Consider the following 72,089-nt stretch of genomic DNA (forward strand, 5'->3'; position numbering starts at 1 on the left):
TGAGGCTTTTGTAGAAGCCGGGGAGTGCTTCTGTTCCTGGGAAGGAGCTGCCTGTTGCTGTCTCTTCCCTCGTCCTCTGCCTCGTGGCAGATATGAATAGCCCTTTGCTCTCTTATTTTTAAAGGAACGAAAAGGCTGCGGTTGAAAGGTCGGTGCCTTTTTCTGTTGGGGAGTGACTTGAGGTAGAAAAGGTGGATTTCCCGGCCGTAGCCGTGGCCACCAAATCCGATAGACCGACCCCAAATAACTCCTCTACGCATCGCCTGTCCACTGTCGTGTCCATAAAGCTCTTCTGGCCGAAATGGACATAGCACTTACCCGTGATGCCAGTGTGCAGATATCTCTCTGTGCATCACGCATATAAAGAAATGCATCCTTTATTTGTTCTAACGACAGTAAAATATTGTCCCTGTCCAGGGTATCAATATTTTCGATCAGGGACTCTGACCAAACTACCCCAGCACTGCACATCCAGGCAGTCGCAATAGCTGGTCGTAGTATAACACCTGCATGTGTGTATATACCTTTTTGGATATTTTCCATCCTCCTATCTGATGGATCTTTAAGTGCGGCCGTCTCAGGAGAGGGTAACGCCACTTGTTTTGATAAGCGTGTTAGCGCTTTGTCCACCCTAGGAGGTGTTTCCCAGCGCTCCCTAACCTCTGGCGGGAAAGGGTATAAAGCCAATAACTTCTTTGAAATTAGCAGTTTTTTATCGGGGCACCCCACGCTTCATCACACACGTCATTTAATTCTTCTGATTCGGTAAAAACTACTGGTAGTTTTTTCACACCCCACATAATACCCTGTTTAGTGGTACCTGTAGTATCAGCTAAATGTAACATCTCCTTTATTGCCAAAATCATATAACGTGTGGCCCTTTTGGAAAATACGGTTGATTCGTCACCTTCACTACCGGAATCAGTGCCTGTGTCTGGGTCTGTGTCGACCGACTGAGGCAAGGGGCGTTTTACAGCCCCTGACGGTGTTTGAGGCGCCTGGACAGGCACTAAGTGAGTGTCCGGCCGCCTCATGTCGGCAAACGACAGCTTAAGCGAGTTGACGCTATCCCGTAATTCCACAAATAAAGGCATCCATTTTGGTGTCGACCCCCTAGAAGGTGACATCCTCATATTTGGCAATTGCTCCGCCTCCACACCAATAACGTCCTCATACATGTCGACACACACGTACCGACACACAGCAGACACACAGGGAATGCTCTATACGAAGACAGGACCCACTAGCCCTTTGGGGAGACAGAGGGAGAGTCTGCCAGCACACACCAAAAAGCGCTATATATGACAGGGATAGCCTTATGATTAAGTGCTCCCTTATAGCTGCTTTTATATTAATATATTGCCATTTATTTTGCCCCCCCTCTCTGTTATACCCTGTTTCTGTAGTGCAGTGCAGGGGAGAGACCTGGGAGCCTTCCTGACCAGCGGAGCTGTGACAGAAAATGGCGCCGTGTGCTGAGGAGATAGGCCCCGCCCCTTTTCCGGCGGGCTCGTCTCCCGCTATTTAGTACATTTAGGCAGGGGTAAATATCTCCATATAGCCTCTGGGGCTATATGTGAGGTATTTTTAGCCTTTTTAAAGGTTTACATTTGCCTCCCAAGGCGCCCCCCCCCAGCGCCCTGCACCCTCAGTGACTGCCGTGTGAAGTGTGCTGAGAGGAAAATGGCGCACAGCTGCAGTGCTGTGCGCTACCTTAAGAAGACTGCAGGAGTCTTCAGCCGCCGATTCTGGACCTCTTCTTGCTTCAGCATCTGTGAGGGGGCCGGCGGCGTGGCTCCGGTGACCATCCAGGCTGTACCTGTGATCGTCCCTCTGGAGCTTCATGTCCAGTAGCCAAGAAGCCAATCCATCCTGCACGCAGGTGAGTTCACTTCTTCTCCCCTCTGTCCCTCGTTGCAGTGATCCTGTTGCCAGCAGGAATCACTGTAAAATAAAAAACCTAAGCTAAACTCTCTAAGCAGCTCTTTATGAGAGCCACCTAGAATTGCACCCTTCTCGTCCGGGCACAAAAATCTAACTGGAGTCTGGAGGAGGGTCATAGGGGGAGGAGCCAGTACACACCACCTGACCTGTAAAAGCTTTACTTTTGTGCCCTGTCTCCTGCGGAGCCGCTATTCCCCATGGTCCTTTCAGGAACCCCAGCATCCACTTAGGACGATAGAGAAATTACATTACTTCTTTACTAAAGTAAACCCTCTCCTTGTGGTAAAAGAGGGGGCTTCGTAACGTCTAACACCTCCTTTATAGCTAAAACATGTTTTGAATGCTTTTTTGCTAACTTAGGACCTATTCCCCTGGAATCACTAGTGTTGACACAGGAATCAGAGTCCATGTCGGTATCAGTTTGTACTATTTGTATGTGACCCAGAAAGGTCCCTGTGGATGAAAGGCAGAACTATTAAAAATCACATCTTCAACAGATTATTTTCATTTTCTGTATGAGATTCAGTCCAACCTCTTACTGATATGATTCACACTATCATGTAACCTTTCACCCAGTCAGGCTCTTGGTGTCATATTACACCTCTGTGTCCCTAACATGTCTCCACAGAGTTATCTGCCACAGACATGTCACACACGTGCAGAACCACACCACAGACACTCCGGGATTTATAGGGGACAGACCCACAGTAAAATCTGTCAGAGGGACACAGATAGGATTTTGCCAGTTCACAACCCAGTGCCAGTAACACAATGTCTGTGAACACAAAATGCTCACATTCAGCGCTTTTATGTTAATCACACAATTATATAGCACCAAATTCACTGTGACCCCCCCTGTTTTGCACCCTGATACTTGTTCAGTAGTGGAGGAGGACCAGTGTTGTCTCTGCAGCCTGAGGAGAGAGAGAAAATGGCGCTGAGCAGTGTGCTGGCTGACTGAGGAGGAAGCTCCACTATTCAATGGTGTGTTTCTCCTCAGTTTTTATGAGGTAATTTGTTATACTGGCGGGGGTAGGACTGTGCCTCAGCAACTTATGCCCCTTATTTATGCCAGTTTCCATAGGTTTCATGCTGCCCAGGGCACCCCCCCCCCCCCCCGCGCCCTGCACCCTGCAGTGCCTGTGTATGTGTGGGCAACACTCACCTGTCTTCTGACTTCTGGCTCTGTGAGGGTGGTGACGGCGTGCTGTGGGAGTGAGCATCTAGGCACGGCTAGCGTTCAGTTCCCTTCAGGAGCCAATGGTGTCCTGTCAGCCAGAAGCAGAGCCATGAAACTCTTTAGGAAGTTGGTTCCTACTTCTGCCCCCTCAGTCCCACGAAGCAGGGAGTCTGATGCCAGCAGATCTCCCTGAAAATAAAAAACCTAACATAAGTCTTTTCAGAGAAACTCAGTAGAGCTCCTCAGAGTGCATCCAGTCGACCTGGGCACATTTCTAAAACTGAGGTCTGGAGGAGGGGCATAGAGGGAGGAGCCAGTTCACACCCAATGAAAAGTCTTTAGAGTGCCCATGTCTCCTGCGAATCCCATCTATACCCCATGGTCTTGATGTCGTCCCCAGCATCCTCTAGGACGTATGAGAAATATACGTTATGATAAGAACTTACCATTGATAATGGTATTTCTCCTATGTCCACAGGTTTCCATAGGGATCCCACCCTGACACACCTGATTTGAGAATCTTTATACTCACTAACATCTTCCCTCTTGTATGGAAGGGTGTGCATGTGTGTTCTTCTCGCCTGAATAGGGTGTATATATAATGCTCCTGCCTAAATGCTTTAGAATACAACTGATTTGCCTGAGCCAGTGGGCGGGGTTTTATGGACGAGCCCATTGCATCCTGGGAGGCCAGAAAGTATGTGATCGTTTGGTGCCAATCCGCTGTCGCTCCATGATATCCCAATGTTATCCTGTGGACATAGGAGAAATACCGTTATCGACGGTAAGTTCATAATGTATACTTTTGTTTGCTGCAGCAGGAGCCTGACCATGGTCAGAGGGCTGCTGGTTTTTAGCATCACTAAGCTTTCTTATTTTATTTTTATAGTCTTACTATTTTTTCTTGAGTGATCTTTCTAAAAAAGCGTCTGATACGTACCTTAAAAAGAGTCACTCCAGCAACTCCCTGCCGGGTCGCGACAATGCTTATCCACGAGTACAGTTCTGTTTCGGCGGGCATTTGTGTCGGATATACTAGCAGGTCCAGCAGACGTTACCAGGCTATGGCCGGAGCACAGGGAGAAGGTAAGGCATTGGTTCCGCTTAGAAGGGGATTACGGACACAGCTGCACTGTTTTGGGAGGAGACTACCAAACAGTCGCTGATGCGGCTGCCACCTCAGGTGCACCAGCGCTAAGCCTTAGGGATCAGAGGCTCCAGGAATAGTATGATGCCGCGCTCCCTAGGGTTGATGTCAGCAGTGGGGAGTCAGATGCTCTCCTGGTCGCCCCTCCCCCCGGTTCATGACCAGTTTCCTCCGAGTCTCCTGCCATGAACTGTTTTCCCGCTTCCGTGTCAGACGCTGTGACTGACTGCTAGTGCGATTGCTGACTTTACTATAATTCTTTCAGGGTTTTTTTCTATTCTGATCCTCAATGCTGGTGCATGGGTAGGGTCGGAAGCTTAAAGTGATTACAGTCACAAATTGTGTAGTACACTGTGGAAGTGTTGATTATTTATAATGTCTAAGACTGGCAAAGGTGAGGAAGATACACTCACAGCAACACCAACACTCATATCATGTTTGTCAGGATGGTTTGTGTGCAAATTGTTTTAGCTTTCACCAGGGTCTCTTGAAAAATACAAGGCAGATTCAGGTGCAGGTTGATCCACCTTGGGCTATGTTTGCACAGACATTATCCAGCATAGCTGAATGGGTAATTCCTCCAACTCATGTACCAGTGATAGGTTACACGATTAACCCTTACATGCAGCTTCCCACCTGTGGTTTATCACTTCCAGCAGCAGCCTCTCAAAAGAAACAGTTTGATAAGCCAGTGGTAATTAACTCTTCCTTCTCACAGGCTACACGTTTCAGATGAGGATTCATCGGAGGAAGAAAGCTCAATGCATTCTACTTCGACATACGAAGAGGAGGAGGAAAGTCTCAGCTCAGTGGATATAGCTGAATTAATTAAAGCAATGAAAGCCATTCTATCCTTAGAGGATTCAGCAGAGCCTGTGTTAAAAAACCAAGGCACCTGTGTTTAAACGTCCCAAAACAGTTAAGACTGAGTTTCCGGGGTCAGTGACGGAAATCATGGAAGAGGCGAGGTGGCTCCTAAAGTAGATACTCATGTGATTCGATTAGTGCGAAAATATACATTACCTTTGCCTTCAACATCATTAAATGATGTCATGAATAGGAGAGTGGATGTTTTTTTTTACAAAATCATTTTTTTCCCTGTCTGGGGCAGTCATAAGGCCAGCCATGGCTTCAGCTTGGATGGCAAAAGCAGTGGCTGCCTGGGCTGATGCATTGGAGGGGGATTTTTCAATAGCATCTAGAAAACAAAAATCCCATATAACACATATAAAACAGGCTGCAATGTTCTTGGAAGAAGCAGCATTGGATATGGGTACTATTGCCTACAGGGCATCAACTTCAACAATAGCTGCTCACAGAGCAGTTTGGCTACGTACGTGGAAAGCTGATTCAGAATCTAAGGTTTTGGATCTTTACCAAAAACAATATATCCAGAAAAAGACATATATTTTGGAGTCAGAAGCAGACTCCAAGAAGGTAAAGTTTCCTTCCACATACAATTTCAAACCTAAAGTTCCATACTGGGGTCCACATGAGTACCATGGGGATGTACCAAAGCTCCCAGAACGGGAGGGAGAGCGCGGGGGCTCCTGCAGAACTGATTGACCGAACTTCAGATCATCAGAGGCCAAAGTATTGAACTTGTAGAACCGTGCAAACGTGTTTGACCCCGACCAGATAGCCGCTCGGCAAAGCTGTAAAGCCGAGACACCCACGGGCAGCCGCCCAGGAAGAACCCACTTTACGAGCAGAGTGGGCCTTAACAGATCTTGGACACGGCAATCCTGCCGTAGAATACGCATGCTGGATAGTGAACCTGATCCAGCGAGAGATAGTCTGCTTAGAAGCAGGACACCCAATTTTCTTGGGATCATAGAGGACAAACAGAGAGACCGATTTTCTGTGACAAGCAGTCCTCTTCACATAGATTTTCAGAGCCCTTACAACATCCAAGGACTTTGATGAAATTGAGGAGTCAGTAGCAACTGGCACCACAATAGGTTGGTTGATATGAAAAGCCAACACAACCCTCGGAAGGAACTACTGACGTGTCCGGAGCTCAGCTCTATCTTCATGGAAGATCAAGTAGGGGCTTTTACAGGACAAAGACCCCAACTCCGACACACGTCTAGCAGAAGCTAAGGCCAACAAAGGGGGTAATTCTGAGTTGATCGCAGCAGCAAGTTTGTTAACAATTGGGCAAACCCATGTGCACTGCAGGGGGGGCAGATATAACATTTGCAGAGAGAGATTTGTGAAGGCTATTTAGTTTCTGTGCAGGGTAAATACTGGCTGCTTTAATTTAACACTGCAATTTAATTTCAGTTTGAACACACCCCACCCAAGTCTAACTCTCTCTGCACATGTTATATCTGTCCCCCCTGCAGTGCACATGGTTTTGCCCAACTGCTAACAAATTTGCTGCTGCGATCAACTCAGAATTAGGCCCAAAGTGACAGCCTTCCATGTGAGAAACCAATCCGATTGGAGGAACTGTAACACCACGTTAAGATCCCAGGGTGCCGTAGGTGGCACAAAGGGAGGCTGGATGTGCAGAACCCCTTTCAAGAACGTCTGAAACTCAGGGAGGGAAGCCAGTTGTTTCTGGAAGAAAATGGATAGGGCTGAAATCTGGACCTTTACGGATCCCAACCTCAGGCCCATATCCACACCTGCCTACAGGAATAGGAGAAACCGTGCCAGTTGAAACTCCACCATAGGAAACCTCTTATATTCACACCAAGTTATATACTTCTTCCAAATACGATGGTAATGTTTAGACGTTACTCCTTTACTAGCCTGTATCAGGGTAAGAATAACCTTGTTCGGAATGCCCTTCCAAGCTAATATCTGGCGTTCAACCTCCATGTCGTCAAACATAGCCGCGGTAAGTCTTGATAAAAAACGGCCCCTGTTGCAGTAGGTCCTCCCGAAGAGGAAGAGGCCTCGGATCTTCCAGCAGAAGACCCAGAAGATCCGCGTACCAAGCCCTTCTTAGCCAGTCCGGAGCAATGAGGATTGGCTGAACTCTTGTTCTCCTTATGAGTTTTAAAACTCTTGGAATGAGTGGAAGTGGAGGAAACACATACACCGACTGGAACACCCACGTAGACACCAGGGCGTCCACTGCCATAGATTGCGGGTCCCTTGACCTGGAACAGTACCTCCAAAGCTTCTTATTGAGATGGGAGGCCATCATGTCTATTTGAGGTACACCCCAAAGATCTGTCCCCTGCCTGAACAGCTCCGGATGGAGACCCCACTCTCCTGCATGGAGATCATGTCTGCTGAGGAAGTCCGCTTCCCAGTTGTCTACTCCCGGGATAAAGATTGCTGACAGCGCCAACGCGTGTTTTTCTGCCCAGAGGATGATTCTTGTTACCTCTGACATTGCAGCTCTGCTCTTCGTTCCGCCCTGTCGGTTTATGTAGGCCACCGTCGTTACATTCTTCGACTGTACTTGAATGGCTCGATCTCGCAGAAGATGGGCTGCTTGGAGAAGACCGTTGTAGACGGCTCTTAGTTCCAGAATGTTTATTGGAAGACTGGATTCCAGGCTTGACCACCTTCCTTGGAAGGTTTCCACCTTAGTGACTGCGCCCCAGCCCCGGAGACTTGCATCCGTGGTTAGAAATTAGAGGTATTTGTAGCCACCAGAGGGGTGAAATCCTGGCTTTCGGCGACAGACGTATTCTCTGGTGTATGTGTAGATGAGATCCCGAACACTTGTCCAGGAGATCCAGTTGGAAGGACCGAGCATGAAACCTTCCGTACTGAAGAGCCTCGTAAGAGGCAACCATCTTCCCCAGAAGGCGAATGCACTGATGAACCGTTACCCGGGCTGGCTTCAGGACGTCCCGGACCATTGTTTGAATTACCAATGCTTACTCCTCTGGCAGAAACACCCTCTGCACTTCCGTGTCGAGGATCATTCCCAGAAAAGACAATCTCCTTGTCGGCTCCAAATGTGATTTTGGAAGGTTCAGGATCCAACCGTGTTCTCTGAGCAGATGAGTCGTGAGAACAATGGACTGCAACAATGTCTCCCTGGTCGATGCCTTTATCAGCAGATCGTCCAGATATGGGATTATGTTCACCCCCTGTCTGCAGAGAACCATTATCTCTGCCATCACCTTGGTGAACACCCTCGGTGCTGTGGAGAGGCCGAATGGCAGCGCCTGAAAACGAGATTTATGATAAGAACTTACCTTTGTTAAGTCTCTTTCTGCGAGGTACACTGGGCTCCACATAGACATTGGGGTGTAGAGTAGGATCTTGATCCGAAGCACCAACAGGCTCAAAAGCTTTGACCTTCTTCCCAAGATGCATAGCGCCGCCTCCTATTTCACCCCGCCCCCGCGCACAGGAGCTCAGTTTTGTAGTTGGTGCTTGCAGCGCAAGCATATAACAGGAAGGGCTGCTCACAGGAAAAAAGAAGACTACAAGGGCTGCAGCAGAGGCACAGATTGTGTTAGATGTCAGTAGACATCACCTGCTGCAGCTCCATCTCTCCCCCAGCCTGAAGAGGGTCATATTGGGAGGTATGCTAGCCCTTATTACGGCCCTGCAAATGCCCTATAACAACAGTTTTCTAACAATTAAACTGGCTTTGCTCCAACTGCCACTGTTACTGTCTCCGCCACCAGGTGGCGACAAGCGCACACTAGTCACACTGACACGGCCGGCAACAGACAAGAGAGTTGTTATGGTTCTGGAACGTTCCATAGAGGGACAATCTTGTTCCCGCTACATCTCTATCTTGTTGGAGGACGCGTGACGTCAGATCGAGCGGGAACGCAAAGTTGCTCCATGGATGTGGAGGGATAGAGTGGAGTCCCCCTGGCCTACTCTCTATGAGCCCGGAGGAGTGGAGGATCTGGCAGGCAGCCACCAGCGCCATGAAGCTGCAGTGTGAGGTGGAGGTAATCAGCCGGATGCTGCCCACGTTCGGCATGAGGAACCGAGGGAAGGGCACCCGGGCGGCGCTGTCCGTGGGGAGACAGCAGGAGAAGGGATCCGGAGAGCCAGGACCAATCTATTTAATGATCTGCACCCTGAAGGACAAGGCCGGAGCCAGATACAAGGCGAGTACCAAGGTGTGGTTACTGGGCTGTCAGTCTGCCCATCGCCATGACAACAGGGATGTCACCTTATCAGCTGGAGAGGTGGGGGTCTGTAGCAGCCATAGCCCTGAGTGCTGGGCATCACTTACTGTGCGTTATGTGGGCACAGCCACTAAGGGGGTGCAGCCAGATTACTGTATGTATATGTATGAATATATATATTCACATATGGTACACTAATGTACTATGTGTGACCTGACCAGCAGGGGCGTTTTAAGAGAGGAGGAGGCCCATGTTCAGCCTCCTCCGTCGGGCCCCCTCATCTCTGCCCGGAGCGCCGTAGAGTCTGAGCAGTAGAGGGCTCAGACTCTACTGCACTTGCGCAGATCTCCGGGAAAATGGAGTGGTGGCCATTTTCCCTGAGATCTCTCTACTGCGCATGCGCAGAACGCCGTGAAAATGGCCGCTGGGCCATTTTCACTGTGTTCTAGCGGCGCCGCAGTTGCCGGCGCTGGACTTTGGAGGGGTAAGTATTTTACAAATGGGTGCAGTGTGTGCGGTGGGGGCCCCCTCTGGACTCAGGGGCCCCGTGTGCACCGCACACACTGCACCCATTATAGAAACGCCAGTGCTGACCAGTCTGTCAGGCACAGTGGGAGCCAGGCACACGCTTGCTATTATGGTTATAGCAGCTTCACGACTGACATGGTGCAAGTCACATTTCACCTATGGCGGGATCCTGGTGCCAGTGCACGGAGATCGCTATGGTGACCGATGACAAGGTAGAGGGCATTACAGTAGTCTAATAGAGATGATACAAATGCGTGGATGACTTTTGGCAGATCATCTGAGGGAATTAAGTGCTTGATTCTGGCTATGTTCCTCAGGTGAAAGAATGAGGATTTGATTGTGGCTGATATCTGATGTTTAAGTGTCAAGCCACCATCCAGGACAACACCAAGATTCTGCACATGATCAGTGGTTTGTAATTCTGAATCCCTGAGTGTAAGTCCAGTTGGTTGGCTATGCTGCAGTCTTGTCCTTTGATGTTGCAGTCCTATCATAAGGACCTCTGTTTTATCCGGGTTCAGTTGCAGCCAACTGGCACTCATCCACTCCAGTAGTTCAGCTAGACAGCCATTTAGGGTTGCTATTGGGTTATCAGTGCCCGGAGCAAAGGACAAGTACAGTTGTGTATCATCTGCATAGCAGTGCTAGACCAGCCCATGGCACCTGATTATTTCACCCAGCGGGAGCATGTATACTGCAAAAAGCAGGGGATATAGTATAGAATCTTTTGGGGCACCACATGGCACTGGTGGTGATGAGTATACTCCAGACGATACTCTCTGTGACCTGCCTGTGAGAAATGACCAGCTTAGGGCTGTGCCATCCAGTCCACAAAAATGTAGTCGCTCAATCAGAAGCCCATGGTCCACGGTATCAAATGCTGCAGAGGGGTGTAGTATGGTATGCCGGTGACCAGCATACCGGCGCCGGGAGCCCGACCGCCGGCATACCGACAGCGTGGCGAGCGCAAAGGAGCCCCTTGCAGGCACGATGGCGCGCTACGCACGCCACACTATTTTATTCTTCCTCCAGGGGGGTCGTGGACCACCACGAGGGAGAATAGCTGTCGGTATGCCGGGTGTCGGGATTCCGGCGCCGGTATACTGTGCGCCGGGATCCCGACATTCGGCATACTGAAGACCACCCGCTGCAGAGAGATCCAGAAGGATTAATATTGAACAGTCACCTGTCTCTTGCCATCAGAAGATCATTTAACACACCCACCCACCAGGGCTGTTTCAGTGCTATGTCTTCTCCTGAATCCTGATTGGAATGGATCATAGATATCATGGGTTGTCAGGCGGGTTTCCAGTTGATTTGCAACCACTTTCTCAAATAACCTTTCCTAGAAAAGGAAGGTTTGATACCGGTCTGTAGTTGGTCATGCAGTCGGGATCTAAATTATGTTCTTTAAGAAGAGGTCTGACAATTGCTTCCTTTAGGGGTCCAGGAAAAATGTCGGTCTGAAAAAGAGTATTGAACAATTTTTTTCAAAGACAGGACCAATTATATCCATACAACCTATTAGAAGCTTGGTTGAGGCAGGGTCTAGATCACAGGTGGTGGGACGCAAAATCCGAGCAATTTTAGCAATGTCCTTTACATCCACTGGGTTAAAGCTGGTCCATGAAGGTAGGTGGCTTATATTGCCAGACTTTGTAGTTTGGCACTCCTTTGATGGCACTGTGGAGATTCCAGGCCGGATGGTGGATATTTTATCTGTGTGTGTGTATATATAAATCAGCTGCTATGTATATATTTTCATAATGAGGTTGGGAGGAAAAACAAGAAGAAACTGTACGGTCGACGCACTAGAAAGGATTGCTTTATTCTAAAACATAACCTTTATTAGATATACATTAAATCATATGTTTATTAACCCAGACTACAGTGAAGCATAAGAGTTAAAATTAGACAAACTAACATGTATGTGAGACCTGAAAGATAGGAAATTGTGAATAAAGAGATTTAAAAGGCGTGTCCGCGTGTGTTTTGTATGTGTAACACGTATAAGGTTACTGTATCTATTCAATTTATTACCAATATTTAATCCATTAAAGGTATGGTTCTTTTTATTTGATGGCTGTTACAACAATGATGGTAATCGTCACTCTCACTGATAATTCGGGAGAGTCAATTTTATTTCATATATACCTATTCACTCAACAGGAATATCTCCTGGGAATTAATCCAAAATATAGAGACTGAGTATCAGTAGGTATAGGTATACAAATTCACTTCACTAGAGAGTTGGTTGAGTAATTATTGTCGCCGCTAGACTATTATGTAATATAATCCTAAACCAAAGTCACCTGAGAGATGGATATATATCTCATATGCGCTTATCAAAAAGGTAAATGTTGTCTCGCATTCATTATCTGTGTTGTTGCACAAACATACATTTTTGGGCATATATATGGAGAAACATTGCTTAGGGGATATAACAATCCCAACTCTTAGGGGAAAAGGGGTTCAGACTAGTGGTGATATGGTGGTGATTCACATACACTCACAGTATTAAACATATATCGAGTGTGCAGATACCCAATCTTTGTATATATTTCTCTGACGTCCTAGTGGATGCTGGGAACTCCGTAAGGACCATGGGGAATAGCGGGCTCCGAAGGAGGCTGGGCACTCTAGAAAGATCTTAGACTACCTGGTGTGCACTGGCTCCTCCCACTATGACCCTTCCTCCAAGCCTCAGTTAGATTTCGTGCCCGGCCGAGGTTGGATGCACACTAGGGGCTCTCCTGAGCTCTTAGAAAGTAATAGTCTTAGATTTTTTTATTTTCAGTGAGACCTGCTGGCAACAGGCTCACTGCAGCGAGGGACTAAGGGGAGAAGAAGCGAACTCGCCTGCTTGCAGCCGGATTGGGCTTCTTAGGCTACTGGACACCATTAGCTCCAGAGGGATCGACCGCAGGCCCAGCCTTGATGTTCGGTCCCGGAGCCGCGCCGCCGTCCCCCTTACAGAGCCAGAAGCAAGAAGATGGTCCGGAAAATCGGCGACATGAAGACTCTGTCTTCACCAAGGTAGCGCACAGCACTGCAGCTGTGCGCCATTGCTCCTCTCACACACTTCACACTCCGGTCACTGAGGGTGCAGGGCGCTGGGGGGGCGCCCTGAGGCAGCAATAAAAACACCTTGGCTGGCTAAAATACCTCAATATATAGCCCCAGGGGCTATATATGAGGTAAATACCCCTGCCAGAATTCCATAAAAAACGGGAGAATAGGCCGCGAAAAAGGGGCGGAGCCTATCTCCTCAGCACACTGGCGCCATTTCCCCTCACAGCTCCGCTGGAAGGAAGCTCCCTAGCTCTCCCCTGCAGTCTACACTACAGAAAAGGGTTAATAAAGAGAGGGGGGGGCACTAAATTTAGGCGCAGTATACATTATATATAAAAACAGCAGCTATAGGGGACATAACTCAGTTAGTCCCTGCATTATATAGCGCTCTGGTGTGTGCTGGCATACTCTCACTCTGTCCCCCCAAAGGGCTTTTGTGGGTCCTGTCCTCGTTTAGAGCATTCCCTGTGTGTCTGTGGTGTGTCGGTACGGCTGTGTCGACATGTTGAATGAGGAGGCTTATATGGTGACGGAACAGAGGCCGATATATGTGATGTCTCCCCCTGTGGGGCCGACACCAGAGTGGATGGATAGGTGAAAGGTATTAACCGACAGTGTCAACTCCTTACATAAAAGGGTGGATGACGTAACAGCTGTGGGACAGCCGGCTTCGCAGCCCGCGCCTGCCCAGGCGTCTCAAAGGCCATCAGGGGCTCAAAAACGCCCGCTCTCTCAGATGGCAGACACAGATGTCGACACGGAGTCTGACTCCAGTGTCGACAAGGTGGAGACATATACACAATCCACTAGGAACATCCGTGACTTGATCCCGGCAATAAAAAATGTGTTATACATTTCTGACTTTAACCCAAGCACCTCTAAAAATGGGTTTTAGGTTTGGGGAGAAAAAACAGGCAGTGTTTTGTTCCCCCATCAGATGAATAAATGAAGTGTGTGAAAAGCGTGGGTTCCCCCGTTAAGAAACTGGTAATTTATAAAAAGTTACTGATGGCGTACCCTTTCCCGCCAGGAGGATAAGTTACGCTGGGAGATATCCCCTAGGGTGGATAAGGCGCTCACACGTTTGTCAAAAAAGGTGGCACTGCCGTCTTAGGATACGGCCACTTTAATAGGTACCTGTTGATAAAAAACAGGAGGCTATCCTGAAGTCTGTATTTACACACTCAGGTACTAGACTGAGACCTGCAGATAGTGCTGCTGCAGCGTGGTCGGTGACCCTGTCAAACAGGGATACTAGTTGGCAAACATAAAAACATATTAAAGACGTCGTCTTATATATGGGGGATGCACAGAGGGATATTTTGCCGGCTGGCATCCAAAATAAATGTAATGTCCATTCTGTCAGGAGGGTATTAGAGACCTGTCACTGGACAGGTGATGCTGACTTAAAAAGCGCATAGAGAGCCTTATAAGGGTGAGGAATTATTTGGGGATGGTCTTTGGGACCTCGTATCCACAGCAACTGCTGGGAAGAAATAATTTTACCTCAGGTTTCCTCACAGACAAAGGTACAGTCCTTTCGGCTTCAGAAAAGCAAGCGGGTCAAATGGCGCTTCCTTTCTGTACAGAGACAAGGGTAGAGGGAAAAAGCTGCACCAGTCAGCCGGTTCCCAGAATCAAGATTCTTCCCCCGCCTCCTGTGAGTCCACACCATGACGCGGGTGCTCCACAGGTGTAGCCAGGTACGGTGGGGGGCCGTCTCAAAAATTTCAGCAATTAGTGGGCTCGCTCACAGGTGGATCCCTGTTTCTTTCAAGTAGTATTTCAGGGGTACAAGCTGGAATTCCAGATGTCTCCCCCCCCAGCCGTTTCCTAAAATATGCCTTGCTGACAACTCCCTCAGGCAGGGAGGCTGTGCTAGAGGCAATTAATAAGCGGTATTCCCAGCAGGTAATACTCAAGGTACCCCTACTTCAACAAGGACGGGGTTACTATTCCACACAGGTTGGGGTACCGAAACCACATGGTTCGGTGTGACCCATTTTATATTTAAAATCCTTGAACACATACATAAAAAAATTCAAGTTCAAGATGGAATCGCTCAGGGCGGTTATTGCAAGCCTGGACGAGGGGGATTACATGGTATCCCGGGACATCAAGGATGCTTACCTGCATGTCCCCATTTACCATCCTCGCCAGGAGTACCTCAGATTTGTGGTACAGGATTACCATTACCAAGTCCAGACACTGCCGTTTGGACTGTACATGGCACCGAGGGTGTTTTATCAAGGTAATGGCAGAAATGATGATACTCCTTCGAAAAAAGGGAGTTGTAATTATCCCGTACTTGGACAATCTCGTTATAAGGGCGAGGTCCAAGGAGCAGTTGGTAGTCGGGGTAGCACTATTTTGGAAAGTGCTACAACAGCATGGTTGGATTCTAAACAGTCCAAAGTCACAGCTGGTTCCTATGACACGTCTACTGTTCCTGGGGATGGTTCTGGACATAAACCAGAAATAGTGTTTCTCCCGGAGGAGAAAGCCAAGGAGTTGTCATCTCTAGTCAGAGACCTCCTGAAGCCAAAATAGGTAGCGGTGCATCATTGCACGCGAGTCCTGGGAAAAATGGTAGCTTCCTACGAAGCAATCCCATTAGGCAGGTTCCATACAAGAACTTTTCAGAGGGACCTGTTGGACAAGTGGTCCGGATCGCATCTTCCGATGCATAGGCTGTTAACCCCGTCTCCAAGGACCAGGGTATCTCTACTGTGGTGGCTGCAGAGTGCCCATCTTCAAGAGGGCCGCAGGTTCGGCATACAGGACTAGGTCCTAGTGACCATGGATTCCAGCCTTTGAGGCTGGGGGGCAGTCACACAGGGAAGAAACTTCCAGGGACTTTGGTCAAGTCAGGTTATTTCCCTACACATAAATATTCTGGAACTGAGGGCTATTTACAATGCCCTGAGGCCGGCAAGGCCTCTGCTTCAAAACCAGCCGGTACTGATCCAATCAGACAACATCACGGCAGTCGCCCATGTTAACAACAGGGCGGCACAAGAAGCAGGATGGCGATGGCAGAAGCCACAAGGATTCTCCGATAGGCGGAAAATCATGTGTTAGCACTGTCAGCAGTGTTCATTCCCGGAGTGGACAACTGGGAAGCAGATCTTCTCAACAGACACGACCTCCACCCGGGAGAATGGGGACTTCCTCCAGAAGTCTTCCAATAGGATTGTACACCATTGGGAAAGGCCACAGGTGGACATGATGGCGTCCCGCCTCAACAAAAAGCTATAAAAGATATTGCACCAGGTCAAGGGACCCTCAGGCGATAGCTATGGACGCTCTGGTAACACCGTGGGTGTACCAGTCGGTTTATGTGTTCTCCCCTCTGCCTCTCATACCAAAGGTACTGAGAATAATAAGAAGGCGAGGAGTAAGAACGATACTCGTGGATGGCCAAGAAGAGCTTGGTACCCAGAACTTCAAGAATTTATATCAGAGGACCCATGGCCTCTGCCACTCAGACAGGACCTGCGGCAGCAGGGGCCCTGTCTGTTCCAAGACTTACCGCGGCTGCGTTTGACGGCATGGCGGTTGAACGCCGGATCCTGAAGGAAAAGGGCATTCCGGAGGAAGTCATTCCTACGCTTACTAAAGCCAGGAAAGAGGTTACAGCAACTCATTATCACCGCATATGGCGAAAATATGTTGCATGGTGTGAGGCCGAAAGGGCCCCAACAGAGGAATTTCAACTAGGTCGATTTCTGCATTTCCTGCAAGCAGGAGTGACTATGGGCCTTAAATTGGGTTCCATTAAGGTACAGATCTCGGCTCTGTCGATTTTCTTTCAAAAAGAACTAGCTTCAGTACCTGAAGTTCAGACATTTATAAAAGGAGTGCTGCATAGTCAGCCCCCGTTTGTGCCTCCTGTGGCACCTTGGGATCTCAACGTGGTGTTGAGTTTCTTAAAGTCACATTGGTTTGAGCCACTAAAAACCGTGGATCTGAAATATCTCACGTGGAAGGTGGTCATGTTATTGGCCTTGGCTTCGGCCAGGCAAGTATCAGAATTGGCGGCTTTATCATGTAAAAGCCCTTATCTGATTTTCCATATGGATAGGGCAGAATTGAGGACTCGTCCCCAGTTTCTCCCCAAAGTGGTATCAGCGTTTCACCTGAACCAGCCTATGGTGGTGCCTACGGCTACTAGGGACTTGGAGGACTCCAAGTTGTTAGACGTGGTCAGGGCCCTGAAAATATATGTTTCCAGAACGGCTGGAGTCAGAAAATCTGACTCGCTGTTTATCCTATATGCACCCAACAAGCTGGGTGCTCCTGCTTCTACGCAGACTATTGCTCGTTGGATTTGTAGTACAATTCAGCTTGCACATTCTGTGGCAGGCCTGCCACAGCCAAAAATCTGTCAATGCCCATTCCACAAGGAAGGTGGGCTCATCTTGGGTGGCTGCCCGAGGGGTCTCGGCTTTACAACTTTGCCGAGCTGCTACTTGGTCAGGGGCAAACACGTTTGCAAAATTATATAAATTTGATACCCTGGCTGAGGAGGACCTGGAGTTCTCTCATTCGGTGTTGCAGAGTCATCCGCACTCTCCCGCCCGTTTGGGAGCTTTGGTATAATCCCCATGGTCCTTACGGAGTTCCCAGCATCCACTAGGACGTCAGAGAAAATAAGAATTTACTCACCGGTAATTCTATTTCTCGTAGTCCGTAGTGGATGCTGGGCGCCCATCCCAAGTGCGGTTTATCTGCAATACTTGTACATAGTTATTGTTAACTAAATCGGGTTATTGTTGAGCCATCTGTTGAGAGGCTCAGTTGTTTCATACTGTTAACTGGGTTTCATATCACGAGTTATACGGTGTGATTGGTGTGGCTGGTATGAGTCTTACCCGGGATTCAAAATCCTTCCTTATTGTGTACGCTCGTCCGGGCACGGTGTCCTAACTGAGGCTTGGAGGAGGGTCATAGTGGGAGGAGCCAGTGCACACCAGGTAGTCTAAGATCTTTCTAGAGTGCCCAGCCTCCTTCGGAGCCCGCTATTCCCCATGGTCCTTACGGAGTTCCCAGCATCCACTACGGACTACGAGAAATAGAATTACCGGTGAGTAAATTCTTATTTTTTATAGAATGCAATGGGCAACTTCTCCACTGGCTCACTTCTCCACTCTTTTCACTGCTTCATACATCTCCATCACAATTTTAATTTCTGAATCCAGTGATGTTCTACATGTAAGATGCCACAGTAAAGCTAAATTCTATAGCGAATCATTTTAATAGCCATGGGTACATCACACACTAGCATTGTCAACAACATTCTGAATAGAGCTTAAGTTGTTATGAAATGGATCATTGATCCCTACTGGCAACACACACACACACACGTTGGAGGGGCCTGAGCTGCAGCATTTTGTGCTTTCCTGTGTCCGTGCTGTTTAGTATGAACAATTTTGTGTTCATTTTTTATAAGGATTAATGATCCCCACTGTAAGTAATGCCATGAGCTGAGTGCAGTCCAGGTGGAAGTACTGTGAGTTGCCATGGCGGTAATGGCACCTCCATGGTTTTTTTTTTTGTGTTTTTTTTGGGGGGGGGGGGGGTTTATTTGTCCATGACCTTATGGGGCTGTGAACAGAAATCAGTGGGTCTGGGGTTACCATACTGCAGCATATAGCCACACTTGCTGAGTGAGTCTAGGTAATACCCCTTTTCCACTAACGAGCACGGGTCGCAGCCAGGAGCCTGACACGGGAGCTGCCCCCTGCTGCGACCCGTGCTCGGTCCCTTTCCCATTAGCAGTCACAACCCGGCAAATGCCGGGTTGGTGACGCTTCTAGTGACACGGCAGGGGCGGCGCAGGGAGATCACATGATCTCCTAGCGCCGCCTTCCCTATGCACTGTGAACGGGAGCCGTGTCACCTCGACACGGCTCCCGTTCACACTAGACAGCTAGCCGGGTTGAACACGTGTTCAACCCGGCTAGCTACCAGGGTAGGATTCCCGGATCGCTTGATCCGGGTTTAACCTTTTCCACTTGCAAAAAACACGGGTAAATGCGCGCCCCCGTGCATTTACCCGTGTTTTTTGAGCTAGTGGAAAAGGGGTATCGACATGTTAGTGTTGCTGCTGTTAGTAAATGTACACCTGCAGTGTCTTTTAGTTATGATAACTGTAAAGTGGCCTCATTATAATAATGTGGCTGGTCTCTCCTCTACAGTTGCAGTCAAATATTGAGAATCTGTTTTCCAAGTTTTTAAACGAGGGGAAGGCGACAATACGACTTCGAGCACCAGCTGTGGATATCTGTCTGAGCAAGGTACAAGTGAGAGCGGGGAGGGGCGGGGCAGGTGGTCTGAATTTTTTTTTTTGTTTTTTTTTTTATTGTTTTTCTTCATGTAATGCTATTGGCGTTAGGGAGGTTGCTAAACAGATCTAAAAAGTTTGTATGTGTGCGACAGAATGTACTTTTATAGACACTAATTAGAGTTGCTGCTAAATTAGATGTTAGAGGTTCTCTTCCTTCTAATTATTGTAATTTATAGTCTTGCTAAATATACAGGTTGAGTCTCCCTTATCCAAAATGCTTGGGACCAGAGGTATTTTGGATATGGGATTTTTCCATATTTTGGAATAATTGCATACCACAATGAGATATCATGGTGATGTTACCTATATCTAAGCACAGAATGTATTTATGTTACATATACACCTTATACACACAGCCTGAAGGTAATTTTAGCCAATATTTTTTATAACTTTGTGCATTAAACAAAGTGTGTCTACATTCACACAATTCATTTATGTTTCATATACACCTTATACACACAGCCTGAAGGTCATTTAATACAATATTTTTAATAACTTTGTGTATTAAACAAAGTTTGTGTACATTGAGCCATCAAAAAACAAAGGTTTCACTATCTCACTCTAACTCCAAAAAGTCCGTATTTCGGAATATTCCGTATTTCGGAATATTTGGATATGGGATACTCAACCTGTATTGCTATTTTTAGTTTGTTTTTTTTTGTTTATCATGAGACAGAAGTGTTTGTGTTACGATACGATAGAAACAACAGTTGTATCCTGTGTGAAGAGCACAGTACCATATCCCAGGGCAGAGACCTAAATGCTCCATTTGATGATATTGATGCAAGACTGAAAAGCAGAGCAAGCATCCAGCAGTAAAAGCAACTGAAAGCAATGTACAATCCAGAAAATATCCACTTTGTGAAAGATATCTCTAATGGTAGCATTCCCCATATGAGATCTCTTGGATATACTGCTTGCCGGGCTGATGTCACACTACTGGACATATATCATAATTGGGAAAGCATGATGGCAAATCTAAAATTGAATCCCTACTTCTTGTGTAACCGTATATTCACAGCAAATTCAGGACTCATGGACATCTCATAAAATCAATATGAAAAAAAAATACCTGCTGTAAGATACTATACTAATTACAAGTGTCATGTTCCATATTAAATAAAGTAGTAAATTAACATTAATGTCAAAATGTGGCAACTCGCACAAGCGCTTAAAAAGCACTCCCACAGACCTATAAATAGTAATGCATTATATCCTAGCGCTCAGTCATCTAACAATATGACGAGGCATTCATGGTATAGTAACACATTTAAGTGATGAATATAAAGGACTTATTTCTAGGTTATAAATAATAGTTTAACCACTTGCCTGGCATGGTCTCGCATCAGATGCAACCATACCAGTAAGTGTCTTATCTGACCTGGTCGCATAATCTGCGACCAGTCAGATATAGAGTGTTAGCAGCAGTGGAGGGAAGTTTCTCTTCCCTGCCACTGCAATCAGAGGGACCGGAAGGCCGCTGGGAAAGTGTAAATGAACCTCCCCCAAGCCCCCACTGTGTACCTGGTGGCTGTCTCGGCTTTCAAAATGAAAGCCGTGATGTTACCGATGGTCACTATGTTCCAATGTTTAACCAAAAAAATTATATATCTTTTTTTTTTTTTTTTTTTAAATATAAAAAAAAAGTTTTGTTTTTTTTTTATACATTTATTTTTTAAACTAAAATAATTTTGAATATGGTTAAATACACATTCTACAACTAAGGGGTATATTCAATTAGGGTAGAAAACTGCCGTCTGTCGAAAATATGTCAGTTTTTCGACTTTTTAAGGTCTAATCGTGATTCAACCTATTCAATCCCTGCCGTTTTTATTCGACAAGCCGTGGAATTCGACTTGTCGAATAGTATGTGAATCGGCGGTATAGCTGCCGATTCACATACTTTTGAGTGAAGCGGGACCAAATTCGACAGGATTTGGCCCCGTTTCCGACCATCTCAGTCCGACATACAAAAATGTCGGACTGAGATGTGGGACCCAGAGGAGGAGAGGGGGGACAGCCGCAGGGGAGAGCAGCGCTACAGTACAGCGCTGCAGCAGGATGTCTCACGGCAGCGTCCACCCGGCTCCAGCAAGTGAGGTCACACTTGCTGGAGCCGGGAAGACACTGCCATGAGGTCTGGCGACTGTGAGACGTCCTTTTGCAGCGCTGTAGCGCTACTCTCCTCCGTTGGCCCGCGGCTGGTCTCCTCCCTCTCCTGCCCCTCATCTCAATTCGACTTTTTTAAAGTCAAATTGAGATGAGATTGAATAGGGGTCATTGGATCCATTCCGACATGCATGTCGGAATGGATCCGACCCTAATTGAATATACCCCTAATTCACTCATAAAAAAATTCCCGACATTTTCGGAGTGGTTTTTTGGAAAATAATTTGTCAGTTAAAACGCAGAGCCTGGCCTCCTTATTTATTTATTACCAGTTATTTATATAGCGCACACATATTCCGCAGCGCTTTACAGAGAATATTCGGTCATTCACATCGGTCCCTGCCCCAGTGGAGCTTACAATCTATATTCCCTATCACATGTACACACAGACACATTCATGCTAGGGTTAATTTTGTTGGGAGCCAATTAACCTACCAGTATATTTTTGGATTGTGGGAGGAAACCGGAGTACCCGGAGGAAACCCACACAAGTACGGGGAGAATATACAAACTCTGCACAGTTAGAGCTATGGTGGGAATCGAACCCATGACCTCAGTGCTGTGAGGCAGTAATGCTAACCACTATACCATCCGTACTGCTCCTTCAGGCACTCTGAGGAGCGCTGCTCTGCATTATTATAATATATAATAATAATTATGAGAGGGAGAATGCCCAGGGCATTGTAGGGAGTAATTCAGTATATTTTAGGCATTTTTTACTAAAATGGTATCTCTCTCCATGGAAGACCATTAGGATTACTAATAACTGAATATCATGTAAGTTACTTACTGCTCCTATTTAGTTTTCCTTTTATTTTTGTGTGTTTTAGGCAGATGTCTGTAGTCTAAAGAATTTTATTTCTGCCGTGGGCATGGCGCATAGAGGCACAGATGCCAGTCCTGTACCATTGTCACGTCTGATTCCTGCTAAGACCTCTGAAATAGAAAAGCCCAGAGCGAAGTTGATCATTAATTGCAAGAAAGATTACCCCCTTACAAAGAACTTTCCGTATTCGCTGGAGCACCTCCAAGTGTCCTACTGCAATCTGGCCCGCGTTGACATGCGAATGCTGTGTTTAAAGAAGCTTCAGAAACTTGATCTCAGCAACAACCATATCAAGAAGTTACCAAAGACTATAGGTGACCTCGTGTACCTCCAGGAACTCACCCTGCACAGCAACTTCCTGGAATCCTTTGAGGTAGCGCTGTGTAATTCCACTCTGAGGCACTCGCTGAAGTCTTTGGATCTGAGTGAGAATAAACTGAAAGCCCTTCCTGTCCAGTTCTGCAACTTCAGAGAACTTGTCAGCCTGAAACTCGATGACAATGAACTCGTTCAACTACCGTTTGCTATCGGCAAGCTGGGTAAACTGCGCTTCCTCTCCGTGACAAAGAACAAACTTCCATACCTTCCCAACAGCTTCAAAACGCTAGTGCTAGAAAACCTGGATCTGTTCGGTAACCCATTTGTGAAGGCCAATCCAATGGCTCCTGACATTCAGCTGAAAGTCCCTCTGTCTTTACAGGAAACTGCTTCAAGAGTAACGATTAGCTACAGGTATGAGTATTCCTCTGGCTGCAATGCTGCATGACAATCTTTCTTAAAGTTTTCACATGCTTCCTGCTATAGTACCTAAATAAACCCACAAAATAGGTGTTTAATTGTCACTTAAAAAGTTGTCGATGGAATTATCCAAATGACTCATTTGTCAGGTCAGCTACACATTTGGAAACTGCACTGATATACCCATATTTCTCCTCCTTCTCTGTGGGACACTAGGGTATACCAGTGGGTTTGAAGAGCTTGGCACTTTTAAGACCGAATTTGTCTTAAACATTGCCATCCCCCCTCCTATACTCAGGCAGTCAGTACTGTCAAGTGCCCAGAGGAGCAGGGCATGCTTTCTCAGGCTACCAGCGCCTTACGGGATTTTTATTTTAGTTTGTTTGTTCCTGCTGTGTCCATGTCCCCAACCCCACCTCATTGCCAGACCGACAGAAGGCTCCATCGTGCAGGTAAGCCACTTCCCGTCATCAACTGGACACGTTATAGAAGTGGTTGCCGTTCTCTACTACACCAGGCAGCGGAGGACTACAGGGAGCAATTATTTAATACTGGGTTCCCCTCCACACGCCAAGATAGTGATCACTAGGATCTAGAAATCCTGCCAAATTCATCTCCCATCAGAATCTGTTTGCCTCCTTTTATAACTAATATATATGTTTCTCTATCGTCCTAGTGGATGCTGGGGTTCCTGAAAGGACCATGGGGAATAGCGGCTCCGCAGGAGACAGGGCACAAAAAGTAAAGCTTTTCCAGATCAGGTGGTGTGCACTGGCTCCTCCCCCTATGACCCTCCTCCAGACTCCAGTTAGATTTTTGTGCCCGGCCGAGAAGGGTGCAATTCTAGGTGGCTCTCATAAAGAGCTGCTTAGAGAAAGTTTAGCTTAGGTTTTTTATTTTACAGTGATTCCTGCTGGCAACAGGATCACTGCAACGAGGGACAGAGGGGAGAAGAAGTGAACTCACCTGCGTGCAGGATGGATTGGCTTCTTGGCTACTGGACATCAGCTCCAGAGGGACGATCACAGGTACAGCCTGGATGGTCACCGGAGCCGCGCCGCCGGCCCCCTTGCAGATGCTGAAGTAAGAAGAGGTCCAGAATCGGCGGCTGAAGACTCCTGCAGTCTTCTAAAGGTAGCGCACAGCACTGCAGCTGTGCGCCATTTTCCTCTCAGCACACTTCACACGCAGTCACTGAGGGTGCAGGGCGCTGGGGGGGGGCGCCCTGGGAGGCAAATGAAAACCTATTAAAAGGCTAAAAATACCTCACATATAGCCCCCAGAGGCTATATGGAGATATTTAACCCCTGCCTGGATTCACAAAATAGCGGGAGACGAGCCCGCCGGAAAAGGGGCGGGGCCTATCTCCTCAGCACACGGCGCCATTTCCTCTCACAGCTCCGCTGGTCAGGACAGCTCCCAGGTCTCTCCCCTGCACTGCACTACAGAAACAGGGTAAAACAGAGAGGGGGGGCAAATTTAATGGCAATATTTTGATATATATAAAGCAGCTATAAGGGAGCACTTATTATAAGGCTATCCCTGTCATATATAGCGCTTTTTTGGTGTGTGCTGGCAGACTCTCCCTCTGTCTCCCCAAAGGGCTAGTGGGTCCTGTCTTCGTGTAGAGCATTCCCTGTGTGTCTGCTGTGTGTCGGTACGTGTGTCGACATGTATGAGGACGATATTGGTGTGGAGGCGGAGCAATTGCCAAATATGGGGATGTCACCTCCTAGGGGGTCGACACCAGAATGGATGCCTTTATTTGTGGAATTACGGAATAGCGTCAACTCGCTTAAGCAGTCGTTTGACGACATGAGGCGGCCGGACAATCAATTAGTGCCTGTCCAGGCGCCTCAAACACCGTCAGGGGCTGTGAAACGCCCTTTGCCTCAGTCGGTCGACACAGACCCAGACACAGGCACTGATTCCAGTGGTGACGGTGACGAATCAACCGTATTTTCCAGTAGGGCCACACGTTATATGATTTTGGCAATGAAGGAGGCGTTACATTTAGCTGATACTACAGGTACCACTAAACAGGGTATTATGTGGGGTGTGAAAAAACTACCTATAGTTTTTCCTGAATCAGAAGAATTAAATGACGTGTGTGATGAAGCGTGGGTTGCCCCTGATAAAAAGCTGATAATTTCAAAGAAATTATTGGCATTATACCCTTTCCCGCCAGAGGTTAGGGAGCGCTGGGAAACACCTCCTAGGGTGGACAAGGCGCTAACACGCTTATCTAAACAAGTGGCGTTACCCTCTCCTGAGACGGCCGCACTTAAAGATCCATCAGATAGGAGGATGGAAAATATCCAAAAAAGTATATACACACATGCAGGTGTTATACTACGACCAGCTATAGCGACTGCCTGGATGTGCAGTGCTGGGGTAGTTTGGTCAGAGTCCCTGATTGAAAATATTGATACCCTGGACAGGGACAATATTTTACTGTCGTTAGAACAAATAAAGGATGCATTTCTTTATCTGCGTGATGCACAGAGGGATATCTGCACACTGGCATCACGGGTAAGTGCTATGTCCATTTCGGCCAGAAGAGCTTTATGGACGCGACAGTGGACAGGCGATGCGGATTCAAAACGGCATATGGAAGTTTTGCCGTATAAAGGGGAGGAGTTATTTGGAGTCGGTCTATCAGATTTGGTGGCCACGGCTACAGCCGGGAAATCCACCTTTCTACCTCAAGTCACTCCCCAACAGAAAAAGGCACCGACTTTTCAACCGCAGCCCTTTCGTTCCTTTAAAAATAAGAGAGCAAAGGGCTATTCATATCTGCCACGAGGCAGAGGTCGAGGGAAGAGACAGCAACAGGCAGCTCCTTCCCAGGAACAGAAGCCCTCCCCGGCTTCTACAAAAGCCTCAGCATGACGCTGGGGCTTCTCAAGCGGACTCGGGGACGGTGGGCGGTCGTCTCAAAAATTACAGCGCGCAGTGGGCTCACTCGCAGGTAGATCCCTGGATCCTGCAGATAATATCTCAGGGGTACAGGTTGGAATTAGAGACAGATCCACCTCGCCGTTTCCTGAAGTCTGCTTTACCAACGTCCCCCTCCGAAAGGGAGACGGTTTTGGAAGCCATTCACAAGCTGTACTCTCAGCAGGTGATAGTCAAGGTACCTCTTCTACACAGAGCAGTGATAGCGAACCTGGAAGAAGGGGACTTTATGGTATCCTTGGACATCAAGGATGCGTATCTCCACGTTCCAATTTACCCCTCACACCAGGGGTACCTCAGGTTCGTTGTACAAAACTGTCACTATCAGTTTCAGACGCTGCCGTTTGGTTTGTCCACGGCACCTCGGGTCTTTACAAAGGTAATGGCCGAGATGATGATTCTTCTTCGAAGAAAAGGCGTATTAATTATCCCATACTTGGACGATCTCCTAATAAGGGCAAGGTCCAGAGAACAGCTAGAGATGGGATTAGCACTATCTCAAGAGGTGCTAAAGCAGCACGGATGGATTCTGAATATTCCAAAATCCCAATTAATGCCGACAACTCGTCTGCTGTTCCTAGGGATGATTCTGGACACGGTTCAGAAAAAGGTTTTTCTTCCCGAGGAAAAAGCCAAGGAGTTATCCGACCTGGTCAGGAACCTCCTAAAACCAGGAAAGGTGTCTGTGCATCAATGCACAAGAGTCCTGGGAAAAATGGTGGCTTCTTACGAAGCAATTCCATTCGGCAGATTCCATGCAAGAATTTTCCAAAGGGATCTGTTGGACAAATGGTCAGGGTCGCATCTTCAGATGCACCTGCGGATAACCCTGTCTCCAAGGACAAGGGTATCTCTTCTGTGGTGGTTGCAGAGGGCTCATCTATTGGAGGGCCGCAGATTCGGCATACAGGATTGGATCCTGGTGACCACGGACGCCAGCCTGAGAGGCTGGGGAGCAGTCACACAAGGAAGAAACTTCCAGGGAGTGTGGTCGAGCCTGGAAAAGTCTCTTCACATAAACATTCTGGAACTAAGAGCAATCTACAATGCTCTAAGCCAGGCGGAACCTCTGCTTCAAGGAAGACCGGTGTTGATCCAGTCGGACAACATCACGGCAGTCGCCCATGTAAACAGACAGGGCGGCACGAGAAGCAGGAGTGCAATGGCAGAAGCTGCCAGGATCCTTCGCTGGGCGGAGAATCACGTGATAGCACTGTCAGCAGTGTTCATCCCGGGCGTGGACAACTGGGAAGCAGACTTCCTCAGCAGACACGATCTTCACCCGGGAGAGTGGGGACTTCATCCAGAAGTTTTCCACATGCTAATAAACCGTTGGGAAAGACCAATGGTGGACATGATGGCGTCTCGCCTCAACAAAAAACTGGACAGGTATTGCGCCAGGTCAAGAGATCCGCAGGCAATAGCTGTGGACGCGCTGGTAACACCTTGGGTGTACAAGTCGGTGTATGTGTTTCCTCCTCTGCCTCTCATACCAAAGGTATTGAGAATCATACGGCAAAGCGGAGTAAGAACGATACTAGTGGCTCCGGATTGGCCAAGAAGGTCTTGGTACCCGGAACTTCAAGAGATGGTCACGGACGATCCGTGGCCTCTACCTCTGAGAAGGGACCTGCTTCAACAGGGTCCCTGCCTCTTTCAAGACTTACCGCGGCTGCGTTTGACGGCATGGCGGTTGAACGCCAGATCCTAAAAGGAAAAGGCATTCCAGAAGAAGTCATTCCTACCTTGATTAAGGCAAGAAAGGAAGTCACCGCGAAGCATTATCACCGCATTTGGCGGAAATATGTTGCGTGGTGCGAGGATCGGAGTCCTCCGACGGAGGAATTTCAACTGGGTCGTTTCCTACATTTCCTGCAATCAGGATTGTCTATGGGTCTCAAATTGGGATCTATTAAGGTTCAAATTTCGGCCCTGTCAATATTCTTCCAAAGAGAATTGGCCTCAGTCCCTGAGGTCCAGACTTTTGTCAAAGGAGTACTGCATATACAGCCTCCTGTGGTGCCTCCGGTGGCACCGTGGGATCTAAATGTAGTTTTAGATTTCCTCAAATCCCATTGGTTTGAACCACTAAAAGATGTGGATTTGAAATATCTCACATGGAAAGTGACTATGTTACTGGCCCTGGCTTCCGCCAGGAGAGTATCTGAACTGGCGGCTTTATCTTATAAAAGCCCTTATTTAATTTTCCATTCGGATAGGGCAGAGCTGCGGACGCGTCCGCATTTTCTCCCTAAGGTGGTATCAGCGTTTCACCTGAACCAGCCTATTGTAGTGCCTGCGGCTACAAGCGACTTGGAGGACTCCAAGTTGTTGGACGTTGTCAGAGCTTTAAAAATATACATTTCAAGGACGGCTGGAGTCAGAAAATCTGACTCGCTGTTTATACTGTATGCACCCAACAAGTTGGGTGCGCCTGCTTCTAAGCAGTCGATTGCTCGTTGGATTTGTAACACAATTCAACTTGCACATTCTGTGGCAGGCCTGCCACAGCCTAAATCTGTTAAGGCCCATTCCACAAGGAAGGTGGGCTCATCTTGGGCGGCTGCCCGAGGGGTCTCGGCATTACAACTCTGCCGAGCAGCTACGTGGTCAGGGGAGAACACGTTTGTAAAATTCTACAAATTTGATACCCTGGCAAAAGAGGACCTGGAGTTCTCTCATTCGGTGCTGCAGAGTCATCCGCACTCTCCCGCCCGTTTGGGAGCTTTGGTATAATCCCCATGGTCCTTTCAGGAACCCCAGCATCCACTAGGACGATAGAGAAAATAAGAATTTACTTACCGATAATTCTATTTCTCGGAGTCCGTAGTGGATGCTGGGCGCCCATCCCAAGTGCGGATTATCTGCAATACTTGTACATAGTTATTGTTAACTAATTCGGGTTATTGTTTAGGGAGCCATCTTTCAGAGGCTCCTCTGTTATCATACTGTTAACTGGGTTTAGATCACAAGTTGTACGGTGTGATTGGTGTGGCTGGTATGAGTCTTACCCGGGATTCAAAATCCTCCCTTATTGTGTACGCTCGTCCGGGCACAGTACCTAACTGGAGTCTGGAGGAGGGTCATAGGGGGAGGAGCCAGTGCACACCACCTGATCTGGAAAAGCTTTACTTTTTGTGCCCTGTCTCCTGCGGAGCCGCTATTCCCCATGGTCCTTTCAGGAACCCCAGCATCCACTACGGACTCCGAGAAATAGAATTATCGGTAAGTAAATTCTTATTTTTACAATGATTAACTAATTTGAGGGGTAGAGGACCATTCCTCTACACCTACGTAGGTTGTACTGTTTAATTGTTTCTGTATATTAATACTGGTGTATTGATGCACTTGTTCTAAGCGAAACTGTTCGGTTTCTATATTGCCATGTTCAGCACAGTAGAGACGATCACATCCTGTTTGGACCTTTTTAAATGCATTCCGGGACATGTGGGCTTGGGCAAGGTTAAATAATATTTTTGTTTTATTTAAACCACCTAACTCTCCAAAACCACATTTAGTTTTTGGGGAAGGGAGGATAAACCGTTTTTGTAGTATGTTTTGTTAACAATGAAAAATATTTTTATGAACTTCCATTGCATTTGAAAATAAAGATAATCTAACCAAACTGCTCAAAAAAAAGAAACATTGCAACCGGAAACACTGCCTATAACCATAAGATGTGACTGTCAGTAAAACTGAGCACATTGTATATTGGTTGTCATTTTGTAAGCTAATGTTAGGATTTTCCAAGGGTGCGCAGCACCTTTTTAAAGAAGGATTCCTATTACTGTAGATCCGTTTCAAGCCTCTCAGCCACGTGAGGTCACTGTTTATCCTACTGGTTTCTGTCTTTGTTGTTTTGTCCTCCATTCTGGTGTTTCTGGATACTATTGCATAAAGGATTTATTTGACTCATTTTTATTTAGGTTTTTGATGCTACTAGTGCATTTTGCTTCTGAACAAACCATGCAGTACAGTTGCCATTGTTTCCCTTCTCCCGAGCATTCCTACCCATGTTATTGATGTTTTAATCCTCATGGTGCAGTATCCTGAGGTTATGGACTTAATTGCAGGGCATATGAGAGGCCGTGGCATATGTGTGCATTATTAGTGGGGGTAGAATATTAAGTCACTAGCAGCATGGCCAATGGAAAATGACAAGACCTAAAAGGTGGTGTTCTCTCCTCCACCCCCCAAAAAAAAAAAAATGTTCTCTGCCGGCCGGAGTGAGGAGGGAGTAATGGCACTTGCGGACTGGGAAGGTGGTTAGAATACAGCACGGAATCTCGCACATGAGCAAAGGTGGAGGGGGGCAGCATCGCACAGTATGGGAGGTGGCTGGCTTTATCCTGCCAGTGTGTTGGCTCTGAGCCAATATGCTGCACTGCATTGACACCACAGTGCCATCGTCTGTCCTTCCGGGAAACACGGACGTGTTAAAGCAACTCTATTCAGCTGGGAGTGCTGGTGCCAGGAAGACTGTCTGAAAAAGAAAGCCTGGGGAGAACACTGAAAAGGGGTGGTCTTCAGTATGCCGAATGTCGGGATCCCGGCGCACAGTATACCGGCGCACAGCATACCGGCAGCTATTCTCCCTCGTGGTGGTCCACGACCCCCCTGGAGGGAGAATAAAATAGCGTGGTGCTTGCCACAATGTCGGTATGCCGGCGCCGGTATGCTGTTCGCCAGGAGCCCAGCCGCCGGCATACCATGCTACACCCCTGAAAAGGGGTTAGTAGACTCCACTCATCTTAATTACCTGCACTGAGGTATTAAATCAAACGATGTTTAGCACAGGGTTAGACCATGCCCTTGAGCCAGGTAACCAATAAACCTTAAAGAGGAAAAAATGAGTACCAAACTCTCAGGAGCCATTGATTGCTGATAATGAATGCACCTGACAACTATATTTGACAGACTGTCTTCTAGGTTTACATTTAGTATGGCTACCCTGGTCCCACATGTATTTTTTTGAAGTCAGATTAACATTGTCAAAAACTGTCGGAATTGGCCAGTAATTTGAAAAGAGACACATCCGCCGATCCACGTGTTTTTCGACAAATCTGAATTTCCAACAAGTCGGAAAAAAGGCAACTCCATTGAATAGGTCAAATCCTGATTCAAACAAAAGTCGGAAACTGCCATCTTTCTGACTTGACTGCAATTCCAACATCAATTAAATAGACCCCTAAGCCTTTCTTTTCCATACTAAATTGTTATGGGTTGTTGTTGTTGTTTGACATTCTTCCACAAGACTACAGTATGTTCATTTATTTTCCAGAATCCCATATGGGCCACAACTACTTCCCAAAACCCTGTGCCAAGATCTTTCTGTAGCCAAGACCTGTGATTGCGGTGGGCCGTGCTTAAGTTCCTTCATCCAGACCATTGTCTTAATGAATCTACACCAGGTGTCTCGGACAGTGGTCCTTGTGGACTCCATGGGGGGTACAGAAGCTCCTATCATTTGTTACTTTTGCTCTCTCACCTGTTACTCTGTGTTTCTTGATAAATACCTGCAAAGTACTAGAGTGTAACCTCCTGTATGTGATGACGTCTGGTATCTCCTGCTGACACCTCTGCTTCCACTTCACAAGATGCCTCCAATATTTGTCAAAACATGTTAGGCTGCCTTAATGTCACGGTTCCGGATAAGCTGCATCCTTGTGGACATTGACTTACAGTAGGTTACAGGGCTGTCTATGCTGTGTGAGTGAATGGGGGACATTCTTTAGGATTGTCTGACAATGTAGGATTGTAGTCCAGTACAGGGAAACGTTGAGGTTTTTCATTCATCTTTGGTGAGTGGTAATGAAGAATTGAAGTATGATTAGTTTACCTTTTCTCCATGTTGCAAATGTATGCTTTGAGTTCATTTGTTATGACGTGGATCTGCTAAGGAATCTTTATTCTTCTTCAAGGGAGATGGGGGGAGGGTCACTCACAGGTAAAGCTTTCAGCACTTCTATAGCGCTGCTACAGATTATATGAATACTACAGCACATGTTTAAATGGCGTTGGGTTTAGTATGCCGGTGGTCAGCATACCGACGCCAGGATGCCGTCAGGGGGGAGATTGCTACAAAGCCCCCTGTAGGCTCAGTGTTTCGCTGCGCTCGTCTCAAATTCTATTCCCACTCTATGGGTGTCGTGGACACCTATGAGTGGGTATAGCCCCTGTTAGCCGGGATTCTGTCTGTCTGCATGGTCAGTGGTGTCCTATCCCATTTAAATTGTGTAGCATCAGATCAGAGGTTTATGTCTGGACGTAGTGGTGAGTAGCATCTAGTGCTGACAGAAGGTGATGTAGTGGTGAGTGGCATCTAGTGCTGACAGAAGGTGATGTAGTGGTGAGTGGCGTCTAGTGCTGACAGAAGGTGATGTAGTGGTGAGTGGCGTCTAGTGCTGACAGAAGGTGATGTAGTGGTGAGTGGTGTCTAGTGCTGACAGAAGGTGATGTAGTGGTGAGTGGCGTCTAGTGCTGACAGAAGGTGATGTAGTGGTGAGTGGCGTCTAGTGCTGACAGAAGGTGATGTAGTGGTGAGTGGCGTCTAGTGCTGACAGAAGGTGATGTAGTGGTGAGTGGCGTCTAGTGCTGACAGAAGGTGATGTAGTGGTAAGTGGCGTCTAGTGCTGACAGAAGGTGATGTAGTGGTGAGTGGCGTCTAGTGCTGACAGAAGGTGATGTAGTGGTGAGTGGCGTCTAGTGCTGACAGAAGGTGATGTAGTGGTGAGTGGCGTCTAGTGCTGACAGAAGGTGATGTAGTGGTGAGTGGCGTCTAGTGCTGACAGAAGGTGATGTAGTGGTGAGTGGCGTCTAGTGCTGACAGAAGGTGATGTAGTGGTAAGTGGCGTCTAGTGCTGACAGAAGGTGATGTAGTGGTAAGTGGCGTCTAGTGCTGACAGAAGGTGATGTAGTGGTGAGTGGCGTCTAGTGCTGACAGAAGGTGATGTAGTGGTGAGTGGCGTCTAGTGCTGACAGAAGGTGATGTAGTGGTAAGTGGCGTCTAGTGCTGACAGAAGGTGATGTAGTGGTGAGTGGCGTCTAGTGCTGACAGAAGGTGATGTAGTGGTGAGTGGCGTCTAGTGCTGACAGAAGGTGATGTAGTGGTGAGTAGCATCTAGTGCTGACAGAAGGTGATGTAGTGGTGAGTGGCGTCTAGTGCTGACAGAAGGTGATGTAGTGGTAAGTGGCGTCTAGTGCTGACAGAAGGTGATGTAGTGGTAAGTGGCGTCTAGTGCTGACAGAAGGTGATGTAGTGGTGAGTGGCGTCTAGTGCTGACAGAAGGTGATGTAGTGGTGAGTGGGGTCTAACGCTGGCAGAGGGTGATGTATGAGTGAGTGGCATTAGGCGCTGGCAGTGGGTGTTGTAAAACACTGATCTTTAAAGACTTGTTCATATTTGAACAAAGATAAATGTTTTTGTTTTTATCACTATCTTATTTTGAAGTGCAAAGTGTAAAATAGAACCGTTTTAAAACTATTTTAATAAATGCTATTTTTATTTATTGATTATAATAGTTGTCGTCCATGTCTTTGTCTCGCTCTGGTTATTCAGTTTTAATGCTGTAACTGTTATACTGGTTTCCATTGTGCGGCTGTAGAATGTCTCCAGAGATGGTTATCATTTCTGTAACATTACTGTTGCCTGGTGCAGATAGAGCAATATCACTCCTATTGAAAGTGGTACCAAGAGCTATAAATACAGTATTAATCTTGCCACATACATGTGTAGTCATGGCATACATTTGTCACTTGTCATTGCTTAAATAAATGTAAAAAAAACTCACTCTCCATAGTAAACGGACTCCCCTTTGCACGGTTGTACATATAAATGAGTGTTAAAAATGTGGTAAATCTATAGAGATGTCAATTTGAGACTTCTTAATTAGTGTTCACTCTAGGCTGTTTTAGCAGGGCGCCGCGCCTTGCCCGTTTTTTAGCAGGCAAAACCCGCCCTGCCCCTTTTGCGGCGCCCTGCTAGAACAGCCGCCCGCTTCCTGCCGTCCCGGCGTGTATAGATGACGTGCGCATGCGCGCAGCATCCATTCACGCATTGGGAGAGGGCTGGGGGAAGCCCAGCACCGACGGAGGTGCTGGGCACGCCCCCAACAGTGACGTCGCCGGCCACAGACGCTCTCTATAGTAGCGTCTGTGGGCCGCACCGCCCCTAAAATGATGTAGGCGTGGCCACACCCCCGAATTTGCATGGCCGCGCCCCGTTTCGGACGCGCGCGCATACATGTGCCCCCAGAGTCCGGCGCCCTGCCCCTTTTCTCTCCTAGAGTGAACACTACTAATGTAAGTAAATATTAATCCATGGTTCTTAGCGTTACCCGAGGAGCACCCGTAGCAGATACGGTAAAAAGTGACAGGATCATTTTTGGAGTTTATTAAATTCTACACACTGGAGGTGCAATCCAAATTTTGATCAGATTGTCTGGATATTACATTTACCCCTTAGTGCTCAGTAATTATTAGTCCTCTCTGTGGACATTAGGGATTGTGTTTGAGAGGGTTGATATTATATAAGAAATTGTAATAAGTATGCTGCATGAGCAATATCCGTGCGATCCTAGATAATGGTGGAGCTGTTTTAGATCCTGATTTCCCTGATCAGACTCGAGATTTCTTTCGGCACAGGAAATCTGCCGCTGAAGGAGAGTAATGTGTTGCCCTTTAATAAGAGAGGAGATCAGGAGAGGCTGATCTTTTATGTGGAGAGGTCAGGGAAGCTAACAGTGTCAAGCGTCCAATGCTGTGTACGCACTTGCTGATAAATCATTTGTGCAGCCAACAATGATATAATTAAGAAAAAAGACAAACGGCTGCGCTGGATGTCAGGAAATAAATATACTGTACAGAGAGCCAACGTAAAAAGTAACAATATTTCTTTTTCATCCACTAGGGGTCACTGGAGTACTCTTGGGATATGGACGGCTTCCACAGGAAGTAGGCACTGAATAAATTAATTTTGGAACTATACCTCCCCTCCATATCCCTGAGTACCTCAGTGTTTTTTCTGTGCTCGACACAGTTAGTAGGCTTGTGGCTTTGCTGCCACAGAGGTCCACATTTCATTGGATTTTTTTTCTAAGTTTTTTCTTTTTTCAACGATTTACCACATCCCTTCCCCCCTTCCAATAGGCGTGGGTCCGGGATAAGTGAAGGCTGCTTTAGCAGCTGTGGGTGTCGGACCTCTCTAAAAAGAGCTCCCTCACTACCACCTGCAGGACTAAAACCTGCAGTAAAGGCTGGACGGAACTTACAGAGAAGCCCCGTCATAGCCCTCACCACAGGGTCCAGGTATGTTGAACGGGGCGGTCAGCTCACGCTGCCGCCCCACTGTGTGGGATACTGTGTGTGTGTGTGTGGCCCAGGCCCTCGATGCCGCTTCGGGCTCCCTCTCCACCATAGCCCGGCTCCGTGTATAGAGAACGGTATACGGCGCATGGGGGGACACACAAATGAGAGTCAAAAGGCAGGTTTCTTAGCCTAGTGAGTAACTTTGCTGCCACAGTGATGTTCCCTGCACACAGAAATGTCAGGGTCACTGGATAAAATCTCATGATTATGCGCTGGTTTCTCTTCAGAACGAACAAATCTTTCGCCTTTTACTAAAGATTTCCGTGGAGAGGAGCAAAACTGAGTTTTATCTCAATTTTTTCATGCCCCATATTATTGGGGTTAAAAACAACTCTTATTGATAAGGGAATACAGCAGCGCTGCATATGTATTACAAAAGGCTATGAAGTCTTTGTTAAAACAAGATTAACCATGTTTCCTGTTGTATTTCCAGAATTTCCTGTGTTACATCTCTCCTCCATTGAAGGCGCAGGGGTGTTAAGGAGAATTTGGGAGCAGGCATATGGCTGGCGTGCACTGCACTTTGCCAGATATATATTTATAGAGACACCTTAGTGCTATTTACTGAGTCGTGCAAGTTGTCTGTCTTTGTTTTTGTTTTGGTTGTTTTTTTTTGTATTGTCTGTCTGCATGAGCAAGACACCAGCAATTACTAATAAGCAGTTTCCCTGCCATGTCTAAAACATGGATATACATAATTATTTATATCATAACTGTTTATAATGATATTATCCTAAAGACTGCAAATCTGAATCATGGTTGTGGCAGCCAAATACTGGCTTTGTTCATTTGTTGTAAAGTAAGATATGTTATAACAATTGGTCAGCACATGGTGCTTATAAAACAGTATCTGTGGAGCCGTGTGAGTTCACTCACCTGCAGCAGCTTTGGCTTAATTCACTTGGCCACACCACACTGGATACGCCCAATCTCATCTGATTTTGGAAGCTAAGCAGTGTTGGGCCTGATTAGCCACCTGGGAGTACAAGGTGCTGTAGGTATTTTTAATCTACAGCCACACCACACTGGATACGCCCAAACTCATCTGAGCTTGGAAGCTAAGCAGGGTTGCATACTGTTTTGCCATCTGGGGGAAACTGGTGATCCAACTAGATTGCATACTAATACATGCTAGTTTAAACTGTTAAAAATAGCTCAGTTTGGGCTTACACTATCAATATAAACCTACCATAGGTTTTACAGTCAGGATAGCTCTCCAGAGCGCGCTCCCGGCGCCGGCCACTAGAAGGGCCCATTAACTAAGCTGTGGTCAAGCAGCAGTCATCTCAGGTTTTAAGCCTGTGCGAGGTCACATTTAGTTTCAGACTTGTAAAAATGTGTTATACCTGTGTATCAGGATATGTGTATAGAGGTATGCATATATATATATTTATTAAAGTCTGAACATGTGTGAATATACATTGTTGTATGTATGTGTGTGTGTGTGTATGTGTGTATATATATATATATATATATATATAATATGCTGACATTAAAAGTCTATTTTGCAGTAAGCAAGAATAATTGGTCAGCACTCAGTGCTTATTAACACTATCTGTTGAGCACTGCAAACATGGCCACACCACAGCAGCTTTGCTTATTGTTTTTACAGGTGGCTCTGTAGCCAAGTGGTTAGGCTTTCCGGCCACAGTGAACATTGTGTTTGCATGGACACTGGTTCAGATCCTGGTTTAACAGGTGTTTAAAAAAAAAAAAAAAAAGTAGGACAATTTTTTTTTCTTTTAAAGTTACTTCCTGGTTCTTTCTCGGAAGTTGCTGCCCTACAACACTTAGACTCTGGAGGAGCGGGGTGTTGTTAGGAGTTTTTAATTTATTAATTGTTTTGTACAGCATGACTCTACAGGAAGATTCACTATTGCTGGTAACCACATGCACGGTAATGCAGGTTTATACACACGTTACTTCCGTGGTGTACTTACTGGTTGGAGTACATGATCTCTTGCACTTACATGTGCAGCAGAGTACTGCAATGGAAGCATGCTGGGCCCATAACCCAGAGGTAGGCAGATTGAAACTATCCTCTGCTATATGCATTTATGCATAATCAAACAAGCAGCTTCGCTGCAAAGTCGGTCACACAGTGTGTCGGACAAATACGAATCTGGGCCAGTGGCGCAATGTATAACGCATCTGACTATGCATAACAAGATTGTAGGTTCGTCTCCTACCTGGCTCGTTTAAGTTGCCGTGATCGTATAGTGGTTAGTACTCTGCGTAAAGACTGCACAGACAGTTTCAGTTACATTGTTGCGGTCGATTTGCCGCCAGCCCTCATAGCACCAGGCCAGTACGTCAGGTTCTCAGCGAAGGCTGAACAATTTCCAATCAGAGACAATTGCATTTATTGGGTGTTTTACTACATATCGGAGTATACCCTACACAGCAGTAGGGCTGTTGCTTCGCCCTGCTTTGGTAAGGGTTTGAGGTAACAAGGCTGTAGTGGCAGGGCATTCCAGTTCAGGTTTGCCCTAAATAAAGACCACCTTACACTTCTTGCTGCCTACAGCTTCTTTGGACGTTGGCAGTTGGTTCTTGCGTTTTCAGCTTCGCTAGTAGCGCATAACGTCCACTTTGGCTACGTTCCTAACAGGCGGAGTCGGATTCCAAACGAGAGAGATCGCAGACCAAGTGGGGAGGAAAATCTGATTTCCTACCATTGTCTACGCGAATTCCTGAATGATTCCGTCTCAACGACTTCAATTCCTAGGTATGATTCTCAATACGGTAAATCAAAGAATTTACATACCCGAACAGAAAGTACAGGTCATTCGTCATCTGGTACAATTAGTGCTCAAGCCACGCACAGTCTCGGTTCACTTGTGCATTCGCCTATTAGACAATGGTGGCGGCTTTCGAAGCGCTTCAGTTCGGAGGACTTCACTCACGTCCTTTTCAGTTGGATGTGTTCGCACAGTGGTCGGGCTCGCATCTGCAGATTTACTGCAGAAGTGAGGTTGTCTCCAAGGGCCAGAGAGTCTCTACTCTGGTGGCTCAAAGTACAGAATCTAACCGCAGGGAAACGGTTCGGTGCCTGGAATTGGATAATTCTCACGGCGGACGCAAGTCTCAGAGGTTGGGGAGCTGTAGTTCAAAATTATCAGCTCCAGGGTCTCTGGGCGGATCACGAAAGATTGCTGTCTATAAATGTCCTGGAACTCCGGGCAATTTACAATGCGCTACTATAAGCAGTGCACAGGCTGCAGGCTCAGGCTGTTCAGGTGCAGTCAGACAATGCGACAGCAGTCGCATACATCAACAAACAAGGAGGAACGAAAAACCGTATGGCAATGCGGGAGGTACAGATGTGTCCACGTGCATCTTTGCTGTGTCCCGTCATGTATGGCACGGTTTTGCATGCTATATACTCAGACTGTCATGTCTTGTGTTTTTTTTTCTTCTTAATTTGCTGCCTTAATATGTTACTTTATACATATTCTTTTATGGCAAACAAAAATGTTAAAATTCATCCACTCACTTCTCATGAAAAACAGTTTAGCTGTGTTTTGCATGTTGTGCCAAATTTGTAAAAAAAAAAAAAAGCAAAGATGTAAGCAGTCACATCTGTAGCTTGAATCCTCTATTGGGCCGAGTATCACCAAATGATATTGTCGGCAGTAGTCATTCCGGGAGTGGACAACTGGGAGGCGGATTATCTCAGCCGTCTGAATTTTCATCCAGGAGAATGGGCATTAAATCCAGAAGTATTTCACATGCTGGTCCAGAAGTGGAGTTACCCGCAGGTGGACCTGATGGCATCTCGCCACAATCATCAAACGCCCTAGGTCGTGTCCAGAACGAGAGATCCAAAGGCAGTGGCGGTGGATGCTCTCACAATCGCGTGGCCATACAGTCTCGCGTATCTATTTCCACCGTTTCCGCTGCTCCCTCTGTGGCTAAAACGGATCAAAGGAGAGTCCGTCACAGTTATACTAGTGGCGCCTCTTTGGCCTCGGAGAGCTTGGTTCTCGGATCTCCGCGGTCTACTCGCAGTCGGTCTTTGGCCGCTCCCACTACGTTCTGACCTGTTACAGCAGGGTCCGTTCCTTTTACCCGATTTAGCGCGGCCGCGTTTGACGGGGTGGCTGTTGAGACAGCCCTCTTAAGAAGAGAGGGCATTCCAGAATCGGGTATTCCAACCATGTTACGAGCTAGGAAGCCGGTTACGGCAGCTCATTATTACAGAATTTGGCGTGCCTAGGTTAGATAGAGGTCTGAGTTTATCCACACTAAAAGTGCGGATATCGGCGTTGTCCATTTATTTTCATAGTAGATTGGCCCTATTGCCGTCGGTTCACACCTTTTATGCAGGGTGTCCTCAGAGTTCAGCCTCCATTCACTCTACCTACTGCGCCATAAGACTTGAATCTGGTTTTTAGATTTCTTAGTCTTTTTATTATGAACCCTTACAACAAGTGGATATTAAATTTCTCACTTGGGAAAATAATGTTTCTTTTAGCCTTAGCGTCAGCAAGGCGTGTTTCAGATTGGGTGCTTTGTCGTGCAAACCACCGTATTTAGTGTTTCATGATGACAGAGCGGAATTCCGAGCGAATTCTGCTTTTCTACCAAAGGTAGTGTCATCTTTTCACATCAATCAACCAATAGTAGTTCCTATGTTAACAGGAGACTCTGGTAGGTTGGATGTGGTACGCGCATTACGCATTTATGTATCCCGAATGTCGACCGTTCGTAAGACGGATACGTTGTTTGCTCTCTATGATGCTGCCAAGATGGGTTGGCCAGCTTCTAGGCAGACCTTATCCAGTTGGATTAAAGTGACCATACGTCAGGCTTACCTTCATGCTAGGTTACAGCCGCCTACATCGATAACAGCTCATTCCACACGTGCTGTGGGAACATCATGGTCAGCGAGTCGTGGAGCTTCTACGACACAGCTTTGCCGGGCGGCTACATGGTCTTCGGTGCACACGTTTGTGCGCCTCTACAAGTTTGATACGTTTGCGGCATCAGCATCTAGCTTTGGCCGCCTAGTGTTACAGGTGCCAAACAGCTCTCCCGCCCGCGGGGGAAACTTTGGTACGTCCCAAGAGTACTCCAGTGACCCCTAGTGGATGAAAAAGAAAATAGGATTTTGGTACTTACCAGGTAAATCCTTTTCTTTGAATCCATAGGGGGCACTGGACGCCCACCCAGAGCAGTTTACCTGGTTTGGGGTAGGTTCAGTAGATCTTATGGTAACACACTTTCACCGACTGGTTCAGATTAACAAGTTATGGTGTCAACTGTTTAGTTGTCAGTAATGTTGGGTCAACTTTATTGTTGTCCGTTATGTTATATGTAATGCTCCATTGTCAACCTCTCTTTCGCTCCTGTTCGGCTCAGTAAAAAACACTGAGGTACTCAGGGATATGGAGGGGAGGTATAGTTCCAAAATTAATTTATTCAGTGCCTACTTCCTGTGGAAGCCGTCCATATCCCAAGAGTACTCCAGTGCCCCCTATGGATTCAAAGAAAAGGATTTACCTGGTAAGTACCAAAATCCTATTTTCTCTGACGTCCTAGTGGATGCTGGGAACTCCGTAAGGACCGTGGGGAATAGCGGGCTCCGAAGGAGGCTGGGCACTCTAGAAAGAATTATGACTACCTGGTGTGCACTGGCTCCTCCCACTATGACCCTCCTCCAAGCCTCAGTTAGATTTTGTGCCCGGCCGAGGTTGGATGCACACTAGGGGCTCTCCTGAGCCTTTAGAGAGAAAGTATAGAAATTAGGTTTTTTATTTTCAGTGAGACCTGCTGGCAACAGGCTCACTGCAGCGAGGGACTAAGGGGAGAAGAAGCTAACCTGCCTGCTTGCAGCCAGCTTGGGCTTCTTAGGCTACTGGACACCATTAGCTCCAGAGGGATCGACCGCAGGCCCAGTCCTTGGTGTTCGGTCCCGGAGCCGCGCCGCCGTCCCCCTTACAGAGCCAGAAGCAAGAAGAGGTCCGGAAAATCGGCGGCAGAAGACATCAGTCTTCATCAAGGTAGCGCACAGCACTGCAGCTGTGCGCCATTGCTCCTCACAGACACTTCACACTCTGGTCACTGAGGGTGCAGGGCGCTGGGGGGAGGGGGCGCCCTGAGAAGCAATAATAACACCTTGGCTGGCAAAAATACCACAATGTATAGCCCCAGAGGCTATATATGTGGAAAACACCCCTGCCAGAATATAGGAAAATGCGGGAGAATAGTCCGCGGAAAAGGGGCGGAGCTATCTCCCTCAGCACACTGGCGCCATTTCTCCCTCACAGCTCCGCTGGAAGGAAGCTCCCTGACTCTCCCCTGCAGTCTGCACTACAGAAAAGGGTAAAAAAGAGAGGGGGGGCACTAAATTTAGGCGCAATATACAGTTATTATAGAAAAAGCAGCTATAGGGGACATAACTCAGTTAGTCCCTGCATTATATAGCGCTCTGGTGTGTGCTGGCATACTCTCACTCTGTACCCCCAAAGGGCTTTTGTGGGTCCTGTCCTCTGTTTGAGCATTCCCTGTGTGTGTGCGGTGTGTCGGAACGGCTGTGTCGACATGTTTGATGAGGATAATGATGTGGAGACGGAGCAGATGCCTTTAGGAGGGATGTCACCCCCTGCGGGGCAGACACCTGAGTGGATGAGCTTATGGAAAGAAATGAGTGCACGTATAGACTCTTTACATAATAAATTTGACGACATGCCAAATGTGGGACAGCCGACTTCTCAGCTCGTGCCTGTCCAGGCGTCTCAAAGGTCATCAGGGGCTCTGAAACGCCCGCTACCGCAGACGCAGATGTCGACACGGATACTGACACCAGTGTCGACGACGATGAGTCTAACCTGATGCCCACTAAGGCCATTCACTGCATGATTGAGGCAATGAAAGAGGTGTTACACATTTCTGATATAAATACAGGTACCACTAAAAAGGGGATTATGTTTGGGGGGAAAAAAAACTACCCGTAGTTTTTCCCCCATCAGATGAATTAAATGAAGTGTGTGAAGAAGCGTGGGCTTTCCCTGATAAAAAAATTGGTAATTCCTAAGAAGGTACTAATGGCGTTCCCTTTCCCGCCAGAGGATAGGTCATGTTGGGAAACACCCCCTAGGGTGGATAAAGCGCTCACACGTTGGTCTGAAAAGGTGGCACTACCGTCTCCGAATACGGCCGCCCTCAAGGAACCTGCTGATAGAAAGCAGGAGGCGATCCTGAAGTCTGTATACACACACTCAGGCATTATACTTAGGCCAGCTATTGCGTCAGCATGGATGTGCAGTGCTGCCGCTGCGTGGTTAGATAAACTGTCAGAAAATATTGACACACTAGACAGAGACACGATCCTGTTAACCATAGACCATATCAAAGACTCAGTCTTATATATGAGAGATGCACAGAGGGAAATCTGCCGGCTGGCATCAAAAGTAAGTGCATTGTCCATTTCTGCTAGGAGAGGCTTATGGACTCGCCAGTGGACAGGAGATGCAGATTCTAAAAGGCACATGGAAGTTTTGCCTTATAAGGGTGAGGAATTATTTGGGGATGGTCTCTCGGACCTAGTTTCCACAGCAACGTCTGGGAAGTCAGCATTTTTACCTCATGTCCCCTCACAGCCTAAGAAGGCGCCGTTTTATCAGGTTCAGGCCTTTCGGACCCAGAAAAACAAGCGTGGAAAAGGCGGGTCTTTTCTGTCCAGAGGCAGAGGTAGGGGAAAAAGGCTGCAACAAACAGCAGGTTCCCAGGAGCAAAAGTCCTCCCCCGCTTCTTCTTCCAAGTCCGCCGCATGACGGTGGGGCTCCACAGGCGGAGCCAGGTACGGTGGGGGGCCGCCTCAAGAATTTCAGCGATCAGTGGGCTCGCTCACAGGTGGATCCCTGGATCCTTCAAATAGTATCTCAAGGGTACAAACTGGAATTCGAGGCGTCTCCACCCCACCGGTTCCTAAAATCTGCCTTGCCGATTGCTCCCTCAGACAGGGAGGCGGTGCTAGCGGCAATTCACAAGCTGTATTCCCAGCAGGTGATAATCAAGGTACCCCTACTTCAACAAGGCCGGGGTTACTATTCCACACTATTTGTGGTGCCGAAACCGGACGGTTCGGTGAGACCCATTCTAAATTTGAAATCCTTGAACACATTCATAAAAAAATTCAAGTTCAAGATGGAATCGCTCAGGGCGGTTATTGCAAGCCTGGACGAGGGGGATTACATGGTATCCCTGGACATCAAGGATGCTTACTTGCATGTCCCCATTTACCATCCTCACCAGGAGTACCTCAGATTTGTGGTACAGGATTGCCATTACCAATTCCAGACGCTGCCGTTTGGACTGTCCACGGCACCGAGGGTATTTACCAAGGTTATGGCGGAAATGATGATACTCCTTCGAAAAAAGGAAGTTTTAATTATCCCGTACTTGGACGATCTCCTAATAAAGGCGAGGTTCAAGGAACAGTTGTTGGTGGGAGTAGCACTATCTCAGGAAGTGCTGCACCAGCACGGCTGGATTCTGAATATCCCAAAGTCACAGCTGGTTCCGACGACACGTCTACTGTTCCTGGGTATGATTCTGGATACAGTCCAGAAAAAAAGTGTTTCTCCCGGAGGAGAAAGCCAGGGAGTTGTCATCTCTAGTCAGAGACCTCCTGAAACCAAAACAGGTATCGGTGCATCACTGCACGCGGGTCCTGGGAAAGATAGTAGCTTCTTACGAAGCAATTCCCTTCGGCAGGTTCCATGCCAGAATCTTTCAGTGGGACCTGTTGGACAAATGGTCCGGATCGCATCTTCAGATGCATCGCTTAATAACCCTGTCTCCAAGAACCAGGGTATCTCTACTGTGGTGGCTGCAGAGTGCTCATCTTCAAGAGGGCCGCAGATTCGGCATACAGGACTGGGTCCTGGTGACCACGGATGCCAGCCTTCGAGGCTGGGGGGCAGTCACACGGGGAAGAAACTTCCAAGGACTATGGTCGAGTCAGGAGACTTCCCTTCACATAAATATTCTGGAACTAAGGGCCATTTACAATGCCCTAAGTCAGGCATGTCCAAACTGCGGCCCTCCAGCTGTTGAGAAACTACACATCCCAGAATGCCCTGACACAGCTTCAGCATTCTCTGACAGCAAAACTGTGTCAGGGCATGCTGGGATGTGTAGTTTCTCAACAGCTGGAGGGCCGCAGTTTGGACATGCCTGCCCTAAGTCAAGCAAAATCCCTGCTCCTACACCAGCCGGTGCTGATCCAGTCAGACAACATCACGGCAGTCGCCCATGTAAATCGACAGGGCGGCACAAGAAGCAGGATGGCAATGGCAGAAGCCACAAGAATTCTCAGATGGGCGGAGAATCATGTACTAGCACTGTCAGCAGTGTTCATTCCGGGAGTGGACAACTGGGAAGCAGACTTCCTCAGCAGACACGACCTCCACCCGGGAGAGTGGGGACTTCATCCAGAAGTCTTCCATATGCTGGTAAACCGTTGGGAAAAACCACAGGTGGACATGATGGCGTCCCGCCTCAACAAAAAGTTAAAAAGATATTGCGCCAGGTCAAGTGACCCTCAGGCGATAGCTGTGGACGCTCTAGTGACACCGTGGGTGTACCAGTCGGTTTATGTGTTCCCTCCTCTGCCTCTCATACCAAAGGTATTGAGAATAATAAGAAAGCGAGGAGTAAACACAATTCTCGTGGTTCCGGATTGGCCAAGACGAGCGTGGTACCCGTAACTTCAAGAGATGATCTCAGAGGACCCGTGGCCTCTGCCGCTCAGACAAGACCTGCTACAGCAGGGGCCCTGTCTGTTCCAAGACTTACCGCGGCTGCGTTTGACGGCATGGCGGTTGAACGCCGGATCCTGAAGGAAAAAGGTATTCCGGAAGAAGTCATTCCTACGCTTATTAAAGCCAGGAAAGATGTTACGGCAAATCATTATCACCGCATATGGCGGAAATATGTTGCATGGTGCGAGGCAGAAAAGGCCCCAACAGAGGAATTTCAACTAGGTCGATTTCTGCATTTCCTGCAAGCAGGAGTGAATATGGGCCTAAAACTAGGCTCCATTGAAGTACAGATCTCGGCTCTGTCGATTTTCTTTCAAAAAGAACTAGCTTCAGTACCTGAAGTTCAGACTTTTGTAAAGGGAGTGCTGCATATTCAGCCCCCGTTTGTGCCTCCTGTGGCACCTTGGGATCTCAACGTGGTGTTGAGTTTCTTAAAATCACATTGGTTTGAGCCACTAAAAACCGTGGATCTGAAATATCTCACGTGGAAAGTAGTCATGTTATTGGCCTTGGCTTCAGCCAGGCGAGTGTCAGAATTGGCGGCTTTATCATGTAAAAGCCCTTATCTGATTTTCCATATGGAAAGGGCAGAATTGAGGACTCGTCCCCAGTTTCTCCCTAAGGTGGTGTCAGCGTTTCACCTGAACCAGCCTATTGTGGTGCCTGCGGCTACTAGGGATTTGGAGGACTCCAAGTTGCTAGACGTTGTCAGGGCCCTGAAAATATATGTTTCCAGGACGGCTGGAGTCAGAAAATCTGACTCGCTGTTTATCCTGTATGCACCCAACAAGCTGGGTGCTCCTGCTTCTAAGCAGACTATTGCTCGCTGGATTTGTAGTACAATTCAGCTTGCACATTCTGTGGCAGGCCTGCCACAGCCAAAATCTGTAAATGCCCATTCCACAAGGAAGGTGGGCTCATCTTGGGCGGCTGCCCGAGGGGTCTCGGCTTTACAACTTTGCCGAGCTGCTACTTGGTCAGGGGCAAACACGTTTGCAAAATTTTACAAATTTGATACCCTGGCTGAGGAGGACCCGGAGTTCTCTCATTCGGTGCTGCAGAGTCACCCGCACTCTCCCGCCCGTTTGGGAGCTTTGGTATAATCCCCATGGTCCTTACGGAGTTCCCAGCATCCACTAGGACGTCAGAGAAAATAAGAATTTACTCACCGGTAATTCTATTTCTCGTAGTCCGTAGTGGATGCTGGGCGCCCATCCCAAGTGCGGATTGTCTGCAATACTTGTAAATAGTTATTGTTAACTAAAGGGTTATTGTTGAGCCATCTGTTGAGAGGCTCTGTTGTTTTCATGCTGTAAAACTGGATATAGTATCACGAGTTGTACGGTGTGATGGGTGTGGCTGGTATGAGTCTTACCCGGGATTCAAAATCCTTCCTTATGTCAGCTCGTCCGGGCACAGTGTCCTAACTGAGGCTTGGAGGAGGGTCATAGTGGGAGGAGCCAGTGCACACCAGGTAGTCATAATTCTTTCTAGAGTGCCCAGCCTCCTTCGGAGCCCGCTATTCCCCATGGTCCTTACGGAGTTCCCAGCATCCACTACGGACTACTAGAAATAGAATTACCGGTGAGTAAATTCTTATCTCCTATATAATAGCCCTATTCTGTGACCTTGTGATTCATTTGCTAACGCTGGGCGCAGTCACAACAGTGGGCGGAGTTAGTCAAATGAGTCACAGAGATCTGGCCAAATCTACAGGAGACTAGGAGCAGAAGCAGATAGCATGGGCATTGGGCATGTCACAGGCAGGGGTGCAGACCTCCCAGCTTTCTGCAGGAGCTTTCTCCAGGCAGAAGAAAGGAAACACACTCGGCGAAAAGGGGGCGTGGCTTCACGGGAGGGTCCCCGTTTTCGTCAGTGAGGGGGCATGCCCAGCGCTCTGTGAGCTGCTGGCATGCTCCCAGGGGCTGATTATGAGTCTGGGGGGCCCAGGGCACTTGAGACAGGGGAGCCCTATCTCATTGCTGTGCCTGCTGGGTGTTGGGGGCGTGGCCTAATCGCGCCCGCGCGGCCACGCCCCCTTATGCAAATTCCGATATTATTTTTTTTAATGGGATTTTGGCCCCTCAGCTAGGGCTAAATCCAGAGGGGGTGGTCGCTCCCCCCTACACACCCGCACAGGGAGAAGAAAGCAGGGAGACTGCTGCCTCCCTGCAACACCACAGACCTGCCAATATGCAGCAGCGTGTTCTGACTGCAGCACAATGCTGCCGCTGTTGCTGGCAGGACGGGGGGGGGGGGGGGGGCTTCTGAGCTGGGACAGAGCTACTCCAGCCGGGTGGCCCCCTAAAACTGTGGGGCCAACGGTACGTATCCCCTGCCCCCCCCCCTTAATCAGGCTCTGCTGCTGGAACCCCCCCATTAATCCGTACCCCCTGATGCCCCCTCTCCCTCTGTCTCCACTATTCACCGCTGCTCTGCTAAGCAGAACAGCGAGTACAGGAGCTTTCCAAATGCCCCCCCCCACCCCACCGCCGGACACTGCGACCCGCGGGTGGGACAGCGGGACAGACCCCAAAAAATGGGACTGTCCCGCGAAAATCGGGACATTTGGGAGGTATGGGGTTGTGTGAGGGGTATGTCATACAGACAGACGGGCACCGGCTCACTGTGTGCTTGACCCCCCACATCGGCATACTCAGCAGGGTCTCTCTGGTGCAGAGGAGCGTCACTTTCTGGCACACTCCACACTTCTTAGCTGCAGTTTTGTGGGGCACCTGCCGCTGTGCAGGTTCCATACTGCCTCTGTTATCTCCAGCCCCGGCAACCCCACCGCTAGCTGCAGCGCTGCCACCCGCAGTGGAGTGCGCCCAGCTCATTCACACACTTTAGCTGGCGGGTAGCACTGCAGAAATCCGAGCTGCTTGCAGGCTCTGACCCACTCCTCCCTCCAGCCGCAGCGTCTCCTGGGAGCTAACCAGTCACTCCCAGTCTCCCCTTACCACAGTGCCCGGAAGCCGTGAGGTCCGCGCCACGTGCATGCTATGACCCCCTCCTCCCTCCAGCCGCAGCATCTCCAGGGGGCTAACCAGTCATTTCCAGTCTCACCTTACCACAGTGCCCGGCAGCTGCGCGAGGTCTGCGGTGCGTGACTGAGGAGGGGGGGGGAGGGATGCGGACGGGCAGAGAAAGCAGGACTCCAGCCTGAGAGAGTCAGCCATGCCAAGTCTCCAGCAGCAGCAGATCCCAACAGGTTGGAGTGGAACAGCAGCAGCCAGCAGCAGTGACTCCGGTAAGACACATCTGTCTGTCACCACTGTTTTGTCCCTAATACCAATCTCTCCCGTGCCCTGTGTTCTGTCATGTCCCTGTCACCCCTGGCCTTGCCCTGCCACCCTTATCCTGGCCCTTTCACCCTTATCCTGGCCCTGTCACCCTTATGCTAGCCCTGTTACCCCTATCCTGGCCCTGTCACCCCTGTGCTTGCCCTGTCAACCCTATACTGGCCCCGTCACCCCTGTCCTGGTCCTGCCGCCCCTACCCTGGCCCTGTGACCCCTATCCTGTCCCTATCATTTCTGTCCTGGCCCTGTCACCCCTGTCCTGGCCCTGTCACCCCTGTCCTGGCACCGTCACCCCTGTTCTGACCCAGTCACCCCTGTCCTGGCCCCGTCAACCCTGTACTGCCCCTGTCACCCCTGTCCTGGCCCTGTTACTGCATACCCTCCAACTACCTTTTATGGCATGTACAGTACCCGCATTGCCTCCAGACCTCTCCCCAATGCACCACACCTCCGCACCTTCCCCTCCACCACATGCGGCACTCCACCCCTCCCCCACATGCTGTGCCTCCAGACCCCCTACACCACCCGTGGCTCCCACTCCTCCACCCCTTCACCACCCACAGCACCTCCAGGCCCCTTCCACCATTCACCCCCCTTATATGTCTCCCCCCACACCTGCCCCCCTCCATCCGCAGCATCTGCAGACACCCTCCTTCATCAGCGGTCCCCCCCACACCCACCCCTCCCCCACCAATGGCACCCCCGCACCTGCCCCTCCACCACCTGCAGCACCTCCGGACCTCCTTTCCCATCCGCCGCAACACCCGTACCTGCCCCTACCCATGGTGCCTGCGGTCCCCTACCCAACCCCCGGCACTCCCGTCCCTTCCCATCCCACAGCACCTCCGGAACCCTTCACCCATCCACAACATCCCCACACCTGCCCCTCTCCCACCCGTGGCACCCCTGCCCCTCCCCCACCTGCAGTGCCTCCGGACCCCTCCCCCATCTGCATCCCCCACTCCTCTGCCCCTCCCCCACACGCAGCACCTCCCGAACCTTCCCCATCCGGGCCCCACCCCCACTTCTGCCTCCCCTCCACCCGCAGCATCTACAGACACCATCCGCAGTCCCCCCCGCACCCGCTACATTCTGTACATCGTGCCCTGCAGGTGCTGTTCACGCCGTCGCAAGGGGCTGCGCCTCCTTCACCATCGCACGCCCTTTCATTGTGCAATATTTAACCACTAACAAAGGAATGCAGGTAATACTCCATATAATACAAATATTAAACCCCAGAAAGGCATGCAAGGGTTAAGGGGACGTAGCCCCTTGCGACGGTGTGAAGAGCGCCCGTAGGGCGCGATGAAGCACCTAGTTTTATTGTAAATAAAACATATATACCGGTAAAGGATTTAAGAACATTCACTAATAGTGAACCGATAGTAACTTGTAGTAGCTCAGGATCAATATGATAACGTGACTTTAAAGAAAAAGTTCCGTGTTCCACTTGATGAATTGGTAATTAGTGAGTATCAGGTACACTGATAATATCCCAATGAAATCAAAGTCCCTCAGTTGAAATGAAACTTAATACCTCTCCAATGGGCTGGTCAGAGCCGAGCGTCCTCGGCTTCAGTGTCCTGCAATGCCCATATGTGCTGTGCAGCGGAGGGGAGAAGACCGTATTTTTCACAGCCTGGCTCAAGCGGCGTGTATGTTAAAGCCGCTAATGACGGGAGCTGTAGACGGAGGGTGCAGTAGGGACCGATGTGCACCTGGTGATTTCACCTGAGCTTGGTACGGGTGGGGGCGGGTTCTGACGCGTTTCGTCACGCTCCACGTGACTTTTTCAAAGGTATCTTTGAAAAAGTCACGTGGAGCGTGACGAAACGCGTCAGGACCCGCCCCCACCCGTACCAAGCTCAGGTGAAATCACCAGGTGCACATCGGTCCCTACTGCACCCTCCGTCTACAGCTCCCGTCATTAGCGGCTTTAACATACACGCCGCTTGAGCCAGGCTGTGAAAAATACGGTCTTCTCCCCTCCGCTGCACAGCACATATGGGCATTGCAGGACACTGAAGCCGAGGACGCTCGGCTCTGACCAGCCCATTGGAGAGGTATTAAGTTTCATTTCAACTGAGGGACTTTGATTTCATTGGGATATTATCAGTGTACCTGATACTCACTAATTACCAATTCATCAAGTGGAACACGGAACTTTTTCTTTAAAGTCACGTTATCATATTGATCCTGAGCTACTACAAGTTACTATCGGTTCACTATTAGTGAATGTTCTTAAATCCTTTACCGGTATATATGTTTTATTTACAATAAATATGGTTACTTTTTACGTTGGCTCTCTGTACAGTATATTTATTTCCTGACATCCAGCGCAGCCGTTTGTCTTTTTTCTTCTTGCTGTCACCACAATACTACACATAGTATTCCGGCAGGCGCAGAATCTCAGGAATATTAATTGGTATTATATATTTTCTCAGACGTGTTATTTATCAGTTTGATTTACATAATTGGATGATCAGGCGCTTGTTTTGCAGTTTTTGGTTTTGTTTCTCTATATCTAAACAATGATATAATGTGGGGGACATTGTGCACCCAATATATCTGTGAACCACGTCGTTCAGCGTGTGGTCTTCAGTATGCCGCCGGCCGGGATCCCGACTGCCAGCATGCTGACATTATCTCCCTCTTGGGGGGTCCACGACCCCCCTGGAGGGAGAGTAAATAGCGCAAGGGGCTCATTAGCGCTTGCCCAGCTGTCTGGATCCCGGCGTTGGCATACGGGATCCCGGCCACTCATACTACACCCCCGTTCAGCTATATCGCGCCAGCCGTGCAGCATGGCAGATGCAATATCTTTTTCATATATCATTCATGTTTGCCTGTGTGTACAGTTTGCCAACCCAGCTACCTATCCATATGCTGGCCGCAGGAACCACCATCAATGACCTCACCACTGGTTCTTGTAGCCAGACACATTGGCCGACTGATTGGTAAGTATGCAGAACAGCGTACACACTTACCATCGGGATGTAGTCAAAAGGTCAACAATAACAATGCTGACATAATGTCAACACCACAGAGTTGACAGTTATGATGTAGAAGATGTCGACATTTTAACAGTCTCATAAATGTATGCTGCGATTGGGGACGGCGGCTGCGGCGCCACTGCATATGTGTTGATTATTGCATAGGAGTCCTTGTGCAGACTCCTTCCGGCCAAGTGTGAACCGCTGTACCGCTATGTGTGGTCCTAGCCTAACAGTGCAGGTTTTAGTGATATCCAGGCTTTAGTGCAGATGGATAAATCAAAATAACTGAGGTACTAATTAAGTCACCTGTGCTCAAGCATGGATATCATTACAACCTGGACTGTTAGTGTGCCCTGAGGACCGAGGTTGGGGATGCCTGACTTAGAGGCTACTCTACCTGATTTACACTAATTGTGTAAAAGTGTCTATGGAAAAACAGGGTGTGGCTTTTCTCTGACGTCCTAGTGGATGCTGGGAACTCCGTAAGGACCATGGGGAATAGACGGGCTCCGAAGGAGACTGGGCACTCTAAAAGAAAGATGAGGTACTAACTGGTGTGCACTGGCTCCTCCCTCTATGCCCCTCCTCCAGACCTCAGTTAGAATCTGTGCCCGGCCAGAGCTGGGTGCGCCTAGTGGGCTCTCCTGAGCTTGCTAGAAAGAAAGTATTTGTTAGGTTTTTTATTTTCAGTGAGATCTGCTGGCAACAGACTCACTGCTACGAGGGACTGAGGGGAGAGAAGCAAACCTACCTGCTTGCAGCTAGCTTGTGCTTCTAAGGCTACTGAACACCATTAGCTCCAGAGGGTTCGAACACAGGGCCCGTCCTCGATCGTCCGGAGCCGCGCCGCCGGCCCCCTTGCAGAGCCAGAAGACAGAAGAAGCGACGAAATCGGCTGCTGAAGACTCCGGTCTTCATTAAGGTAGCGCACAGCACTGCAGCTGTGCGCCATTGCTCCCACAGCACACCACACACTCCAGTCACTGTTGGGTGCTGGGGGGGAGGGTGCCCTGGGCAGCAATTAGATTACCTTTTTGGCAAAAAAGCACATAATACAGTTTATAAAACTGTATATGTGCAAAAAACCCCGCCATAAATATAATACAAAACGCTGGAGAAGCCCGCCGCTGCGGGGGCAGGGCCTTCTTCCTCAGCACACCAGTGCCATTTTCTCTTCACAGCTCCGCTGGAAGGGACGCTCCCCAGGCTCTCCCCTGCAGTATACACTACAACAAGGGTAAAAAAGAGAGGGGGGGCACATAAATTTAGGCGCAAATGTGATATAAGCAGCTATTGGGGAAAATTCACTTTTTTATTAGTGTTAATCCCTGTGTTATATAGCGCTGTGGTGTGTGCTGGCATACTCTCTCTGTCTCCCCAAAGGACTTTTGTGGGGTCCTGTCCTCAGTCAGAGCATTCCCTGTGTATGTGCGGTGTGTCGGTACGGCTGTGTCGACATGTTTGATGAGGAGGGTTACGCGGAGCAGGAGCAGATAAGTGTGGTGTCGCCCCGGAGTGGATGGATATGTGGAAGGTATTAACCGACAGTGTCAACTCCTTACATAAGGTTTGATGACGCAGCAGCCTTGGGACAGCTGGCATCTCTGCCCAGGCGTCTCAGAGGCCATCAGGGGCTCATAAACGCCCGCTCGCTCAGATGGCAGACACAGATGTCGACACGGAGTCTGACTCCAGTGTAGATGAGGATGAGACAAATGTGCAGTCCACAAGGGCCATCCGATGCATGATTACTGCAATGAAAAATGTATTGCACATTTCTGACATTAACCCGGTTACCACCAAAAAGGGTATTATGTTTGGGGAGAAAAAGCTGCCAGTAACTTTTCCCCATCTGATGAGTTAAATGAATTGTGTGAGGAAGCGTGGTATTCCCCTGATAAGAAACTAGTGATTTCTAAGAGGTTACTGATGGCGTACCCTTTTCCGGCAACGGACAGGTTACGTTGGGAAACATCCCCTAGGATGGACAAAGTGCTCACACTCTTATCAAAAAAGGTGGCACTGCCGTCTCAGGATACGGCCGCCCTAAAGGAGCCTGCAGATAGAAAGCAGGAGGCTATCCTGAAGTCTGTATATACACACTCAGGTACTATACGGAGACCTGCAATTGCTTCAGCATGGATGTGTAGTGCTGCAGCAGCATGGTCTGATACCCTGTCAGACAACATTGATTCCCTCGACAGGAATACTATTTTGCTAACCATAGAGCATATAAAAGACGTTGTCTTATATATGCGGGATGCACAGAGGGACATTTGCCGGCTGGCATCTAGAATTAATGCAATGTCCATTTCTGCCAGGAGAGTATTATGGACTCGGCAGTGGACAGGTGATGCTGATTCTAAAAGGCACATGGAGGTTTTGCCTTATAAGGGTGAGGAATTGTTTGGGGACGGTCTCTCGGACCTCGTATCCACAGCAACAGCTGGGAAGTCGACTTTTTTACCTCAGGTTCCCTCACAGCCTAAGAAAGCACCGTATTATCAAGTACAGTCCTTTCGGCCTCAGAAAGGCAAGCGGGTCAGAGGCGCATCCTTTCTGCCCAGAGGCAGGGGTAGAGGAAAGAAGCTGCATCAGACAGCCAGTTCCCAGGAACAAAAATCCTCCTGTGCTTCCACTAAGTCCACCGCATGACGCTGGGGCTCCACAGGTGGAGCCAGGTGTGGTGGGGGCGCGTCTCCGGAACTTCAGCGACCAGTGGATTCGCTCACAGGTGGATCTCTGGGTTATACAAGTGGTATCTCAGGGATACAAGCTGGAGTTCGAGGTGACTCCCCCTCGCCGTTACCTCAAATCAGCCTTGCCAGCTGCTCCCAGGGAAAGGGAGATAGTACTGGCGGCTATTCACAAGCTGTACCTCCAGCAGGTGATAATCAAGGTTCCCCTCCTTCAACATGGACGGGGTTACTATTCCACAATGTTTGTGGTACCGAAACCAGACGGTTCGGTGAGACCCATTCTAAATTTGAAAGCCTTGAACACTTATATAAGGAAGTTCAAGTTCAAAATGGAATCGCTCAGGGCGGTTATTGCAAGCCTGGAAGAGGGGAATTTTATGGTGTCACTGGACATCAAGGATGCTTACCTGCATATCCCCATTCTACCTGCATATCCCCATCTCACCAGGAGTACCTCAGGTTTGTGGTACAGGACTGTCATTACCAATTCCAGACGTTGCCGTTTGGTCTGTCCATGGCACCGAGGGTATTTACCAAGGTAATGGCCGAAATGATGATACTCCTTCGAAAGAAGGGAGTTATAATTATCCCGTACTTGGACGATCTCCTTATAAAGGCGAGGTCCAAGGAGCAGTTGTTAGTCAGCGTAGCACTATCTCGGGAAGTGTTGCAACAGCACGGCTGGATTCTGAATATCCCGAAGTCGCAGCTGATTCCTGCGACGCGTCTGCTGTTCTTGGGCACGATTCTGGACACCGAACAGAAGAAGGTGTTTCTCCCCGGGGAGAAGGCCCAGGAATTGTCATCTCTGGTCAGGGACCTCCTGAAACCAAAACAGGTGTCGGTGCATCAGTGCACGTGGGTCCTGGGAAAGATGGTGGCTTCTTATGAAGCAATTCCCTTCGGCAGATTCCATGCAAGGATCTTTCAGTGGGATCTGTTAGACAAATGGTCCGGATCGCATCTTCAGATGCATCGGTTGATCACCCTGTCCCCGAGGGCCAGGGTGTCTCTGCTGTGGTGGCTGCAGAGTGCTCATCTTCTCGAGGGCCGCAGATTCGGCATACAGGACTGGGTCCTGGTGACCATGGATGCAAGCCTCCGAGGATGGGGAGCAGTCACTCAGGGAAGGAACTTCCAAGGACAGTGGTCAAGTCAGGAGACTTCCCTACACATAACTATACTGGAACTAAGGGCCATTTACAACGCCCTGAGTCAAGCAGAGCCCCTGCTTCAAAACCAACCGGTGCTGATTCAGTCAGACAACATCACGGCGGTCGCCCATGTAAACCGACAGGGCGGCACGAGAAGCAGGTCGGCGATGGCAGAAGCCACAAAGATTCTCCGATGGGCGGAGAATCACGTCTTAGCACTGTCAGCAGTGTTCATTCCGGGAGTGGACAACTGGGAAGCAGACTTCCTCAGCAGACACGACCTACACCCGGGAGAGTGGGGACTTCATCCAGAAGTCTTCCAACTGATTGTAAGCCGTTGGGAAAGGCCACAGGTGGACATGATGGCGTCCCGCCTAAACAAAAAACTAGAGAGATATTGCGCCAGGTCAAGAGACCCTCAGGCGATAGCTGTGGACGCTCTAGTGACACCGTGGGTGTACCAGTCGGTTTATGTGTTCCCTCCTCTGCCTCTCATACCAAAGGTACTGAGAATAATAAGAAGACGAGGAGTAAGAACGATACTCGTGGTTCCGGATTGGCCAAGAAGAGCTTGGTACCCAGAACTTCAAGAAATGATCAGAGGACCCATGGCCTCTACCGCTCAGACAGGATCTTCTACAGCAGGGGCCCTGTCTGTTCCAAGACTTACCGCGTCTGCGTTTGACGGCATAGCGGTTGAACACCGGATCCTAAAAGAAAAAGGCATTCCGGAGGAAGTCATTCCTACGCTGATTAAAGCTAGGAAAGAAGTAACCGCAATCCATTATCACCGTATTTGGCGAAAATATGTTGCGTGGTGTGAGGCCAGGAAGGCCCCAACAGAGGAATTTCAGCTGGGTCGTTTTCTGCACTTCCTACAGTCAGGAGTGACTATGGGCCTAAAATTGGGTTCCATTAAGGTCCAGATTTTGGCTCTGTCGATTTTCTTCCAGAAAGAACTGGCTTCACTGCCTGAAGTTCAGACATTTGTAAAGGGAGTGCTGCATATTCAGCCCCCTTTTGTGCCTCCAATGGCACCTTGGGATCTCAACGTGGTGTTGAGTTTCCTAAAATCACATTGGTTTGAGCCACTTAAGACCGTAGATCTGAAATATCTCACGTGGAAAGTGGTCATGTTATTGGCCTTGGCTTCGGCCAGGCGTGTGTCAGAATTGGCGGCTTTGTCATGTAAAAGCCCTTATCTGATTTTCCATATGGATAGGGCAGAATTGAGGACTCGTCCCCAGTTTCTCCCTAAGGTGGTATCAGCTTTTCACTTGAACCAACCTATTGTGGTGCCTGCGGCTACTAGGGACTTGGAGGATTCCAAGTTACTGGACGTAGTCAGGGCCTTGAAAATGTATGTTTCCAGGACGGCTGGAGTCAGGAAAACTGACTCGCTATTTATCCTGTATGCACCCAACAAGCTGGGTGCTCCTGCTTCTAAGCAGACTATTGCTCGCTGGATTTGTAGCACAATTCAGCTGGCGCATTCTCTGGCTGGACTGCCGCATCCTAAATCTGTAAAAGCCCATTCCACGAGGAAGGTGGGCTCTTCTTGGGCGGCTGCCCGAGGGGTCTCGGCTTTACAACTTTGCCGAGCTGCTACTTGGTCAGGGTCAAACACGTTTGCTAAATTCTACAAATTTGATACCCTGGCTGAGGAGGACCTTGAGTTCTCTCATTTGGTGCTGCAGAGTCATCCGCACTCTCCCGCCCGTTTGGGAGCTTTGGTATAATCCCCATGGTCCTTACGGAGTCCCAGCATCCACTTAGGACGTTAGAGAAAATAAGATTTTACTCACCGGTAAATCTATTTTTCGTAGTCCGTAGTGGATGCTGGGCGCCCATCCCAAGTGCGGATTGTCTGCAATACTTGTACAAAGTTATTGTTGTTAAAGGGTTATTGTTGAGCCATCTGTTGAGAGGCTCAGTTGTTATCATACTGTTAACTGGGTATTGTATCACGAGTTATACGGTGTGATTGGTGTGGCTGGTATGAGTCTTACCCGGGATTCAAAATCCTTCCTTATTGTGTCAGCTCTTCCGGGCACAGTATCCTAACTGAGGTCTGGAGGAGGGTCATAGTGGGAGGAGCCAGTGCACACCAGTTAGACCTAAAGCTTTCTTTATAGTTGTGCCCAGTCTCCTGCGGAGCCGCTATTCCCCATGATCCTTACGGAGTCCCAGCATCCACTACGGACTACGAGAAATAGATTTACCGGTGAGTAAAATCGTATTTTCTTCTGTAGTCTCCCTCCCTTTAATTTCCATATAATGTTTACTTTATTATGCTATTTGTGTGCTAGTCTGCAAGCAACCAATGACTCACTATTTTATTAAGTAGAATAGCGGTAAAGGTAAAAAAAAACAAGCACCAGCTGAGACTATAAAGTGGTGCCAGGTTTTGCTTTATCTTCAAAGGAAGAGTGGAAGTAGCTAACCTTCACAATTGTGTCTTCGTACATTTCCGTTCATGCATTTAGTCACATCAGACGAGTTTTTATATTTGCATACACACATCCTGGTAACAAGTATATAGTGAAGATTTGGGTGTGCCCAGTGTACAATAAACCCTTGTTCCTGGTAACCTGAGGCTATTTTCTGAGCTGTATTACTTTGTTAGTCACCGGCTCACAGGTAGAAGGCAGCATATGATTTACAGTGAATGGCTTAAGATGTCAGGCACATTGTACAATCCTAAAAGGTCAAATAAATGGGGGGGGAAATGTAGGGGGTATTTTTTTTTTTTATATTTACCAATTATGCAGTTCCTTAGTGATTATAATGAGGCAGCTGATGTTCAAAAGTGTACGCACAGAGGTCTAAACATAATAGCCAAGTGCTTTGCGGCAAGTGTTGGGATTTCTGTGCTTTATGCTCGAGCTTGTCCTTATTTATGATAATGCAAACCTGCAGGGCAAATGCTCTCTTGTTACATCATCCACCTACTTTAGCACAAATGTACTTGGTTTTATGGAGAAACACATAGATTTGGACTGACAGGATGTGCCTGTGTGACCAGCGTGGGTGGGGGACAGAGCCAGGATCAAGTGGCACAGAGATGGTCGGCCCAGTGCATATTGTTGCACCTGGGCCCACCACTCGCTAGTTCTGCCACTGAACAGAAGGACTGCATTACAACTACAAATCTCAGGATCATTATGTGGCCACTCACCTCTACCTTGAGAACTCCAGGACCAGGCTTACTACCTCGCCGCCAGAGAACATCAAGTCTGCCCCTGGGCCTAACCCTCAAGATGAGCAGGGAACTGTAGGTGAGAGGACCAGAACCAGCAGGGACATCTCCATTGGTCCTGAGTGTGCTCCCCACATTCTCAAAACCAGCCGTACTATGATTGAATCAAAATAATGTTAGCCCACTTTCCCCCACTCCCCTGTGTTTTGTTTTTTCCCCCCCCTTCCACCTCACTGTGTGCTTTTCCTGAAATGTTTACCTCCACTGATTGTACACCCTGCCATTGTGCCATACATACAGGGTACATCATACTACTACACAAGTGTCAGTTTTCCCATATATGCACTTGGCCGTTGCATGGCTCACCTCCCACAGTGTAACCTTCGAAGTGCGCCCAACATGTACACTTGTGGATGGGATGAAAAATACATGGACCCTGGTGGTTTTGTTGGGACCTTACTCTGAACTTTAGGACTCTGAAATCACCCCCATTTTGTGTAATCTCTGCTAGGGGTAGACTGTTCCACCCTGGGTAATCCTACGCTGTGCGACCAAGATGGCTGCCGCACCTGGTACCTTGTGAGGGTGGAATACACAACCCTTGGAAGTTATTACCCAAAATGTCTACACCAATCCTGCATTATGCTTTCTGTGTGCTTAAGGTTCTCTTTTATGTCTGTGTGGCTTATCTATTGCTGTATTAAATCTTCTGAACTATGTGCATTGTTTTTGATGTCTGTAAAGCGCCTTGAGTCCTGTTGGAGAAAGAGCGCTATATAAATAAAATTATTATTATTAACTTTGTGATAACTGTAAATAATAGGCGGGCGGAATAATGTAGAGCCCGTATAATGAAAAAGTGCCAAAACAATTTTCAGGGCAATTAAAGTGCAATTTTATAAACATTTTAACAAAATCAATAAATACAGTACAAAAGAAAGTGTCCTATCAGCCATACAGAGCAAATAATCCTCCGTATCCAAGTACAGGTTGAGTATCCCATATCCATATATTCCGAAATACGGAATATTCCGAAATACGGACTTTTTTGAGTGAGAGTGAGATAGTGAAACCTTTGTTTTTTGATGTCTTAATGTACACAAACTTTGTTTAATACACAAAGTTATTAAAAATATTGTATTAAATGACCTTCAGGCTGTGTGTATAAGGTGTATATGAAACATAAATGAATTGTGTGAATGTACACACACTTTGCTTAATGCACAAAGTTATTAAAAATATTGGCTAAAATTACCTTCAGGCTGTGTGTATAAGGTGTATATGTAACATAAATGCATTCTGTGCTTAGATTTAGGTCCCATCACCATGATATATCATTATGGTATGCAATTATTCCAAAATACGGAAAAATCCGATATCCAAAATACCTCTGGTCCCAAGCATTTTGGATAAGGGAGACTCAACCTGTATTCTGAAACCAGCTGTCAGACACAACTACAGATCTAAAGGTCAGTGGTTGCTGCAACCTCCATAAGGAGAGCTAACGTGTCAAGTGGAATGTTGGGATAAACAAGTACTCTGGGCCTGGTTCTGAGTCATACCTAATGCAGCTGCCATTCCAGTCGCTGATGCAAATTCATTTCCTGAACTGCAATTCCCCTTCACTTATATGTTAATGCTTGCATTATACCACTTTCAGACAGAAAAGTCTGAAAGTCCCGGCAATTGCCCGGCATTTCAGTGTCGGGTCGTTTTGCCGGGACCTGCCTGACCCCCCCTTTCACACAGACATGCAAATTACCGGGTCGAAAATTTCGACCCGATAATTTGAAGATCTCTGTGTGAAAGGGTCTACCCGTGTCATAATTTCCGTGTTTCCGACAGGCCAATCTAGCACCAGCGATGCGCGGGGCTGCGCATCGCTATCGCTGTATGGGGTACACACTGTGCGATCCTGCTTAAATTCTAAGCAATCTAGTCAGATTGCTTAGAATATCGCTCCGTGAGTACCCCCCTTAACTCTCTCTGCACATGTTACATCTGCCCCACCTGCAGTGCAACATGGTTTTGCCCAATTGCTAACTTTTTTGGCTTGCTAACAAACCTGAATAACACGCCTTGGCCACAAATTTGACACCTAAAACCAACAGAGGGTGGTCACTTACATGGAACCCACTTGTATTTTACTTGGCCCCACACGCCTTTGGGCATGAAATAGGCTGACAAAGTGGGCGCATGTACTACTGATTTGAATGGCTGTAGCATACCTCCCAACATGACCCTCTCCAGGAGGGACAGAATGCTCTGCTCCTGGACTTTCCTCTTAATTTATGATTGCCATCACCTGTGTTAAACAAGTTAATGGATAAAAAGAAAAAACAATCTGGAACAGCGCTTAGCATTTAATAAAAACTTTTTTTATTTTATTGTCTATAAAATTAAATAAAAAATAAAAGATAATAAATAAAAAATAATAATATATATATGAAATTGCGGGAATTATGCAATTATACAGTTACCGGCCGGATTTCTTATAATATACATTCAATCCATAAAACAATTAATATGTATATAATACACAACTGTTGCACACAGCAAGAAATTTTAAAATAATTATATATTTAGGCACAACAGAATAAACTCCACTAATAGGAATGACTTTTTATGTTGACAGATATAACTTAGCAGGCGTCCCTGCGCTGTATAGTGCCACTTGTATTATCCGTTTATTTTGTTTGGACAAAACTTGTATAATTTATCCTTCCTTTAAGAAGCAAAAATGAAGCAACAGTCTCTGTGTGGAATATACGGCAATTCTGATGTAAAACTGTCCATGTATCAGCACAGCGGCATGATAAGAAAACTGTTATATGAACGTGGTAATTTGAGACTCCCTTTAACACCAGATAACGCACCAACCTCTATATAATGATGTTGTATAGCTCAGATGAAGGAGAGTCCTCCTTATTCCCCCTTAGCACTGGGGTCCGGAAAACCGGGTACTGAGATATGCGGTGTTTAAGAGGCAGTCAGCGTCTCCTGGAGTGAATGAATAAGCCGGCCGGCTGTAGCTCACTTGTCATCACAATGGATAAAAAGGTGTTTTACCACAGGTGAGGGCAATCATAAATTAAGGGGGAAGTCCAGGAGCAGAGCAGTGTGTCCCTCCTAGAGAGGGTCATGTTGGGAGGTATGCTGTAGTTTTGCAAGGGTTAAATAGTGGGCCACAAATTTGACACCTTAATATAACAAGGTGGTAACTTACATATAATGCACATGTATACTGCCTGGCCCAACACTGTTTTGGGCAATAAATAGGCTGGCAACGTAGGCACATGAAACATATTTTTACCATTTTAAATAATTAGCTGTAGTTTTGCAAGGGTTTAAATAGACTTGGGCCAAAATTGGACACCTGAATATAGCATAGGGTGGTCAGCTGGTGTTACTTTAGGTCTAATACTTAACCTTCCATCAAGGCCTGGGTTCACAAGCATTTGGTTTCCCAACAACCCAATGATTCCACACACCCAAACTGTTAATTTGTTCCCATCGCTGTGCATCGTAAACAGACTAACTCAAACACATACTGCAACATAGACTAATGTGGTGTTGGAATGCTTTTGAGGTGTTTTTGCAAAAAAATAAAAAATTAATAATAAAAAATGGTCACATAATAATACAAGCTAGCGCAAACACTGTGTAACTTAATACAAGCTAGCGCAAATACTGTAACTTAATACAAGCTAGCGCAAACACTAACTTAATAAAAGCTAGCGCAAACACTGTGTAACTTAATACAAGCTAGCGCAATTACTGTAACGTAATACAAGCTAGCGCAAACACTGTGTAACTTAATACAAGCTAGCGCAATTACTGTAGCGTAATACAAGCTAGCGCAAACACTACAGTATGTAAATTAATACAAGCTAGAGCAAATACTGTAACTTAATACAAGCTAGCGCAAACATACCAATTCCGTTTAGTCTATCTGCATATATTCAGATGTAATAGGAATAAATAAGCTACAAAAAATTGGTTTTATTGAAAGATGTAAAATTACTGAAATCACCATTATAAGCAATATACTGCAGCACCAGCTCTTTTAAGTATATATCCATCGGGACACGCCCCCGTTTGGCCGCCTGATTGACAGGCAGAGGAAATTGCATATTCTTTGGCACCCCCGCAGAAAGTGCGGGCACATGCGCCCGTGGGGGCAATCGTAATAATTCTGGTTGGGTCGCGATTTGCCATCCAACCTGAATTAGCCCCTTAATGACCAGACTATCTCCTATATATTTGCCTTAATCTGTGACTCTGTGCCCGTAACGCTGGGCGGAGTCACAGAGCTGGGCGGAGTCAACTGCATCTGCTGCAGGGAGCTACCCCATACCCAGCAGCAGTCAGGTGCAAGACCCTACCTTACAGTATAGGAGGTGAGGATGGCCACTAGCTGCCGGCTGCTGTGCCTGCCCCCCCCCCCCCCCCCCCCCCAATCACCTGTGACAGCGGGCTGTGTGCTGTGCAGTGCGGGTCCCGAAAAAGGGGCGGAGCTACGGTGGCACGAATGGGAGGAGCTACACGTACTAGAGGGGCGGAGCTACACGGGACCAGACAGCTGAACAGTGGTGGAATCAGCATTGCAGTGACGGCCAGCCAGACTTGGTAAGTGGAGGGTGAGAGAGAAATGTGTGTGCGTGTGTGTATATAGTGGAGGTGTGTGTGTGTGTATATATGGTGGGGTGTGTGTGTTTGTATATATGTGTGAATTGTGTGTGTGCGAGGTATGTCTGTGTGTGCGCACTTTATGGACGCCACTGCTGGGGGGGCCATTATATGCAAGGACGCTACTAATATAGGGGGGGCATTACGTATAAGGACGCTACTAATATAGGGGGGGCATTACGTATAAGGACGCTACTAATATAGGGGGGGCATTACGTATAAGGACGCTACTACTATAGGGGGGGCATTACGTATAAGGACGCTACTACTATGGGGGGGGCATTACGTATAAGGACGCTACTACTATAGGGGGGGCATTACATATAAGGACGCTACTACTATGGGGGGGCATTACGTATAAGGACGCTACTACTATGGGGGGGCATTACATATAAGGAGGCTACTAATACTGGGGGGCATTACATATAAGGACGCTACTACTGGGAGGGCATTACATGTAAGGATGCTACTACTACTGGGGGGGCATTATGTATAAGGACGGTACTACTACTGGGGGCACATTATGTATAAGGATGCTACTACTATAGGGGGGCATTACGTATAAGGACGCTACTATTACTGTTGGGAGGCATTACATATAACTGCTACTACTACTGGGGGGCATTACGTATAAGGACGCTACTACTTCGGGTGGGGCATTACGTATAAGGATGCTACTATTACTGTTGGGGAGCATTACATATAACTGCTACTACTACTGGGGGGGCATTATGTATAAGGACACTACTACTATTGGGGGGGGCATTATGTATAAGGACGCTACTACTACTGGGGGGCATTACGTATAAGGACGCTACTACGGGTGGGGCATTACGTATAAGGATGCTACTATTACTGTTGGGGAGCATTACATATAACTGCTACTACTACTGGGGGGGGGCATTATGTATAAGGACACTACTACTATTGGGGGGGCATTACGTATATGGACGCTACTACTACGGGTGGGGCATTACGTATAAGGACGCTACTACTACGGGTGGGGCATTACGTATAAGATGAATAAGATTGTGCTACATTGTGGCGTAATTTTAAATGGGGGTACTATTGTGTGGCCATGCCCCTTAGTTGTGAGACCACACCACTTTTCCCGATGCACAACAAAGGAATATGGGAGGGCGCAAAATTCATAGTTTGCAGGGGGGCGCCGAACACCCTAGCACCGGCCCTGGCCACCAGTAGCAAAAGTACACCACGGCCACTGACACTATCTGCAGGGAGGGGAACAGCGCTGATATGGAGGGTACTTGCAAGCAGCGAGTCGCCGCCCGCAGCTCCTCTCCCACCTACACACCATACCTGCCGCCTGACACCCACACCCCAGGGAGAGGGCGCTAGCTCAGGCACCGCTAAATCAGCATCTGCAGCATACACACAAGGGCTGCCATGCTCAGCGGCAAGCGGTGCGGAGCATGTGCAGCGGGACAGCGCCAGGACGGGACACGCACTAATCAACATTGCTGCTGGGCCGGAGCTCCCTCCGTCTGCAGCCTAAGGACGCGCGCCGCACCTCTCCAGGGAAACACCATGCCTGCCCGCCCACAGGGCTCCGGACGCTTACCTATGCTCCGCGATCACAGCAGCTGACGCTGCCATGCAGGATGGAGGAATGACGCCCGTCAGATGGGGCGGACAGTGTGCGGCGGAACGGGGCCAGGAAGGAATGCTGACCACGACCCATTGCTGCTGGGTCGGAGTTCCCTCCCTCTGCAGTCACCATCTCACAGCAGCAGCCTGGAGGTTAGTGGCCACCACGACCCGCACATCCTTACCTCACACATACCTCACACATACCTCACATATACCTCACATACCTCACACATGACAGCAAAGGTACACACACTGTGACATCACACCTGTAGCCCACCCCTATATCTGCTAAGTACTCCCCGTCACTATGCCCTGTCACCCTCATCCTGCTCTCTAACTGCCTGTCTGTGTACTGGCCTTCACCCCTCTTACACCATCACCAACCCTCACTAACTACCACAGAGACTATGTGCACTGATATCTGCCCCTCCACCACCTGCAGCGCCCCTGGACCCCTCCCCATCCCCCGCAAACCCCCGCACCTGCCCCTCCACCACCCGTGGCACCCCCACCCACTGCGCCTTCGGATACCCTACCCCACCCGCAGTGTCTTCCAAACCCCTCCCCCATCTGCAGCAGCCCCTCCCCCATCCGCTGCACCCCCGGACCCATCCCCTGCACCCCCACCCCTCCAGCAACCGCAACACTTTCGGTCCCACTACCCCACCCGCAGCACTCACCCCACCACCAACCACTCCACCTGCGGACCCCCTACACCACCTGCTCCTCCACCACCTACAGCCCCTCCCGATCCACCGCACCCTCACCCCCCTCCCTCCCCCCTACCTCACCCGCAACACCTGCACCCTTCTCCACCAGCAGCGCCTCCGGAACCCCTCCCCCATCCGCAACAGCCCCTCCCCCGCCTCCCCCACCCACAGCACCCCCACCCCTCCCGCATCCCCTGACCCCCTCCCCATCCACTGAACCCCCGCACTCACCCCTCCCCCATCCGCTGCACCCACTGACCCATCCCCTACACCCCCACCTCTCCAGCAACCGCAACACCTTCGGACCCACTACCCCACCCTCAGCACCCACCCCTCCACCACCCACTGCACCTCCGGACCTCCTACACCACCCGCTCCACCACCTGCAGCCCCTCCCCATCCACCGCACCCCCACCCGCAGCGCCTCCAGGCCCCCTACCTCACCCGCAACACCTGCACCCTTCCAACCTGCAGCGCCTCCGGAACCCCTCCCTCATCCGCAACAGCCCCTCACCCGCCTCTCCCCCACCCACAGCACCTCACCTCTCCCACACTCCCGGACCACCTCCACCATCCGCTGCACCCCCGCACCCACCCCCTATCCCACCCGCGTACACACCCCTCCACCACCTGCAGCACCTCCAGACCCCCTCCCCCATCCACCGCAAACCCCCACCCACAGCGCCTACGGACCCCACACCTCAACACACACGGACCCTCCCTCCTCCGGACCCCTAACCCCATTCACTGCACCCCCCCCCCCCTCTCCCACCCGCAACGCCTCCACACCTCCTACCCACCCGCCACACCCTTTCCCACCCGCAGTACCTCTGGAACCCCTCCCCCATCCAGCCCAGCATCTGCCCCTCCCCCACACACAACGCCCCCCCGGCCCCCTCCCCCGGTACCCACCCGCGGCGCCTCCAGACCCCCTATGCCACCCGCCCCTCCACCACCTACATCACCTCCGGACCCCCTCCCCCACACCCCGCATCTGGCTCTCCCCCGCCCGCTGCACCTTTGGATCCCCTACCCCACCCACGCAGCAGGCCCTTCCCAATCCGCATCGCCTACACCATTCGCAACAGCACCGCACCCGCCACTTCCCCACCCACGTTACCCCCGCATCCACCCCTCCCCCACCCACCGCGCCCCCTGGACACCTCCCCCATCCACTGCACACCCGCACCCACCCCTTCCCCATCTGCAGCGCCTTCGGAACCCCTCCTCCATCCGCAACAGCCCTGCAGCTGCCATCCCCCACCTGCGACACCCCTGCTCCTACCCCACCCACAGCGCCTTCATACCCCCTCCCCCATCCGCGGTCCCCACTCCCCAAACCCCTTCCTGTTGCAAGGGACTACGCCCCCTTCACCATCGGAAGGCCTTTCATTGTGCAATATTCAAACACTAACAAAACTAGGAATGCAGGGAATACTCCATATATTGAACCCCAGAAAGGCGTGCAGGGGTTAAAGGGGCGTAGCCCCTTCCGACGGTGTGAAGAGCGCCCGTAGGGCGCGATGAAGCACCTAGTTTCTTTTAAATAGGAGCCAGCAACAGGAACAGAGGTTTTGCTAGTAAATCAAAGCTGCAGCTCTCTGTTTTAAGTTTATAACCGTGCATAGTCATTCAAGTCCATTCTAGCTGCACAGGTACAACCAGCCCATTCATCGGACAGGTACAGCTACTTCTTCAAGCAGGTACATTTAAATATAAATTGCTGACATTAGTAAAACTTTCTCAGCTCTAGTAATTACAGAAGAGGAGCTACACTTCAACATTGCTCTTCTCATTTGCTACATTCATTCCAGACTTATTACAACACAACTTAGGAAACTCTCCATTAGCAAAGTGCACTATAAAACGTTACGTAACTTAGCGAGCTGCAACAGCTGGAGGTTACGTGGCCACAATTGTAGAATAATTCATATGTTACTACTTTTAATTGCATATTTTAGCCTGTTAAGATTGTTACTTATTGACGTTGCACATTGTAATTTGTATTTTATGTACATTGTTTGTGATAACCTTTTCCAAGTGCTTTCAGTGGAAAAAAAAGGCTTCACAGAATTGTTCCAGTGTAATAAAAATACTGAAAGACGATTGTGTAATTATTGTGTATGTTTAATACTGTTTGTACTGTATTGTGAATTGACCGTGGCACCTGCCTCCGCTTGATACTATAGTCACCAACATGTGGTAAGGATACTGAAAGAAGTAAGGCCATGCACACATAACACAGAAACTAGAACCTGTAATACTTACCTGTAAACTGTTGATTCACGTGACACTTACCGGAGTATCAAACATTTGAAACTAACCAGGTTTGTTGATTAGAAAAATATAAAATAGAATTCTTTATTTTATATTGCGAATTACTGGGTCACTCCCAAGTTCGCACAGAGGATTCCCTGAGGATGTTTGTAGGGTGTTTTTGTAGACCTACTGCAGCCGAGTGTCATAGCGAGTTTCCCTGTACCAATCCCCATTTACTTATGCTGCTGGACCAGAAGCTGATCACCTTATTGGTAAACAGCCCCCTCTGCCCTCTATTAGCTACCGTGCAGGGCCTGGTCCAGGTCAGTGACAAGTGGGGGTCAACTGACACCAGTCAGGAAGTGTGGCAGCAGCGTGCCTATGCATACACAATACCTATTGATATCAGGTGCCAGTAGTAGGAGCCTGAGTAGAAATGCAGTTCCAGGTGCCGCGCTGAAGGATCCTGGTGGTGGCAGCAAAACACCCACCCACTGCGGTCAGTTACAGGCAGTTGCTGACAGTAAGAGGGAATCCACTATTGGCCCAGGTCCCAAATCTGTGATCGTTTGGCATAGGCAGTGAGGCGCTTATGGTCACACCCTATAAAGGGGGTTAACGGTCAAGGCCAGCACTCCAGCCCCAGTAGTAGAGCACCATCCTCCAGCTCCAGTGGCCGAAGCCAGTGCTCCCACTCCCCACCTCCCCAGTACAGCACCAGCCTCCCGGTGATGCCTGCACTCCCGCTAACACCCAATAAAAGGGGTTAGCCTATTATATGCTATGGGGCTGCCAGGGCTGGCCCAACCATCATGCCAGGTACACAGCTGAGTAAGTCACCACAGTGAGGAGGGCGCTGGGCAGCCTGACCATACCCTCAGCTTATCCGGAAGCCCCATTCCCGGCTCTAGCAGCTCCTGCAGTGTTCCCTTCTCTTTCAGCTGCAGCTCCCTCTAGATGCTGGGCAGGTGGGTACGCATGTAACACATGCTGATGTAACCCTTCCTACACACGGGGATGCCCCAGTGCTGCAGGGTCAGTATAATGAGTATATTGGGTCAGTATGAGTATTTGAAAGTGACATTACTGTGTTTCTGTCACCCCTGCCTCCCCAGTCACCCACGCGCGAACTCTTCCTATAAAAAGTTTTTCAAGGGGCACCAAAATCTATATTTGCTTACCTAAAAAAATTAAGCTCGGGCTGGGCCTGGGGGTTGCCCTGCCAGAGAGGATTTTGTGATCTACAGCTACTTATTCACTTGGTACAATACGGTGTATGTGCCAAATATGCCAGCAAATGTCATTACCAAAAGCTTGTTGGGCCAGGCAAAATACAAATGGGTCATATGTAAGTGACCACCCCCGATCTATTTCAAGTGTCACCTTTGTGGCCCAAGACAATTTAACCCTTGTAAAACCACGGCTACGTATTCAAAATGGTAAAATATGGTGCATTTCCCCACTTTGCCAGCTTATTTCATGCCCACAATCTTGTTTGGGCCAGTCAAGATACAAGTGGGTCATATGTAAGTGACCACCCTTTGTTGGGTTCAAGTGTCAAATTTGTGGCTTAAGACTATTTAACCTTTTCACAACTACTTATTCAATATGGTGCCTGTGCCCACTTTGCCAGTATATTTCATGCCCAAGTTTGTTGGCACAGGCAAAATACAATTGACATGTTTTGTAAGGGATAGGTGTTTTGTTTTTTTATACAATGTTAACTAACTTGATTTAACTGTTGATTTAACTTGATTTAACTGTTTCAATACAACATGCTCTGAATAAGAAGCTGGAGCTCGAATAAGAAGCTGGAGCATAAATAAGAAAATAGGATTTTAATTACCTACCAGTAAATCCATTTCTGGTAGTCCGTAGAGGATGCTGGGGTACATTTAGTACCATGGGGTATAGACAGGTCCTTTGGGAGCCACTGGCATTTTACGAGTTTCATAGTGTGGGCTGGCCCCTCCTTCTATGCCCTTCTACCACACTCAGTCTAGAAACTGTGCCCAAAGAGATGGACATACTTCGAGAGAAGGAAATACACAGAGGTGAGATTCACACCAGCTCACACATAACAAAAAAGAAAGCCAAGCTAACCAACTTGGAACAATTCAGCAACAGCTGAAATAACAATACTGAACCAAGTAACAATGCAGGAATACCAAGCACTGGGCAGGCGCCCAGCATCCTCCACGGACTACGAGAAAAGGATTTGCCGGTAGGTAATTAAGATCCTATTTTCTCTTACGTCCTAGAAGATGCTGGGGTCCATTTAGTACCATGGGGATGTACCAAAGCTCCCAGTACAGGAGGGAGAGTGCTGAGGTTCCTGCAGAACAGATTGACCAAACTTTAGGTCCTCAGAGGCCAAAGTATCGCACTTGTAGAACTTAGCAAACTTATTCGACCGAGACCAAGTAGCTGCTCGGCAAAGCTGTGAAGCCGAGACACCCCGGGCAGCCACCCAGGAAGAACCCCCTTTACGAGTGGAGTAGGCCTTAACCAATTTTGGACACGGCGAGCCTGCCATAGAATAAGCAAGCTGGATAGTAAACCTGATCCAACGAGAAATCGTCTGCTTAGAAGCAGGACACCCAACCTTGTTGGGATCATAAAGGACGAATAAAGCGTCCAACCTCCTGTGACTAGAAGTTCTCTTCACATAAATTTTCAAAGCCCTCACCAAATCCAAGGACTTTGAGGTAATTGAGGAGTCAGTAGCCACTGGCACCACAATAGGTTGGTTTAAATAAAAAGATGACACAACTTTTGGATGAAACTGCTGACGCGTTCTGAGCTCAGCCCTATCTTCATGGGAAATCAAAAAGAGGCTCTTGCATGACAATGCCCCTAATTCTGACACACGTCTAGCAGATGCCAATGCCAACAGTGTGACCGCCTTCCAAGTAAGAAACTTGACGTCCACCTCCTGCAAAGGTTCGAACCAATCCGATTGCAGGAACTGCAGCACCACATTAAGATCCCAAGGTGCCATAGGAGGCACAAAGGGTGGTTGTATGTGCAGAACCCCTTTCAAGAATGTCTGAACCTCAAGGAGAGCAGCCAATTGTTTCTGGAAGAAAATGGACAAGGCCGAAATCCGGACCTTGATGGAGCCCAAGCGTAGGCCCACATGTACACCAGCTTGCAGAAAGAGGAGAAAACGTCCCAGTTGAAACTCCACCGTAGGAAACTTCCTGGATTCACACCAAGACACATACTTTTTCCAAATCCGATGGTAATGTGATAAAGCTGAATATTTATCGTATATAAATCACTTTAAGAGGTCTAAGAACACTGTACGCTATCTACGTAAGAAGTACCGTAAGGGTACGCAAGTTGCGTAGCGATCGCTCAGCCGTAGTCGAGACGCTCATGCGTCACGTTCGCTTACGGCCCAGTGATCACAGGCAGGCACGCTATTGGCTGCCGACTAACATAATGATTCGCTATAGCGTAGCGTACGCTCGGGACCACGAGGAGATCACCAGCGGTGCAGACGCTTACAACGTTTAAACCTTTATATCTATACCTTTAACAGTGAGATACACAGTATACCTTAGTGTAGAGACAGAGTGTAAGTGCAACCTGGTGTAACCTGATTAACTACAAAGCTGCTTGAGCGTCACCGACGCTCAGAGAATACTTAACACTATAAAGAATACACAGATACCTGGGCTTAGGGTCCGAAACCTATTATATGTATTATGACTATTATACTTGCAAAAAGAATCACAGTACAAAGCATACACTACAATATAACATAAACCAACTAACCAGATAAACTACACAGGAAATACAATACAATACAATTAAAGGAAAATACGAGAGAGATAGAGAGAGAGAGAGAGATAGAGAGAGAGAGAGATGGCTCACAGTAAGACAATATGATTACGGAGAAAACTTACGCACAAAGGGAACGATCGCATGCGCCTCGATATCCAGCTCCCGATTATCAGCAATGAGAACCGTTGAAGAGAGAGAGCTGGATACGGTCGGCCTGCCTATTTATGCCCCACACACAATACAATTCAATGGTCCCTACAATCTCATTGTTCATTGGACACAGGAATTCGGCTTCGCATTATAACAAAAGGTCATAGGTTGATTCATACAGGTGGGCTGTGACTATTTCCAACTGCTCAGGTGGGAGGGAAACTGGGTTTCCCGCCGCATGGGTAATAAAGTGCAAATAAAGTAAATGTTCATAAACTTCTTATGTCCATAACTATTCGCACGAGCGATTGATCTGTTTCAAACCAACACCGGAATATTTCTAATTAAATATTCTTCCGATGGATACTAAACACCACTGTATTACTCCTGTCTGACCCTTCGTATCAAACAAAGAG

At 48.3% G+C, this 72,089-nt stretch overlaps 1 protein-coding gene and 1 non-coding gene across 3 annotated transcripts; both read left to right on the forward strand.

Moving 5' to 3' along the window:
- The first annotated feature begins 8,799 nt into the window (after positions 1–8,799).
- LRR1 (leucine rich repeat protein 1) lies at positions 8,800–33,495 on the forward strand. Of its 2 annotated transcripts, XR_010190445.1 has the most exons (5): positions 8,800–9,316; positions 19,138–19,236; positions 22,286–23,013; positions 31,259–33,075; positions 33,114–33,495. XR_010190445.1 is itself a non-coding variant. In XM_063947541.1 (4 exons), the coding sequence occupies exons 1-4, from the start codon at positions 9,086–9,088 to the stop codon at positions 31,512–31,514; spliced, it is 1,314 nt and encodes a 437-aa protein (XP_063803611.1). In that variant the 5' UTR covers positions 8,800–9,085; the 3' UTR covers positions 31,515–33,495. The 2 variants fall into 2 exon arrangements, 1 of the variants encoding a protein (XP_063803611.1); XM_063947541.1 differs by having other exon boundaries at positions 31,259–33,495.
- Positions 33,496–35,550: 2,055 nt separating this feature from the next.
- On the forward strand, positions 35,551–35,666 carry LOC134981557 (U5 spliceosomal RNA). Its single transcript, XR_010190687.1, has one exon. It is a non-coding gene; the product is annotated as a U5 spliceosomal RNA (small nuclear RNA).
- The last annotated feature ends 36,423 nt before the right edge of the window (positions 35,667–72,089 follow it).

Source organism: Pseudophryne corroboree, chromosome 12 (assembly GCF_028390025.1).
Source record: "Pseudophryne corroboree isolate aPseCor3 chromosome 12, aPseCor3.hap2, whole genome shotgun sequence".
Taxonomy (NCBI): Eukaryota; Metazoa; Chordata; class Amphibia; order Anura; family Myobatrachidae; genus Pseudophryne; species Pseudophryne corroboree.

Bases quoted from the DNA above. Each gene is read 5' to 3' on its own strand.
- LRR1 (XM_063947541.1), top strand. From the start codon at position 9,086: ATGAGCCCGGAGGAGTGGAGGATCTGGCAGGCAGCCACCAGCGCCATG. The intron at 19,237-22,285 runs GTACAAGTGAGA...TGTGTGTTTTAG, and splicing joins TGGATATCTGTCTGAGCAAG to GCAGATGTCTGTAGTCTAAA. The intron at 23,014-31,258 runs GTATGAGTATTC...TTTATTTTCCAG, and splicing joins AGAGTAACGATTAGCTACAG to AATCCCATATGGGCCACAAC.